This window comes from Macaca fascicularis, chromosome 17, assembly GCF_037993035.2.
Source record: "Macaca fascicularis isolate 582-1 chromosome 17, T2T-MFA8v1.1".
NCBI classification, from domain to species: domain Eukaryota; kingdom Metazoa; phylum Chordata; class Mammalia; order Primates; family Cercopithecidae; genus Macaca; species Macaca fascicularis.
Genome location: NC_088391.1, coordinates 52,241,679 through 52,313,767, shown reverse-complemented (window position 1 = coordinate 52,313,767; position 72,089 = coordinate 52,241,679).

The following is a 72,089-nucleotide window of genomic DNA, read 5'->3' as shown; positions in this document are numbered from 1 at the left end:
ATCAGAAATAGGCCAGGCATTGTGGCTCACACATATAATCACAACACTTTGGAAGACCAAGGTGGGAGGATTACTTGAGCCCAGGAGTTTGAGACCAGCTTGGCCAACATGGTAAGACTCCTCCACAAAAATACAAAAATTAGTCAGTCATAGTGTTGGAGGTCTGTAGTCCCACCTATTCAGGAGGCTGAGCAGGGAGGATTCCTGGAGTCCCAGGAGATTGAGGCTGCAGTGAGTTAGGATCATTCCACTGTAGTCAAGCCTGGGTGACAGAGTGAGACCCTGTCTCAAATAAAAAAGTAAATACCTTTTAAAATCAGGTTGCTAATTTAAGCTACTAGTAAGAGTATGAAAAATTATAATATTAAATTTCCATTATATTTTCTTCTCCAAATAAGAAATACTGAATTCTGAACTAGCATAAGTGTATATTATTCTTTAGTCAGCATCTTTAAGGTCATTTTAGAGAATCTTTAAAGTCAGCATCTTTAAGGTCATTAGAGAATGACCAGAATGATCTTTAAGGTCATTAGAGAATGAATAAACGTTTTATACTATGTTGTACTTGAGTAAATATTTCTTTAAATTAAACATCAAGATACCAATACTGTGTGGTCCCAGAATTAATTTCTATAATTTATGAATTGATGTACACAACGTTTTAAAATCAAGTTCAAATGTCTTTAAAAATCTGTATTTTATTTAGTAGAGGCTGTTAACATCAATAAGAAGAGAAAAATCATTTGAACATCTATTATTAATGACTATGTTTTTTTTATTACTTAAAGTAAGCTACCACTATAAAATTGAATAAGAAGATGGGAAAACAGAATCAGTGGAAATATCTGTGTTTAATCTAGTGTATTTCTTATCCCTAAACATTTAAAATATAGAGAGAGCTTATAAGAACATAGATACTATACACTTTTGCAGATAATGCAAATTTCACACTGTCCAATTGCTTTTTTATGTTTGTTTCCTTTTCTATCTCTTTTTACTGATTATGTTTTAAGAGTAATAAAAAATGAATTTTCAGTAGAGCTGGTTTACACATGCTACCTCTAAATAAAGATAGCATTTTTCCCAATCAAGTTGCTTTGTATTACCAAAAAAAAGTAATATCATAAAAGAGAGAGATGTTACTCAAAGAGTACTCTCTATATATTTCAGAATATTTACATCATTAAAATAATCTCAGTTTAGAAAATAAAGCAGAGTGTTGGCAAATGGGAATTTAGTTTGTTTTAGGAACGCAAAGAAAACTTCTGAGGAAATGAAAGTATGGGCGCCTTCACCGTACTAAAGCAGCTTAAAAGAAAGAAGTCCTACATGTCTGCAGTTGTTCTTTTTGATTTTTTAATTTTATTGTTCTACTATTTGCCTTTTTAATTCCCTGTTTATTGGTGGTGGGTTGCAATAATTTGAGAGGTGTGGCATAAGTTATAACTAATAGATACAAATATGTCCATGTTAGGTTACTAAGTGATTAGCTTTGCTTCCAAATCAATTAAAGTAAATTTAGAGTTATTTGGTAATAAGGCACTTAACATACACTTGCTGTCTAGTGGCATAGCTTGGTGGGAAAAGAATGGAATAAATTACATGTTTTCTGTATCATCTATGACACAGCCTATAATCTGTAGAAGCTCATCTAGTTGTCACTCCTGTGAATGTTATTCTCTTGTGTTGCACATACAGACACCTATCACTGGATATAAGCCCTACAGTTTTAGGAGGCTACGTTAAGTTAAAATATATGTTTCACCAATTGCCTCCTAAGTATAGTGATTCTAATGATTTCATTTTTGTTTATTCCTTCACATTATGTTGCATAATTTTAACTGTGTCCTTTTTTCTGCAGAATGTCTATTTAGCACCCCTTATAAATAAAGCTTTTAAGGTATTAAGGAGCATAATAATATGTTAATCAGTTGGACAAATATCGGAAGCAATAGTACTTAATCAAAAATGCATTAAGAAGAAATTGAGATTTTTATAAGATTGTCAAGTAAATTATGGCATGAATTTTATACTGCAGAAGAAAGATGATTCTGTGTCTGTTTGTAAACATCAATATTCCTGCTAAGGGAAAGGACCTTTCAGACAACAAGTATTAAGGAGGCCACAGCACACTGTAAAAGTGCATGTGAAAATTTATGCTGTTTATACATCAAAGTAAGCACTTGGATTAAAGGAATAATTAGACAACATTATTGAACAGTTAAGTAATAAGAAAATAAAACGTTTTGAAATTATTATGGTCTGTAGACAGAGGGTACATGCTTTAACTTATTTTTTCAGCTGTAATTATTATAGCAATTATAATTTAATTCATCACCATGCATGCACTAATTGTGTATTTCAATTGTTCAGTAGGGAGGTACTGTAAACTGTGTTTATGACCCTGGTCTACTTGAGGATCAGCCCCATGATATTTTTCTCCATAAAACCAATCAGATATATTCTTCCTTTTTACAAAATTATTTATTGCTTATCTTTATTTAGGAGTTGAGTTTTATAAATGTTATCAGTCAGAGTATTCTAGGCTATGTTGCAGTAACAAAGTGTCTCAGTATAATTATTTCTTGTTCACACAAGTGAGAAAGTGACAGCAGGCTAATCTCCTCACTTAAGAGGCCCAACTCCATCAAAAAGTGGGCAAAGGATATGAACAGACATTTCTCAAAAGAAGACATTCATACAGCCAACAGACACATGAAAAAATGCTCATCATCACTAGCCATCAGAGAAATGCAAATCAAAACCACAATGAGATACCATCTCACACCAGTTAGAATGGCGATCATTAAAAAGTCAGGAAACAACAGGTGCTGGAGAGGATGTGGAGAAATAGGAACGCTTTTACACTGTTGGTGGGATTGTAAACTAGTTCAACCATTATGGAAAACAGTATGGCGATTCCTCAAGGATCTAGAACTAGATGTAGCATATGACCCAGCCATCCCATTACTGGGTATATACCCAAAGGATTATAAATCATGCTGCTATAAAGACACATGCACACGTATGTTTATTGCAGCACTATTCACAATAGCAAAGACTTGGAATCAACCCAAATGTCCATCAGTGACAGATTGGATTAAGAAAATGTGGCACATATACACCATGGAATACTATGCAGCCATAAAAAAGGATGAGTTTGTGTCCTTTGTAGGGACATGGATGCAGCTGGAAACCATCATTCTTAGCAAACTATCACAAGAACAGAAAACCAAACACCGCATGTTCTCACTCATAGGTGGGAACTGAACAATGAGATCACTTGGACTCAGGAAGGGGGACATCACACACTGGGGCCTATCATGGGGAGGGGGAAGGGGGGAGGGATTGCATTGGGAGTTATACCTGATGTAAAGGACGAGTTGATGGGTGCTGATGAGTTGATGGGTGCAGCACAGCAACATGGCACAAGTATACATATGTAACAAACCTGCATGTTATGCACATGTACCCTAGAACTTAAAGTATAATAATAATAAATAAATTTTTTAAAAAAGGCCTAGATTAAAGAGGGCTCTGTGTCAAAATGCAATCCTTAAATAAACAAAGTAGGGAATAACAGAATGTGGTAAGCTGTGTTCTGATTCTTAACATTTCTGTCCAGAAGTTAGGTATTTTGGTCCCATTAACATTTTATTGGCCAAGGAAAATCACATTACCAAAAATAACTTCTACAGGTGGCCATGGAGTACAATGCACCATACACCTCTGAGGTAAGAACTAGAAATGTTTGATGAACACTGCTGATTAATTTCATAATTGTAACCCAAAAGTATGGGAAGTAAGATACTTGAAATAAATTGAGAATGTCTCCAATTACATCATTAATGCTTTGAGGTAAGACACTCCGTGTCATGCTAATGTCACAGCCCCATGTCAGAGCATTTAAACCTAACACTCTTGGGATAGAGCTTGAATGTAGTTTTTGCAAGCTCACCTCATGGTTCTAATGTACGTTTTTGACTGAAAACCACAGTTGTAAAAATGCTTTTGGTAACACATTTGTCTTTGTCAAATACATTCATTTAAGTCATTATTGCATGTCTGCTATGTGACAGGTGTAAATATCTGCAACTTAGTAGTTAATAAACTGAAGTTTTCTAGATGAATCCATGTTTTAGGTACAATAATAAGTATCTAAAACAAGAAGTGTTTAGTCAACTGTGTAATCGTATAATGTAAATCATCTTATTACTTTTCAAAAGATGTAACACTATTAAGAGGAGATAATAAGAAATATAGTTGTCATTTTATATTGCTTAACATTTTGTCATATTTAGTAAGGCAAGCTTTAACCAGACCTAAGAATCAACATAATTTTTCAGCCAGTTCCAATCAGTTAAATTAGTGCTAATTTGGTTGAAGTTTATTTAGTAAAAAGTAATGCATTCTAAATTCTAACATATTTAATACAATCTTTTTTTTTATTTTCAACATAAAGTTATCATAATAATGAATTTTAGACAATTTCTCATAATTTATAACTTATTTATAGTACATTCTTGCATTGTCAATCTTTACAAAATTAGATCTTTCTTATTAGAATAGTCTATGTTTTAAATCTGGTCATAGAAGTTTTTAAGCTAATTCTCTCTCAAACAAGTTAAAAGGTGTCAAATTACACATTCTTTGAAAATGAGTCAATTTAAAGTCCCTGTTTCAGCCCCAAATTGTCATGATATTAATGTTGAAATGGCTTGCTGATTTTCATTACCAGCACATGAGACAATTATAAAAAAAAATGGAATAAATAATGGTGTAACATTTTCCAAGCTATTACTTGTAATTAATAGTTTGTAGATTCAGAAGAACGTCAATCCATTTATTCTTCTGATTTTCACAACACTGTACCACACTAATTAAAATAATCAAACTCATCTAGTTTTTACCCTTTTCTTACAGAAATGATTTCTTTAAAATACTAAGACTTTTCTCTATCTTTTAATAGAAAACAAATACTCAATTAAACACTTGACTATTCTCTTCAGAATTTTATATGAAAGTAATTCCTTTTTAATTAATTCTTAAATTATTAATAATTATCAATCGTTAAATTCTTTTTTAAAAAAATATACCTACAAAAAATATTTGGAATTTAGTGTCATTGAGTGAATTTTTCTACTGACACCAAATTATAAGTCACTGAGATGAAATAGAAATTTAAAATACTTAGCTAATAAAAGTCACTACAATATATTCTAGATAACTAGAGTCACAAAGATGCATTATGACCTTTAAATTTTTAAAAATGTATATATAGTTTTATTTTTCTTTAGAATCTATTTTATATGTGTCTGGGAAAAATGGTGTATGAATTACAAGAAACAAACAACTCAAGATGTATAATATATTGCAGATGTATTCAAACCTTCAAGCAGATATTCAGAACTAAACTTACATTAAATTATCCTATTTTGCAAGTATATTGTTTAAAACAATGTTAGTCTAAATTCATATAACAGGAAGAGAATAAAACTATTTTTAGTAACCAACTTCTTAGCAAGTAAATAAATTTTGGTCTCTCAAAAAAGATTTCTAAACTTATTATTTAGATTCACAATCACTACCGTAACTTGCATACATGAAAAGGCAACAGTATTATGTTTCCATAAATAAGGGGTTGTTCTTACTGGACACCCTTCCTTAGAGAATTAACATAGAGTGATTAAGAACAAACAGTTGTTGTAACAAAGACCAGGTTTACAGAATTAGTTCGGCCATTTACTGGAGTGTGTTTTTCGTTTTTTGTTAAATATTAAGCTACTTAATCTTTAAATATCCTCACCAATGAACTTTGAGTAACAATACAAACATTTGAAGGTTGATAGAAAATTAAATTAGATAATGTGTGAATATATCTTAACACAGTATCGGCAAATAAGTGAATGCTATATAGATTTAGCTATTATATTCATTATTTTTACCATTTAATCACTTTTATTTTTTTCATAGAAAAAAAAAAAACTCTCCAAGAAGGGTTATTATTGATTGCTATTAAGTAGGGAAATATAGAGAGATGTTTTATTTTTAAAATTGCATGTGTGTGGTAAAGCAAATAGATGTTCAATAACATTAAAAGTGCATGACCAGGTTAGACACATAAACATTAAAAATTCTCTAAGAAATCATAAAATTTAAATTTTTGGTTTAATGACATTGAAAGAGAATGTCCTATTGTGAACAGTGATAGTTTCACAAAAACACTACAAAAGTTAATAAAGAGTAGTTTGTTTGCTTATTTTAGAGTTAATAATTTTATAGAATGCAAATTTCTCCTTAAAAATTATGAAAATTTAAAATGCACCTGTTTTAAAGGGTGGTAAGACTTTGAGCAATTTGAATAGCCCTATTTGACTTATTTTCCTCATCTGACTAGGAATAATATTAATTCTTATGCTACAGTATTATTTTCACAATGAGATAAGTCACGCATGAACCCATAGCACAGTGCCTGGCTGTGAACACTCAATAAGTTAATAATTAACAATTAACACTCAATAATTAAAAACTAATAATGAAAACTCAATAAATTACTATCTTTATATTTAAAGCTGTTTAATGAAAGTATTTCTCTAACTTTGTAATTTCACACTTATCTTTTTCTTAATAAATGTAAAGCTTTAAAATGTTTTACAGTATGCTTCAACCTTTTCTCCTAACAATCAATCTCATAAATTCAGGTGGGTAAGTTCCATTTAAGCAAGCTTACTTCTGTTGAGATTTGAAAAGTATGTATGACCTGTAAATGTTATCAGAAACAGTAACTCTATTTGACAAATGGCCTAATCACTTCACTCTAGATCAACACATTTTTCTTGTTATAATAAAATGTCTCTTCTAAGAGTGCATATGGATTTTAACTTTCCTGAATTTCTATAAATTTTTAGCTACTTTATAATACAGCTTTGTCCTGGAAAACTGAAATGTTCCACAAGGTAAATGCTCACCCTATTTTGCTGCATGCCACACAAAAGTCACTTTTAAGATTTAGAGAATAACTATTCTTTGGCTCCTTTTTTTTTTGACAATTGTCAGTTTTTGAAAATGCACAAACCTTCCTTCTCATTGAAAGGAAACATGGAACATTCAATATCAGGGGTCAGTTCAACATTAGGAGGCTATTTAAAAACATGGCCACATTTCTCCTGGTATAAGTCACTATGCCAATTTGGAAGGAAAACCAGGCTGTACCAGAACTTTAAATGTCCAAAAGTTTCTTTAATCATATTATAGATTTTCACAGTAGTGTAACTTTGTTTAATTTTTATAGTACAAGTTAAGTTAAAAATAAACTACAATTTTACTGCATTAAATGATCACTTCTAATAACAATGTGCTCTCGCAGCTGATAATGATTCTCTTTACTCTCATTCATTTCTTCCTCTCCTTAAACTTTAGGCCAGGTGGTGGTTCATGCCTATCATCCTAATACTGTGGCAGGCAAAGGCAGGAGGATTGCTTGAGTCCAGGAGTTGAAGACCAACCTGGGCAACATAGTGAGACCCTGCCTCTGCAAAAATAGACGTAAAAAAATTAAAAAAAAAAAAAAAAAAAAAAAAAAAAAGCTAGGCATGGTGGCATGCCCCCATAGTCTCAGTTACTCAGGAGGCTGAGGTGAGAGGATCCCTTGAGCTCAGGAGTTCAAGGCTGCAGTGAGCTATGATCATTCCACTACACTCCAGCCTGAGTGACAGAGTGAAACCCTGTCACTATTTAACAAAAAATAAAGCAAAAAAAAAAAAATCTTTACATTTAAAATTTGCCTTCCATGGTAAGTTATTCTTGACAGCTTGGCCTGAATTCTGATCCCTTCTTTATCTGCGATAACTCCCGTATTACTCTGCAAATGCTAAAGTTGTTTGGTGTGCTACATTTCAGGTAGTTTTAAATTGTTCACTGTTAACATATTATGATGTAAGATATTAATATAAATATTGCTTTGTGCACAAAATGTGAAGTAATGCAAGTCTTTAAGAATGTTTTTAATGTCTCAGATCACATACTTTCAAAGCTATGGTTGAAATGGCTTATAAACTACATGACCCATGACAGACCCACTTTAAAGAAAAGCTTGTAAAGAAAACCAGTCACTCTTCAACAGTAATAGGTGCAACAAGCTGTTATTTGCATGGTGTTAATATTTAACATGCATTATAATTTTATAATTTAAACTAATTTAAGATGGTATTAGACTGACTTCCAATTTTCAAAGGTGGGCATGTTAGTGTTAGTACTTTACAATCTCTAACTTTAATATAGAATAGCATGATTATTATATTGGTGGAAAACTGAAAAATAAAAAGTAAACTGGAAACTCTTATAAAATTCAGCCTGCAAATATTGTATTGCCTGGCAAGAGAAAGGAAATGATATTTGCCATATAATTGTAAGATCAAAGCTGCTATAATGTACCACTAAGTCAAGGAGACCTATGTTCTAAGGTAGAGAGTGTACTTGACAATTTAAGAGGAGGTGACAATAAAACACAATGTTCTATATCAGGTTTTATTGGCTTAAAAACTATTTGCAAAAACAAAATCATGTTATCAGGCAAAACAAACACATCCTCCCTACTTTACATGTATCTGTGTGGGAAATATTACTCCTGAATCATAATCCAAGATTCTCAGGACAATATTTCTTACATTCCTTCTTATGGATTTTTTTATACTTGTTTAATGGAACCCTGTGAATTTAGGGATAAGGTATTATCTGTCCTTGTTTTCCCAACACTGAACAAAGCACCAGCAAATCAGTAAGGACTCAACAATAAATGAGCAAATGAATGAATGAAGAATTATTATCTGTATTTCTCCTAGTTCATAGCAAGAAACTTAACAGTTACCAAAATTTTTGTTTAATAATTTTACTTATTGGAATGTAACAAAATAAATAATTCAAAGATAAATAAAGTCACAAAAAGGACCATAATGTTATCATATTGAGCTAACTCAAGAATAGTATATGGCGAAGTCAATTATAAGATGCATATAAACATATAAATAAAAAATAAAATTTTATAGTCAGACTAAAGCTGATAATTATGAGAACATTACAAATAATTTGAAAATATTATTGTATTTTGATGTTAAGTAAAACAGTAAGAAATAAAATATTGGATACTAATTTTGAGACCGTTGTTCTTTTTTAAAATAAGTATATTACCAAAATATATTTAAATAATTTATTCTGAATGAACACTGGAATAGTATTTTATTTTATTTTATTTTATGCTGTTAATTTTATTTCTGCGTTGTTTGACATGAAGCAACAAGTTAAGTTGTGCTCTAAGCCCTGTAGGTTTTTGTCGTGTTTGTTGAGGAAAAGAGATCTTAACAAGAGAAATTACAGTAACCAAAATAAAACCAATTTCCAGAACAGAAAACTGGCAATGATGACTTTAGTAATAGAGACTTGAAATACTGTACTTTCAAATGAAAAAGGTATTAATGAACTTCATTTTGTTTGTAAAACACCAATAATAATTACAATGATAATTACAGTGATTACAAAATTCTTGCCTTGCTTGGAATCAGTTTGCAATCAGTTTCTACTGAGGATTTTTTTTTATGTCCACAGCCATTGTTCTTAAAGGTTTTAAAATAATTAACTGTCTTTTGCGATGCCTTAAAGAATGGTGTACCACAATATACTGTTTAGTGAAGGAGTTAGAATTATTAAAAATGCCTTCTCACACCTAGACCATCTACAAATAAAAACATGTAAAGGAAGAATAGGATTTTTACAATGTTTAGGGAGTTGTTAGCACAATGGAAAAAGACAAATTGTTCTGGCTTCAGAGGGCCTTGAGGTTGAGCCCTGTCCTGCAACTTACTTGCTGTGTATCTGAAAGTATTTTTCTACCCTAAGCCAAAGTATCCTGACCTAAGAACTGAAGATAGCAACTCACCCCACATAATGGTAATTATAAAAATTATAACTGTATGTATTAGTTCGTTTTCATGCTGCTGATAAAGATATACCTGAGACTGGGCAATTTACAACAGTAAGACGTTTAATTGACTCATGGTTCCATGTGACTGGGCAGGCCTCACAATCATGGTGGGAGGTGAAAGGCACGTCTCGCATGGTGGCAGACAAGAGAAGAGAGCTTGTGCAGGAAAACTCCCCTTTACAAAACCATCAGATCTCATGAGACTTATTCACTATCAGTAGAATAGCATGGGAAAGACCCACTCCCATGAGTCAATTACCTCCCACTAGGTGTTTCCCACAACACGTGGGAATTGTGGGAGCTACAATTCAAGATGAGATTTGGGTGGGGACACAGCCAAACCATATCACTGTATAATACTTCAAATCTTGAATATAGTGTTGTATTGACTGATGGTGGTGTATTTTATAATGTATAATGAGAGAAAGAAAAAACGTATTTAAATATATGGAAATGCTAAAGCAGGACTATATTGGGTGAGAATAAAAGTAGCCAGATTTTTGGACTGAATTATGTTGAATTTACTACATCTGTGTAGCAGGGTTCCTAATCTTAGTGGTGTGTCCACAATAGGTAATATGTACTGAAAGTATGATTCCCCTCACATCTTGGGCAGCTAAGTAGGACTTAAGTGAGAGATGGATGGATGACTCTGGCCAGAGAAGCCATGCTCATATTAATAACATGATTTTCTGGGTGTACCATGATAGAAAAGAGAATTTGTCTTGAAGCTATGCAACTGTTGGAGTGTTTTACAGAAAGGTGCTCCTGGAGACAATGAAGAAATATATCATCAGTGATGACATTATGTATTGGAAATTTTGTATAATTTTTATAGCACTATTTGTATGAGAGAAGAATGCAATGGTGGTATAGGTGTATTTATATGGAAAGATGGAAAGGGACACTTAAATTCTATCCAAGTGGCATGACAGGCAGTAGAATATCCTTCTGGCCATCAAGATGAGAGGGGTTATATTTTCCTATTGTTAGACTCTCACTTATACAATTTCTATCAAAAATACGTAAAAATGCAAACATTATAAATTTTTATATATAACATCATTGAAATTTTTTTTGACAAAAATCTGGAAGTCTTGGACTATTATTCAACCTTATCTGAATAATTTTGTAGTTATGAATGAAAACATAAACTCATAAACATGCTTAGAGTTATTTATTTATGGAATTGAAATCTTTCTATTAAGATTACTCATTTATTCAAGTTTAAATTTATTCTCTTAAGTATGAACACTGCATTACCATTTGGTTAAAAAAGGTTGAACATACCTCTAAAAAAATCTACATGACACAACTCCTAGGGATATGCAATGCTTCACAATATGTTTTCTAAATCTTCAGTCAATTTATTGTTTAGAAAAATAATACAAAGTCAATTGGTTTTATGTTAGATTTTAGTTTTAAAATTGATTTTAGAGTGATGAGGAGGAAGGTAAAGCTGAAAACCAGGTGACCAATGTACATTCTTTCATCTTCTAATCCCACAGCATGAAGCAATCCTGGATATTCATTGTGAGGTATATTTTTTCTAGGTTAGAGTCTAAATTTATCTCCACTATAAATCGTCATATTCATCTTTTCACTGGGTCATAAAGTTGCCTTACCTTTTCTTCTTTCTCTCCTAGTTATTCCCATTGTATTTATTTTTGTCCTATATTTTTCAACAATTTCTTGACTTGGTCTTTCCAGCAATTTCTATATCTTATAGAGTTGGATTCAGATTATTTACACACAAAAAATAAAATAACAACCTTCTGGAGATTCTATTTTCTTGCATTCATTTCATGCATCTAAATCAAGTAAGATCTAGCCCCTCAATAAATCTCAATACCCCCAAAGAGTCTGCAATCTCTAATTATGCTATCTCTGAATTGATCATTTCTTGGCTGCTACTTGTATCAATATCCTTCATGCTAATGAATATTTTTAAATTGCTCTCAATCAGTGTTTAGCATCCAATAGCATTAATAAGTGTCTAAAAGCCAAGAAATATCACCTTAAATGAAATATTTGAAATCACTCAAATTTACTTGGCACATGCTGGGTGGTTTATATTTGGATGTTCATGAAGACTACATGCTGCGTGTATGTAGAATTTATTATCAAACTGGAATACACATGCTGTGAGTGTGCTTTTTCCCTACGTACCTCAGAAAAGAAATATTTGCAAGAATTATCTTCCTGTATCACATTGCCAAACTAAAACTACTTAATATACACTACTGTGAAGTTATTTTTAACAATTTTCTACTAGATTTATTCAGATGCATATTTTGTTACAAACTTTTGTGATTTGGGGACTCTACCAAAGTCAAAATCCACACTAAAAGACATTTAAGGATCAATATTTTAAACTCATGTTCAAAAACTCGAATACTCAAATAAATTTTGAAATCATTACATAAATTTGACCTGTTTTTTCGTCATCCTTCATTGAGACTTTCTTATAAATTGATTATTTTAAACTTGTAAGATTACCATATTAAGTTGTTTTCATGCTGTAATCATGAATGAGCAAAATCTTCAATATGCATTTGCTCAGATCAGGTGAGAAATTTATAAAATTAAGATTTTATAAAATCTTAAATGTTAGTATGAAAAAATGACTAGTTTACAATAAATTTTCAACTTTATTTTGTTTGACTAAATTTGTCTAATTAGATAATTATGTCCTAATAGCTAACTGTTGCAGGACACTCAACTTAATCTTTTACCTAGGTGCAGAGCAGTTAAAGAAAAAATATAAAACTAGGGTACCAACTGTGGGATTTACAGGTTTTCTCTGTATCCATCATGAATAGCTCAGATTAATTGATGCACAATTGACATTGTTGACAATTGGCAGGCATCAATGATTCCGCTAACCTTTCTTATTAAATTTTGTTGCTTGAGCTGGGTGCAACAGGTGGTTTTGTGTGAGTGCACATGTATACAGTGAGTCTTTTGTTGGTATCTTAACATCAAATGTATAAAAATTGCCTTTTAATTGTTATTTATTTTTATTTTTTTGGAGATAGAGTCTCACTCCGTCGCCCAGACTGGAGTGCAATGGCGCGATCTCAGCTCACTGCAACATCCGCCTCCCGAATTCAAGCAATTCTCCTGCTTCAGCCTTCCTTCTGAGCAGCAGGGATTACAGGCGCCCGCCACCGTGGCCAGCTAATTTTTATATGTTTAGTAGAGACAGGGCTTCACCATGTTGGCCAGGCTGGTCTCGAACTCCTGACCTCAGGTGATCCACCCACCTCGGCCTACCAAAGTGCTAGGATAACAGGTGTGAGCCACTGCGCCTGTCCAAACATTGGCCTTTTTAAGCATGGCATGACTCTCAAAAGACATTTACTTCCTTCTGTTTTTGTGATTCAGAAGGTCTTCCATTTAATGTATTTAGCATAATGTCTGACATATAGTAAGCACCCTAAAGCTTTCTAAAAATTTTTAGTTTTAATTTATTACTTATTTTATCATTTATTATTTATAGATAATTTATGGCATAAGATTGAATTGTTCATATGTTTTCCCATTATAATATCTACCTTACCTCTTTTGCTCTTGTAGTAAAAAGTACACATGGTTATTTTCTCCTAAGCCATCTTCTCTGAGGAACAATTTCAATTTTTTTCGGGTATCCACATAGTTCTTACACGCTCTGAGGAAAGAAAAATGCCAGTTGTCACTTTAGAAGTGGCTAACAGGTTGAAAAACACTCTCCCTGTGTCAGACTCTGGGAGAGGGCGCATTTAAAAATGTAGCATTTTTGCTTTCATATGAAATTTGATGTGGCTTCACCCTTTGGACTGTCTACCATAAAATACAGACTAAAATTTTTTATCTACCTAAAAACAATCATACAAATTTTTTTTTGTCTACTAAAAAGAAAGTTTAGCAAACACCAGTTATAATAACAAATGAAAAGAGAAAAGGAGGCAATTATTTTTTTAAAAAAGCAATGTCTATATATAGCATATTTAGGCATGAACATGCCTGTTTGCATTGAGTATTTGTTGTTTCTTGCATATTAATAAGTTTGTTTTTATTTGTAATTATGTAGTTGTCTATACTACAAATTATAACTTTGTTAGTACTCACATAATGAAATACTTGAAACTGAATTTATGATTAAACATTTTCATAAACATAAAAATAATTCCTATATAAAGCAGCAATGTATTAATCACATATATTATGTATTCATTATATGAATAAGCTCAGGTGCTCATATTCTTATCATAAGTTAAAAATTTTTTTTCAAAAGTTGGTGAACAATAATTTGCAACCTATGTGGCAAAATTTCTATGTTCAATTCTGTTTCAATATTGTCTTTTTTTCCTCTGTCTTTTCCAGCAATGTTTCATAGTAAAGTTTGGTTATATCTATGAATCAGATTAAGAAATATTAATAACAACTATAGAACTAATTTTTTATTAATTGATTCAGGTGTGGTATATTTTGTTTGCATTCATTACCTTTTAAAAAATATTTCAGAATTCTATGATTTCATTACTATTTTTTATCTCCATAATGAACATGAGGAAAATGAGGCTTAGGAAGATTAGTAGCTTGCCTGAAATCACCTAAATAATGAGTAGAATAAAAGAAATGGAAGTCATTTTTTAGCTCAGTCTCCAGAGAACATCTAAATTATACCCATATATTTTTCTTAGTTTTGTAGAATATAAAAATAAAAAATCAAGTGGATACAGAAAGCTTATTTGAGTTAAATATTTGAAAACAGTTCTTAATATTTTTTGAAAACCTATCTGAAATGTTCTAAATTACTCTATATCTATTTTCATTTTAAAAAAGAATTCTGGCTGGACGCTGTGACTCATGCCTGTAATAGCAACACTTTGGGAGGCTGAGGCAGGTGGATCACTTGAGGTCAGGAGTTCAAGACCAGCCTCGCCAACATAGTGAAACCGTGTCTCTACTAAAAATACAAAAATTCGCTGGGTGTAGTGGTACATGCCTGTAATCCTAGTTGCTTGGGAGTCTGAGATAGGAGATTCACTTGAACCCAGGAGGCAAAGGTTGCAGTGGCAGGAGCTGAGATCGCGCCACTGCATTCCAGCCTGGGAGAGCAAGACACTGTCTCAAAAAAAAAAAAAAAAAAAAAAAAAAAAAATAGAAAGAATGGTTAATCTTACTCTTTTTTTCTGTAAGTATTTGATGACTGGGAATGTAATGAACAGAAGGGAAACATGACTTAGAATTATAAAACAAAATTAATTACTTCAACAGCTTCTGATCAAACATCAAATTTCAGTAGTTTCCTGGGATGTTAAAGATCTGCCTTTCTATCGTAAGCAATTATTGTCAAGAAAATATCAATTAATTATGAATTTTCACCTCATGCTAAGACTAACATATCACATCTCTAAACATAGGCTAACTTGTTTTTTTTAAATGAAATATAGTGACTTTTAAAGGATATTCACCATGGAAATAACAGGTATTTTACACTTAAGATGTCTTCTTTAATTCCCTTTTTAAAAAGAGAGATCAACTTCGCTTACAAGAAGTAGAAGAGGAAATTACTAGAAGTTTGTGGTCTATAAATTAATAAACATTCCCAGACCAAAAAGGTACCAAAAATTTGGAGGCAAAACTAAAATTATAATGTCATACTAAAAATGCAGTAATATACTTTTTCCTTTTATGTATTCATTGATTTTACAAATATTTAGTGTATGCATACTAATTGTTTATTACTGATTTAGTTGGGTTGATCGACTAGTTTAACTCATTTTAGCTTCAAGTAACTGACAGTCAAATAAGGAAAGCAAATAGTAATGCTTGTAATAACAACAACAAAAACACAAAATGATACAAAATTTAAATTCACCGTGTTAAGTACTAGGAACATGACCAAAATAAACATGTAAGAAAAAAGATGGAATCATTAATTGCAACTGATAGTGATTGTGGATAGAGGTTTCTATGTGAATTTTCAGGGAAGAGAGGTGAGTCATAGAACTATATCCCAGAACAGAAATGCCCACCTTGTGTTTTGTAATCATGATAGTCTTTCTAGGATAACAAATGGCTAGCCAATGACTTTCCAACGTTTTTGAAAATAAGCTAAGGAAAAACTATAGGATTGAAACAAGCATCGTAGGGCAACTTCAAATAATTACAATGAAGAATGTTGATACAATACTTTAAAGAATAAGGAAATAAAGAACAAATATCATTTACATAGCTAGTCAGGGGATAAAATATAATATAGTCAATACCATATCAACTTGAAACATATATTCACTCACTATTTACAAACTAAAAACTTAACAATTTAATCACCTGAAAATGATTGTTTCTTCTAGGAATTCCTTAGATCCAACATGCAACCCGTTAGCATTATTTTTGTGACTCCCCAGGGATCTATCCTTAGGCACATTACATAATATATGAAAGAAAAAATTGCAAAAGATGCTAACCATAGAAAATATGTTAGTATAATTTTTATCAAATATGGCATTTTGGGGGTGGTTAACTCAGTTATAACCTTGAAAAGGGTCTTCATAAAGTTTTCGCTGAAAATATGACTTAAAATAACATTTAAATAGAAATTCAAATGATGAATTTTCTACCTGCTTGCTCAGAAATTTTATTAAAAGTGTTTAAGATCACAGGCTAAAATGTAGCCTAACCTCAGCTACATGTTTTTAAGGAAAAGAGAGCAACACTTTTTATTCTAAACCTGTCTCCCATGCATATTTTATTTTTCTTTTGGCAGTTAAACTGCACATTTCACAACCTTCATCCAAATAAGTGTTCTTTTCCCTCTCTTTCATGCCTCCCACTGATAAATAAACACAACCATCTACAATGGTTTAATAAGATAATTAAGCTTCATTTCACTGGGTATTAAGGCCATTTGAACACTTGTGTCACCAGCATGCACTGTTAAAGATTCTGTCAAAATGAATTAAGTGTTGGATTACTTTTCTAACAGTTCCCTGCTTACTTGGAGGAGCACATGGAGACCAACTCATGAAATTAGAAAAGGGTTCTCTGCACACAGGCTGCTCTTTATGATATTTCAGAGGATTTTGGTATTGCTTTCGTTGGTATTGATAATTCAAATGAAATGTGTTTCTATCTTTCCCTTTTCAAATGAACCTTTTCGCTCTTATTATAGCATCTTTCCAGTTGCTTGGCATTGTTAGTATTAGATTCATCTGCTTCAATGCATTTTATTTACAACCATCTAATAATATTAGAAAATGAGTACAGTGAAGCTTACATAAATGATGAGAATAAAACATGAAACCTTTGCAAGAGACTGCCTTTGCAGCATGTTTTACAAAACCCACAAGAACATAAAAAGAAGCATAATACAGTTTCTGATCAGTGACAAAAGCTCTTAAACAGATAATTGTATCATGCATCAAAATCTATTAGTTTTAAAAATGAAAATACACACCTAAAAATATTAAGCTTCTTTCCAGGAAGTAATTTTCTTTCACAAATTATCATAACAAATACTGAAAAAGTGTGCACTGGCCTTGAAAAGTTACATTCATTCTTTCTTATGATTATTTAATGTACTGCTCATAAGCAAACTTTAATAAGAGACTTTCAGTAGAAAGTTATTTACTGTCCTGTGAATTTCTTAAGCACTAATGGTCTAAAACATCATATTTTATGCACATCATGTGCATAAAGTATTGTCTGTAATAAAGTTTTAACTCTAAAAGTCATCTGTTTCCTGCTACCTACTATATGTACTAAGAGGGTATATTTTAAACTATTTCTGTTGCTCTATACTGTGGCCTTTGGTATATGATATTCTCATGCCTGATCTGTTCACTTTAGAAATACCTATCACACCTGCTGTATACAATTTCTTTTCAAAATGTAATGTGCTTGGTTTTCACCTTTTACTATATTTCCTTGCTCATGTATTATTTTACTTTAGCATTATCTTTGAATTGCCCACTCTCTTTTAACAATAATGCTGCTATTTATTTTTGTGGTGCTGTTTGAAATAAACTGTGCTGTTGGTCTGCTTTGTCAGCTACTTTTCATCCAGCTTGTTTTCATTCAATGAGTTTACCTGTTACTAAAACAAAAAGATGGCACAAACTTCTAATGTCTTGACTACTTCAGACTTTCAAAAACACGGTTTTTCATTATTCTCTTGAATGTCCATACAAACTATCCTGGTTTTAATGTATTTTTTTATAAGTTCTAGATCCATGCAACTCAACACGGGAAGTGATACAAATAAAACTTACTCCAAGAACTACCACTGGAAATGTTATTTTGTTTTGAAACTCACTGTAAGTGGTAAAAATAACAGAATTCCAAATAACCCATCAGTGTCATTCTTAGAAGAAGTGATTTTCTTTTTCAGTAGTGGTAGAGTTCACTTTCTTTGATAAAGTATTTGGTAAAAGTAAACAGGCCGAGAACCACTTGAACAGGTACATTTTAAGTGTTTTTTTTTCAAACTTGAAATTCTATTTTCTGAAGTTAATAATTTTATAGTAAATCTCGAAAGTAAAATAAATATTTGGTGAGCAAAGAAAAAGATTTTCAAACATATTAAATAAAACAATAACTCTTTCAAATGTTGTGTATTCTGTTGATAACTTGGTCTTAGGAAAATAATATAAAGTAAAATAAATTGCCCCAAAATAAAATAAAATATTAAATAGGATTCAATTCAAGATTATGATGATAAATACACATATTTCAACAGTGTAAAATTCATATTTATGTGCAGAAAGTTTGAATCCTATCCTGTTTTTTGATAATGGGCTTTTTCTGTATCCAAAGAACCCGTTCCCTACAGGGTTTTGAACTAGTGACTCTTAACTGCCGAAGCAGCAGCTCTACCTTTTGTGTATGTTTCTAAATCAATATCACAATGGACTCCTTTTCTGGCATCTAGGAAGAGCAACTGATTAAAAGTGACTATCATGATTTATTCAATAATTATGTAGTGAGTCTGGAGAACTTGCAGAAGTGCTGTAAAAGAAACAAAGATGTGCTTTTGTACCCCATGTGTTTATAATGGAATGATGGCAGATAAAGTAATGTTTAAAATGTTACCAAACAAAGCATCAAATGCTAGGTGCTATGTGAGTATCAGCAGTAATAAGTGACATAGATTTTAGAGGAAAGGGCAAAATGAACCACTATGATTGTGAAGAATGTTCAGGACATTGTCACATGGACCTTTAAAATAAATGATAAATGGAACTTTTGTGGGTAACCGTTACAAAAGTAGATGGCATTTAATTTAGAGATAGTAACATAATTTCTTTGTCTTGATTTATCAGTAACTTTGCAGGTTGGTAGCTAATTCTAAAATGATAATTCTATAGTATAAAAGCACTTGTGCCTTTCAAAATGAAATTCTAAATGTCTTATATAACTTTGAATGTAAAACTACTTAGTAAAGTAAAGCTAGTTAGAGAACTCTGGAAGACCCAACTTATGTGGTTAGGTCCATTTCCAAAAAATACATTGCTTCCCGGCTCAACAATTCAATTGCTGTGTTTTTCTTAAGATTTAGCTTTAACAACTGTTAGTCAAATAAATATTTTATGTTTAATAACCTATTGTCTTTTGTCTCCTTTTTCAGTGCAATCTTAAAATGGATTCATTTTCTTGAAATCTCAATAGACAGCAGGAATAGAAGAAATAAATTTAATTCATTTAATAATGAGGTCCCCTGTGTGCAGGATACCATTATGGCGAAGGAGATCTAGAATTAAACTGCCTGGATGCCGATCTTGAGGCACCTCTTAGGAACTGTGTAACCCCAGGCAAGTCTGTAAATTGAAGATGAAGAAGAAAACCTGTCTATTAGGGTTTTAGAATAATTAAATAAGATTATGCATATTAACAATAAATGCTTAACATCTATCCCATAGTAAGGATTCAATAAAAATTAATAGTATCATACCCTCTTTTTAAAAAGCATCAAAATGATAGCAGATCATTTAATAATATTCCTTTTACATATTCACATATACAATACCTATATAATAATTTTACAAAAGATGACTAATATATTGATTTTACTAATTTTGCTCTTTATATATAACTATACAATAAATTCTTATTTTCTTTTCCAAATAAATTTTTTCTGAAAAAAATGGAGAACTAAGAGAGTAGAAAGAATATGAAAATAATTAATCACTGAACAACCTAAACATGTGAATATTTTGAGGTCTAATAAAGTTTTAAATAAATGTGTGCATTTTTTCTTAACCAATAACCTGAAATTTTGCTGTATGTACTGATCTGTAACTTGCCTTTTTTTAAAAAAATTGCTAACATTTTCCGCATTCTGATACATTAAAACTTGATTTTAAAGGGTTGCATAGTATCTCATAATATAAAATCTAGCTTTAACAATTCTTAGTTATTTTATGCTAAATGTTTAAACATTTTATATTAAATGCCTTATGTTTTGTCTCCTTTTATAATTTAATAGCTTAAATTATCTTCCTGTGACATAATAAATCCACATGTTTAAAAAACTAGACTAGGAAGAGCAAATTACGACAAAGGCAAGAAGGTAATGAGGGTGGAGCAAAAAGGCCAAGAGATCGCTCCAGTAATTGTCCCCTTAGGAACACCAAATCAAAGAGAGCACCTTCATAAAAACCAAAATATCACTGGAGCAATCACAATACCTTTGTTACTGGAAAAGGAGTCTTGTCTCAGACTGCAAGTATGGGTTCTTGGATCTCATGTGGGAAATAATTCACGGCAAGTCTCAGAATATTGTAAAGTTAAAACAGTTTATTAGAAACTACTCTGTCACAGAAAGCAAAAATAGAAATGCTCCTACCTTAAACATAATGCTTGCTTATATAGGATATCATGGCTAAGAATAGTATACTTTTATTATAAAAGTTTGTGATCAGCTTGTGACAGGCTATTAGTACTGTTATTTTCCTATGTAACTATTGATTTCAGCAATAATTATGACTGTACTATTTAAAGCAAAACTTATTCAACTAAAAATCTCTTTGCTCTTGAAATTTTGGGACATTTCCATAAGTTCTGTATCTTTAGTTAGTTAGCATTGCTAACTCATTTGCTCAACCATAAACATCTTGTGACCAACAGTGCCTAACCCTCTGAGAATGTAACCCAGTAGATTTGGCATTATCCGGCCTTTATTCAAGATGGAATCACTCTGGTTAGTATGCATCTGATACCTTGTTTTAACATAACAACAAGGAAAGACACATTGAAGAGGGTAGAAAGGACAATTTGGCATTGCCTACACCACACCTCTCCTAATCCCAGGCAGTGCAGGGCAGAAAGATAATCGGTGTGCTTTGCTGGGAGAGCAAAGTGAGTATGAGACTTTGTATTGGAATTCAGTGCTGCCCTGTGGCAGCAGAATAAAGCACAAGACAGAATTTTGCCAGTGTCTACAGACATTTAGATCAGTGCTGGGGTGGAGGGGAATCCTCTGCCCCAGCACGGGACTGCAAGTCCAGGCTGGATTCACAGCCAGCTGATTAAAGTAACCTGGGTCCCCAAATAAATTTGAATGGTGGTCAGGCCACAAGGATTGCAGTCACTGGGCAAGCCCTGGTGCTGTGCTCATCTCTGAAGCAATGGATTTGGGATGTGAACCATTGCAACACCAGCTGTAAAGGCCATGAGAGCGCTTGTGTCACCCCATCCCCTCCAACTCCAGGCAATGCAACTTGGGGAGACACTCTTTCCACTTGGTAGAAGGACAGGGAAGAATACAGAGGACTTTGTCTTACAATTTGGGTACAAATTTAGTCACAGGAAAATAAAGCGTCAGACAGATTCCTAAAACCACTGATTCTCGGTCTTTGCTCCTAATAGCATTTCTAGACGTACCCTTGGCCAGAAGGGAATTTGCTGCTCTGATGAGATCAACCCAGTCTCAGTAAGATTCACCATCTGATGGTGGTGGCTTTGGACCTTGAATAAACATCAGCAGCAACCAGGCAGTAGTGACCATGAGCCTTGGGTGGGCCCCATTACTGTGCTTTTCTGGAAAGCCATAGTCTTCAGGTCAGACCAAGCATGATGACAGTTGTGGTGGCCATGGGAGTGCCTGCATCAACCCTTCCCCAATTCCAGGCAGCCTAGAGCAGAGAAAGCCTCCTTCTGAGGGAAAAAGAGGAAAAAGAATGAGAGACTTTGTTTAGCAAAGGGAATTCTCTTCCCCAACTCCAGCAGGGCTGTGTATCTAGGAGTCTGCAAGTGTCACAGCGTTCCTGGGCTTAGAGTGCACCATAGTGCTGAAATGAATGCAGTGACTACAGGCTTAGGTCACGACAGTCAATCCCCCTTGAATTTCTTGGAATGCCCTCTCAAGAAGGATGAGGACAAACAAGCCGGGACTGTGAAGACTGGAATGAATACCTGACTTCTCAGTAGAAACATTACAGGCTAGGATCTATAGAGTGACATATTCAGAGTGCTGAAGGGAAGGAAGCAAAAACTTTCCACCTAGAATTTTTTATCCAGCAAAGTTCTCCATATACCATGAAGGAGAAATAAAGACTTTCACAGAGGTACAAGAGCTGAAGTATTTTGTCACCACCAGAGTTATCTTGCAATAAATGCTAAAGGAAGCTCTTTAAACTGAAAGAAACAGAAATTAACAACCAACAAGTAATTATCTGAATGTATAAAATTCATGGGTAACAGTAAGTCCAGACAAATATGGAATATTCTAATACTCTAATTGCAATATCTAAACCACTCACATGTTTTAGAAGGAATACAAAAAGTCAAATCTATCAAAATAATAACTAAAACATTTGTATTGAAGATTCTTGTCAGTGTAATCAAGCAAAAAAAATAAATGAACTACATCCACATTAGAAAGAAGGAAGTAAAACTGTATCCACTGATAATATGACTGTCTGTGCAGACTATCACATGGAATCTAAAGACATGTGATAAGGTTAGACATGTTGAGTACAGAATCTATATAAAATATATATAAAAATCAGTTGCATTTCTATGTGCTAGCAATAAACAATTTGCATACAAATTTACATACTGTTTTATATACAGTATTTTTTGTGAACTCCAGGTGGGATTGCCAGTTAAACCTTACAAGAAAGTGCAAACTTGCCCCCAGGGCCTCCATACAATTTCTCTCACTTAATCTATCTAAATCTTATTGTTGTCCAGCTAAATCTGCCCTAGGTAATTAAGCGCTTGCAGTCCTGTTGCTTTGCAGGTGCTTCCCTTTCTTTAAATTGAGGGATAGTTGATCGCCCTGTAAACTCAGCTTTCTGATGTACCCCAAAGAAAAATAGGAACTTTCAGCTGGGCACAGTGGCTCACTTCTGTAATCCCAGCACTTTGGGAGGCTGAGGAGGGTGGATCATGAGGTCATGAGATCAAGACCATCCTGGCCAACATAGCGAAACCCTGTCTCTACTAAAAATACAAAAATTAGCTGGGCGTGATGATATGTGCCTGTAGTGCCAGCTAACTCGGGAGGCTGAGGCAAGAGAATTGCTTAAACCCAGGAACCTGGGAGGCAGAGGTTGCAGTGAGCTGAGATCACACCAGCTTGTTCAACAGAGCGAGACTCTGTCTCAAAAAAAAAAAAAAAAAGAACTTTCAGTTTGCCTTTTGTCTTTTAATAGTATTATTAAAATTCTTTTTATGTTTCTTCTTTCCAATCCAAAGTGCTTAATTTATAATTTTTCATTTTCATTCAATGCTCAAAAAATATTCAGAAGAAAAGCATGCTATATTTCCAAATAATTGTGTGAATTTTACCTGGAATATTTTTGTTTATGTATGTAATGTGATGTTTTGAGTTGTTTGGGAAGGTGTATGGAGGTAAGGGAAAGTATCTGTAGCATTTTTTTTCTCTGAATATATATTGCTTTTCTGAGATTTTTAAGGTCTGTAAATGTAACCGAGAGGAAAAAAGCCATGAAAAACAGCTAAAGAAAGGGTATGGGTGATGGGAAAATGCAGCTGCTGTTGGCTATAATTTATACGATTACTATTGTTACTCATTTTAATGTGTTTCCAATTTGTTACATTTACTCCTTATTGTGTATGAATGAAGCAGAGGGAGTTCATTAACTCATTGTCTATCTTTATATTCAATGTCTTTTCCCCTTCTGAAATATGTTTATTTAGTTAATTGTGGCTATGCCATTGAATGTTTGCAATTATGTGTCTCCAGCATATATAGAACATATTTTCCAAAGCAGAATTCACACATCTGGGAGCTTTCTTTCATCAATCTCTATAGAAAAAAAAAAAATAAGATGAGAACAAATGCTTCTTTCAGGAAGAATATCTGTATTCTTTGCCAGGAAAGATACAATTATTTAAGTGACTTTATTGTTTGTCTTCTAATAATCTTACCTGTTAAGATAATATATTGAACAAACTTTTCTTTATGTTATTCATTCAATTTAAGTGCATATCTTGTGCATATTGAATTCTGACAGTTTTTGAAAAAATATGGCTCTGTGCCATGATAATTAACTTCAAATTTGGTGTGATATAGTAACAGTGATGAATTAATCTTATTTATAATGGTAACTTAGGGTAATAAAATTAAATTAGTATATAAGTATGTTGGTTTCCTTTACTTTTTTCTGTGAGGATCCAATAAATACATCAATTGAATTTGATGGTTTTCAGTTTTATTATTAACCTATCTCCATTAATAATTTCTTGGGAGGTAACTGGTTGCCATGGGCAAGAACACCAGGCTTAGAGTATGTAGGCATGAATTATATAACCAACTCTGCTCTTCATTAATGATGTGGCCTGGGGGGGCAGTGTAAAGTATGAAGAAGTATAGTGTATGTAAGTATGAAGTAAAAAGTATTAAAGTGAGGATAGGCTTATTTAAGCAATTATCTTATAGCAGCTTTGATTTCTAATCTCCCATATCCTCATTAACACATTTATAAAACCACCCATTTTCAAATTACTATGGTCTCCCAATACACAAGAATACATGATAATGATCAACGGCAATAATCTATGAAAAAATTCAAAGTAATGCAAAACCAATGAAGCTATTAGGTGGCCTAACTGTGCTATTCAAAATAGAGCAAAACCACTCAATGTAGAAATTGAGGATAAACTACTTTACCATTCTAAACTATGTGTTTCCCAATTAAAAAATAAATGCATATGCACTCACTATTGATATAGGCTAACCATTCTAACTATGCAGGTGGAATAGCTAAGGTCTTACTGCCACATTGTAAAGCTGTTATTTCTATATTGAGCCAGAAATTGCTTATAAGCAAGAAGGGAAAAGCTTAAGGAGGACAGAGAATGGGGTAAGGATTTGAGGAGGACACTAAAAATGGGATATTTCATTTTAACTGAGGATTTTCACAAAACATAAATCACTGAAAGTATGAGAAAACTGTGGAAAAGTAAAAATTAGGGTGGTCATATTTTCTTATAACCATTAAGAGCTTTTAAATTGAGAAGAAATCATTTTTTGAAAGCCAAATAGACACCGAAAATTGATTCATCTGTTCAACAAATAATGAGTGCTGCCTTTGGGCAAGTGCAGGAATTGTTGTATATGAATTGAGAGAAAGAGCGATAAAGTAAGAAAAAAATCAGCCTTCATAGACCATTTTAGTGGGGTGAGGGGTGATATGGTTAATAATGAACATATAAACAAAAAAATAATAACAGATATTGTTAAGTACTGTTAAGATATCAAATAAGAGTGACCGAATTTAGAAGGTGACTAGAAGAAAAGTTAAATGACTGTTTGATATAAGATAATCCGGGAAAGTTTAAGTAGAGAGCATGAAGCTCAGATACAAATAACAAACCGGATATTCCAGGCAGAAATACAGCAAAGGCACAGGCCCTGGGACAGGAATGAATATGGTACTTTTAAAATAGGTAACAGACTGTTTAAATGGGGCTCTTACATACTTACATTTTGATTGAGCTATAGTATAATAAATACAAAAATCTATCTAAGACATATTTGCATTTTCAGAGGAAATTTCTGAGGACAAATTTCACTAATCTTCAATCTCAATATCCACTGTAAGAACTTTATGAGTCATAGTGGGTGGACAACAGTAATTCTATGGGAAGAGAAGATGTTGAGGCCACAGGTCACAGATGTCACTGTGGAATTAAAGTGTAATTTTCAAGCAATCTTCTGAAAGAGATTTAAGCAGGTGATTAGGTGAAGGTGAGAGAAATGAGTAGTGCTTTGATTTCCTTGGGAAATTTGTTTGTTCAACATACTGCTTACAAAAAGAGAGAAGGCCAATATGTTAAGGGCATAGAGAATTAAATAGAGTATGGGGTATAAAACAAAGACACAAAAGTGGCAAGGGCCAGGTTATGCAGGGCCTTGCAAAAGTGTGAACTGCATCTGGAATCTTAGGAAAAGAATATATGATATGAAAAGTTCCTTCTGACTTCTATGTGGAAAATACACACTAGTGGGCCAAGGGCAAAAGATCGAATTTCATTAAAAGGCTGATGTGTAGTTATCCATGACTAACTATGCCATTTGGTGAACAGAGAAAGAGGCTTTCTACATCCACTTGTGACCCATCCTGCTGTTGCTATAAAAGGCCAACATAAAGGGGGAAAAAGATGGCTTTAAGGACAACCTCTGCACATTCTGTAAAAAACAATGAATGAGATAGCTCCTCACCGAGGATGAATACAAAATTAAAACTGTGGGATTTATTTACAAACTGCAGAACAGAGGAAATAAATATCATTAGGAAAACTAACCTCTGTATAAATATTTATTATACATGTTAGATAACAATTATTGAAAATGTCAATTACTGAATAATTATTACAAATAAAACTTTCAAACGTTTTGAAAAAAATTGAGAAGTGTAATAATTTTCACAGAGGTATGAAAGATTCAATCAAAAATTTCAAAAAAAGAACGACTTGCCAAGATCTGAAAACTTATTTTATTTAATTTTATTCATTTTATTTTCCCTCAACTTTTATTTTAAGTTTAGGAGTACATGTGCAGGATGTGCAGGTTTGTTACATAGGTAAACATGTGCCATGGTAGTTTGCTGCAGAGATCATCCCATCACTTGGTATTAAGCTCAGCATTATCTATTCTTCCTGATGATCTACCCCTGCCCCTGCTACCCACTTAAGGGCCCAGTGTGTGGTGTTGCCCCTGATGTGTTCTCATCATTCAGCTCCCATTTATAAGAGAACATGCAGTTTTTTGTTTTCTGCTCCTGCCTTAGTTTGCTAAGGATAGTGGCTTCCAATTCCATCCATTTCCCTGGAAAAAAAATAATGATCTCATTATTTTTTATGGCTGCATAGTATTCCATGACATATATATGTCACATTTGATTTTTCCAGTCTATCACTGATGGGCATTTGGGTTGATTCCATGTCTTCGCTATTGTAAACAGTGCTGCAATGAACACACTCATGCATGTATCATTATAATTGAATGATTTAAATGCCTTTGGGTATATGTCCAGTAATGGAATTGCTGGATCAAATGTTATTTCTGCCTCTATGCCTTTGAGTAATGGCCACATTGTCTTCCATGATGGTTGAAATAATTTACACTCCCACCAACAGTGTAAAAGTGTTCCTTTTTCTCTGCAACCTCGCCAGTATATTGTTTTTTGACTTTTTGTAATAGCCATTCTGACTGCCATGAGATGGTATCTCATTGTGCTTTTGATTTACATTTCTCTAATAATCAGTGATATTGAGCTTTTTTCATGTTTGTTGGCCACATGTATGTCTTCTTTTTGGAAGTATCTGTACATGTCCTTTACCAGTATTTTTTTTAATAAGGTTATTTGTTTTATTCTTATAAATTTGTTTCTGTTTCTTGTAGACCCTGGATAGTAGGCTTTTGTCAGATTGATAGATTGCAAAAATGTTCTCCCATTCTGTAGGATGACTGTTTACACTGACTATAGATTATTTTGCTGTGCAGCAGCTCTTGAATTTAATTAGATTCTAGTTGTCAATCTTTGCTTTTGTTACAATTGTTTTGATGTTTTCATCATGAAAACTTTGCTCGTGCCTATGTCCTGAATGGTATTGCCTAGATATTCTTCTAGAGTTTTTACAGTTTTGGATTTTACATTTAAGACCTTAATCCAGCTTGGCTTTATTTTTGTCTATAGTATAATTAAAGGGTCCAGTTTCAATATTCTGCATATGTCTAGCCAGCACTCCCTTCACCATTTATTAAATAGGGAGTCCTTTCCCCGTTGCTTGTTTTTGTCAGGTTCATCAAAGATCAGGTGGTTGTAGGTGTATGGTCTTATTTCTGAGTTATCTATTCTGCGCCATTGTTCTATGTGTCTGTTTTTGTACCAGCATCATGCTGTTTTGGCTACCGTAGGTTTGCAGTACAGTTTGAAGTTGGGCAGCGTGATGCCTCTAGCTTTGTTCTTTTTGCTTAGGATTTTCTTGTCTATTCAAGTTCTTTTTTGGTTTTATATGAATTTTTATTTTTTTTTTCTTATTCTGTGAAGAATGTCAATGACAGCTTAATGGGAATGGCATTGAATCTATAAATTACTTTGGACAGTATGGACATTTTCATTATATTGATTCTTCCTATCTATGAAAATGGAATGTTTCTCCATTTGTTTGTGTCCTCTCTGATTTCTTTGAGCAGTGGTTTTTAGTTCTCCTTAAAGAGGTCCTTCCCTTCATTCGTTAGCTGTATTCCTAGGTACTTTATTCTCTTTGTGGCAATTCCGAATGGAAGTTCATTTATGATTTGGCTCTCTGCTTGCCTGTTGTTGGTGTATAGGAATGCCAGAGATTTTTGCACACTGACTTTGCATTAGACGTCTGAAGTTGCTCATCAGCTTAAGAAGCTTTTGGGCTGAGATGATGGGGTTTTCTAGGTATAGGATCATGTCATTTGAAACAAAGAAAATTTTGCTTCCTCTCTTCCTATTTGAATACCTTTATTTCTTTCTCATGCCTGATTGTTTTAGCCAGAACTTTCAATGTTGAATAGGCATGGTGAAAGAGGGCATTCTGTGCCAGTTTTCAGTGGGAATGCTTCCAGCTTTTGCCAATCAGTGGATATTAGTGTGAGTTTGTCATATATGGCTGTTATTATTTTCAGGTATTTTATTTCAATATCTAGTCTCTTGAGAGTTTTTAACATGAAAGGACACTGAATTTTATCAAAGTCCTTTTCTGCATCTGTTGGGATAATCATGTGGTTTTTGTCTTTAGTTCTGTTTATGTGATAAATCACATTTATTAATTTGTGTATGTTGAACCAACCTTGCATTTCGGGGATGAAACCAACTTGATCATGGTAGATAAGCTTTTTGATGTGCTGCTAGATTCAGTTTGTGAGTATTTTATTGAAGATCTTTGCATCAATGCTTATCAAGGATATTGGCCTGAAATTTTATTTATTTATTCATTTATTGTATCTCTGTCAGGTTTTGGTATCAGGATGATGCTGATCTCATAGAATGAGTTAGGAAGGAGCCCCTCCTTTCCAATTTTTTGAATATTTTCGGTAAAAATGGTGTCAGGTCTTTTTTATACATCTGGTAGAATTCAGCTGTGAATCTGTCTGGCATTGGGCTTTTTTTGGTTGGTAGGCTATTACTGCCTAACTTTCAAAATTCATTATTGGTCTATTCAGGGATTCACTTTCTTTCTGTTTTGGGCTTAGAAGGATGTTTGTGTCTAGGAATTTGGCCTTTTTTGTTTAGATTTTCTAGTTTATATACATAGAGTTTTTTATAGTATTATCTGATGGTTGTTTTTATTTCTGTGAGGACAGTGGTGATATCCCCTTTATCATTTTTTATTGTGTTTATTTGATTATTCTTATTTTCATCTTTATTAGTCTAACTAGCAGTCTATTTCAATTTTTTAATAAAATAGTCCCTGAATTCATTGATTTTTTTTTGTGTATCTGTGTCTCCTTCAGTTCAGCTCTCATCTTGGTTATTTCTTGTCTTCTGCTAGCTTTGGGGTTTGTTTGCTCTTGGTTCTACAGTTATTTTAGTTGAGATATTAGGTTGCTAACTTGAGATCTTTTTATCTATTTGATGTGGGCATTTAGTGCTATACATTTATTTCTTAACATTGCTTTAGCTGCATCCCAGAGATTCTGGTATATTGTCTTTTTGTTCTCATTAGTTTCAAAGAACTTCTTGATTTCTGCCTAAATTTTATTATTTATGCAAGAGTCGTTCAAAAGCAGGTTGTTCAATTGTTCTGTAGCTGTGTGGTTTTCAGTGAATTTCTTAATCTTGAGTTCTAATTCGATTGGGTTGTTGTCTTTTACATTTGCTAAGAAGTGTTTTACTTCTGATTATGTGATCTATTTTAGAGTAAGTGATGAGTGATGATGAGAAGAATGTATATTCTATTAGATTTGGATGGAGAGTTCTGTAGCTATCTATCAAGATCCAGTTAATCCAGAGCTGAGTTCAGGTTCTAAATATTTTTGCTAATTTTCTGTCTCTATAATCTGTCTAATATTGTCAGTGGGGTGTTAAAGTCTCCTGCTATTATTTTGTGGGAGTCTAAGTGTCTTTGAAGGTCTCTAAAAGCTTGCTTTTTGAATCTGGGTGCTCTTCTATTGGGTGCATATATATTTAGAATAGTTAGCTCTTCTTGTTGAATTGAACGCTTTACCATTATATAATGCCTTTCTTTGTCTTTTTTGACTTTTGTTGGTTTAAAGTCTGATTTTGTCAGAAACTAGAATCACAACCCCTGCGTTTCACTTTTTTTTTTTTTTTTTTTTGAGATGGAGTCTTACTCTGTCACCCAGTCTGGAATGCAGTAGGGCGATCTCAATGCACTGCAACTTCTGACTCCTGGGTTCAAGCTATTTTCCTGCCTCAGCCTCCTGAGTAGGTGGGATTACAAGCATGTGCCACCATGCCCTATTTTTTGTATTTTTAGTAGGGACAGGGTTTTGCCATGATGGCCAGGCTGTTCTTGAACTCCTGACCTCAGGTAATCCAACCACCTTGGCCTCCCAGATTGTTGGGATTACAGATGTGAGCCACTATGCCTGGCCACCTCTGTTTTTCTCTATTTTCCATTTGCTTGGTAAATTTTCCTCCATCCCTTTATTTTGGGTCTATGTGTATCTTTGCACATAAGAAGGGTCTCTTGAAGACAGCCTTGGCTCTTTATCCTGCTTGCCATTCTGGGTCTTTTAATTGGGGGCATTCAGCCCACTTACATTTAAGGTTAGTATTGTTATGTCTGAATTTGATCCTGTCATCATGATGTTAGCTGGTTATTTTGCAGAATTATTTATGTGGTTGCTTCATAGTGTCACTGGTCTGTGTACTTCAGTGTGTCTCTGTAGTGCCTGGTAATGGTTTTTTCCTTTTCATATTTAGTGCTTCCTTCAGGAGTTCTTGCAAGGAATGGTTGGTGATGATGAATTCCTTGAGCATTTGCTTGTCTGAAAAGGATCTTATTTCTCCTTCACTTATGAAGCTTAGTTTGGGTAGATATGAAATTCTGCATTGGAAATTCTTTACTTTAGGAATGTTGAATATTGGCCTGCAATCTCTTTTGGCTTGTAGGGTTTCCACTGAGAGGTCCTTGTTAGTCTGATGGGTTTTCTTGGTAGGTGACCTGGGCTTTCTCTCTGGCTCTTCTTAATCCTTTTCTTTCATTTCAAGAATCTGATATTTACATGTCTTGGGGTTGATCTTCTCACAGGAGTATCTTACTGGGGTTCTCTGCATATCCTGAATTTGAATGCTGGCCTGTCTTGCTAGGTTGGGAAAGTTCTTTTGGATGATATCCCAAAATATGATTTTTAACTTGGTTCTATTCTCCTGTCTCTTTCAGTTACCCCAATCATTCATAAGTTTGGTCTCTTTACATAATCCCATATTTCTTGGAGGTTTTGTTCATTTTTTTAAATTCTTTTTCTCTATTCTTGTCTTTCTGTCTTATTTCAAAAAGAGAGTCTTCAAGCTCTAAGATTCTTACCTCCACTGGGTCTGTCATGCTGTTGATATTTGTGATTGCATTATGAAGTTCTTGTGTTGTGTTTTTCACCTCCATCAGCTTGGCTATGTTCCTCTCTAAACTGGCTATTCTGGCTACCATCACCTGTATTTTTTTTTTTTTTAATTATGATTCTTAACTTCTTTGAATTGAGTTACAACATGGTCCTTTTCTTCAGTGAAGTTCATTATTACACACCTTCTGAAGCCTACTTCTGTTAATCAGCCATCTCAGCCTCAGCTCAGTTTAGTGACCTTGCTGGAGAGGTGTTGTGATTATTGGGAGGAGAAGAGGCACTCTGGCTTTTTGAGTTTTCAGCATTTTTGTGTTGATTCTTTCTCATCTTTGTGGCCTTATATACCTTCAACTTTTGAGGTTGCTGACCTTTGAATGACGTTTCTGTGGGGTCTTCTTTCTTGGTTGTTGCAGTTTTCTGTTTGTTTGTTTATGTTTTCACAGTCAGGCCACTTTACCATAGGGCTGTTGCAGTTTTCTGGGGATTCACTCCAGACTCCAGTTGCCTCAGTTTCTCCCATACCTGGAGGTACCACGAGTGAAGCCTGCAGAACAGCAAAGATGTCAACCAGCTCCTTCATCTGGAAGTTTTGTCCCAGAGGGGGACTGACCTGTTGCTGGCCCACATGCACATGTAGGAGATGCCTGGAGACCTCTGTTGGGAGGTTTCACTTAGTTAGAAGGAGCAGGATCGGAAACATTCCTAAAGAAGCAGTCTGGCTGCTTTTTGGTAGAGCAGGTGTGCGGCACTTGTGGGGATGCTTTCTCATCTGGACCACCTGTATTCTCCAAAGCCAGCAGGCTGGAGTGGCTGAGTCAACCAAACCATAGAGATGGTGGCTGCCCCTGGGAACTTGGATCTGTCAAAGGTCGACTTCAACCTGCTGCCATTGGCTAGCTGGGATTCCAAGCCAGTGGGTCTTAAATAGTGAGGCACTGTGGAAGTGGGGCCCACAGAATGATTCTGCTTGGCTCCCTGGATTCAGCCCCATTCCTAACAATATGTATAGACAGATTCCTTATCTTGCCAGGCATCCCAGGATCAGAGTGTGTAAAGCTCCTGGGTCTCTATGTGCCTGAGTGGCTGCTCTGCTGATACTCCACATTGCTTCACATCTCAGACTCAAGGTCCAGATGGTGTAGGCTCACAAGGGGATCTCCTGATCCATGAGTTTCAGAGATTCATGGAAGAAACATGGTTTTCCAGACAGAGTTGGACAATCACTCACCAATTCCCCTTGCTCCATGCCACCACCGGGTGGGCCATCACTCCTCCACCCCTGGCTTTTTCTTCTTATTATTATTCTCGGTGGATTGCGTTGTTTGCATACTCAGTCCCAATGTGAGAACCCGGATATTTCAGTTGAAGGTTCTGAGTTCACTCATCCCTTTTCATTCCTGTCTGAGGATGCTGTGGACTGTGGGTGCCGTGGACTGCAGCTGCTTCTTATTGGTCATCTTGGACTAATCTCCAATTCATTTTAAAATAGGCAAAAGTAACTAATTGTCAGGAACAATTACCTGAATTAAAATAAATAAAATTAATATTAAATATCAGTAAAATTTTTATTTATTAGATGTGTCAAAAAATATGTAAGTTTTAAAATAGCACTATTGTATCAGCTTTTTGTAAGGGCAACATTTTTCTGCACTGTAGGTTACATTTGATTGAGTGTTAAGGCCTGGCAATGTGACATTTAGCAAGAGTTAGAAGAAATTCATACTATCTATCTCACTAATGTTACCTTTGCTAATATAGCCTAAGAAAAGTATCAATAGAAAAGACAAGTGTACAAAGCTAATACTAAAATCTTACAGTAATTTGGCTCAGGCAGGTAGGGTTAAGAATCAAATTTTTATTGTAATTAAGTTATTATCAGCATGTACAGGAACTGTAATAAGAAAATAGTGTTATTTAAGTATTTAAACAGGAATACAAGCTTTAGAGATGGCAGTATCCTGAATAGGTTGCTTAGTCTGTGTCTCAGTTACCTTATCTCTAAAATGGTAATGATTACATGTATAATTGTTTTATAGCTAGTAGTACTCTTAAAATAACAAATATTATAAATAATGTGACAGTCATAAAATATGATGTGGTTAAATAATTACATTTGATTTAATATAGATATAGTATACATATAACAATGTAAATTATAGATGTCTAAAAGTATTTAATATCACAAGAATATGTTGATATTTAGGAATACAAGCAATTTATAAAATTTTAACTGTAGTATTATCTTTTTAAAAAATACATACATGATAGAGAATGAAATAATAAAATGAATACCTATGGGTGTTTGGGTAATAGGTGTTTTTATTTATTTTAACTTTATTCAATTTGATTTACACATCATCTATAGTGTTCACATGTCAGAATTAAGAAAATTAATAACATTTAATTGTATAACCCACATGCTAGTGATAATAATAATATCCACCTTTAAAGTGTATTATGAGGATTAAGTATGGTAATGCATGGAGGTTTTTTTAAGCTTCACAGGTATTCAATAAATTGTATTACTACGTTTTATTTGGAACTTCGTTGCTTACAGCTCTAAAATAACAAAAATTGACTGAATTACCCATAAGTCAATGTATGCAACCTCAAAATTCTATGACTGGCTTTCAAGACAGCCCCAATGCAGACTTAACCTTGAAATCAGGACAATGTGAAGTTCAACTTTTCTACACAAGAGTTCATCTCCTAATTAAAACATAAATAACATAATTTAGCATATTTAAGCAACTCAGCGAACTGTCTACAAACAACAGCTCACTGTTTTGCCTAAAATGAATTTAAACTGACATTTATGAGGTGAGCACATATCCAATCATAAAGTTACCTCTCATTTTAACCTCATTTGTTAAAAGAAAATACCAGAAAGTGGACCTTTTTGAGATTTTTAACATGTAGAGTATGTGATATCTTTATGCTATAACTCTGACCACACCAGTTATGTCTTTTGATAGCTGCTACATTCTTCTCTCAGGAAAATTCAATGTTTTCCAGATTTTTGTAATACAATTATCTTCTGTGCAGAATGAAGTCACAATAAGTATTGTTGACTCACTGGCTTACAATACACTAAATCAGGACAATAAAATCAAGCAAGCATTTGATCTGGACATTTTAGAGACTCCTAAAGTTGCACAAGAAGATGTTGTATGTCAATTTTTGCCTAAAGTCTCAAGTAATAGAAAATTCAGATCAAATATCAGTGTGCATGGTATAGTTCTATTTCTTCTGGAAACTCTTTTTATTTACACAATAATTTCAATGACCAAGTAATTGTGGCAATAAAAATAGAAACAATATATCTAAATACCTAAAAATACTATTTTTCTAAAAACGCTGTTCTGAGAGCTCTACTCATGAAAAGTTACTCAAAATTCTACCTAGTTTTTATTAAATTGTTTTTATAATTTTTGAATTGTATTGCTTGTGAAATTTAATAAGCATTGATTTCTAAAAATTGAATGAATGAGATAACCCAATTTGTTTGAAACAGCTAACTTCTTATTAATATTTTATAGTTAATTGGTAGAGTTTAAATTATTGCACTAAGGGGGGCGGAGCAAGATGGCCGAATAGGAACAGCTCCAGTCTCCAACTCCCAGCGCGAGCGACACAGAAGACCGGTGATTTCTGCATTTTCAACTGAGGTACTGGGTTCATCTCACTGGGGAGTGCTGGACGATCAGTGCTGGTCAGCTGCTGCAGCCCTACCAGCGAGAGCTGAAGCAGGGCTAGGCATCGCCTCACCTGGGAAGTGCAAGGGGGAAGGGAATCCCTTTTCCTAGCCAGGGGAACTGAGACACACAACACCTGGAAAATCGGGTAACTCCCACCCCAATACTGTGCTTTAAACAAACCGGCACACCAGGAGATCATATCCCACACCTGGCCAGGAGGGTCCCACACCCACGGAGCCTCCCTCATTGCTAGCACAGCAGTCTGTGATCTACTGGCAAGGCAGCAGCGAGGCTGGGGGAGGGGCGCCCGCCATTGCTGAGGCTTAAGTAGGTAAACAAAGCTGCTGGGAAGCTCGAACTGGGTGGAGCTCACAGCAGCTCAAGGAAACCTGCCTGTCTCTGTAGACTCCACCTCTGGGGACAGGGCAATAACAAACACAGCCGAAACCTCAGCAGACGCAAACGACTCTGTCTGACAGCTTTGAAGAGAGCAGTGGATCTCCCAACACGGAGGTTGAGATCTGAGAAGGGACAGACTCCCTGCTCAAGTGGGTCCCTGACCCCTGAGTAGCCTAACTGGGAGACATCCCCCACTAGGGGCAGTCTGACACCCCACACCTCACAGGGTGGAGTACACCCCTGAGAGGAAGCTTCCAAAGCAAGAATCAGACAGGTACACTCGCTGTTCAGAAATATTCTATCTTCTGCAGCCTCTGCTGCTGATACCCAGGCAAACAGGGTCTGGAGTGGACCTCAAGCAATCTCCAACAGACCTACAGCTGAGGGTCCTGACTGTTAGAAGGAAAACTATCAAACAGGAAGGACACCTACACCAAAACCCCATCAGTACATCACCATCATCAAAGACCAGAGGCAGATAAAACCACAAAGATGGGGAAAAAGCAGGGCAGAAAAGCTGGAAATTCAAAAAATAAGAGCGCATCTCCCCCGGCAAAGGAGCGCAGCTCATCGCCAACAACAGATCAAAGCTGGACGGAGAATGACTTTGACGAGATGAGAGAAGAAGGCTTCAGTCCATCAAATTTCTCAGAGCTAAAGGAGGAATTACGTACCCAGCGCAAAGAAACTAAAAATCTTGAAAAAAAAGTGGAAGAATTGATGGCTAGAGTAATTAATGCAGAGAAGGTCATAAACGAAATGAAAGAGATGAAAACCATGACACGAGAAATACGTGACAAATGCACAAGCTTCAGTAACCGACTCGATCAACTGGAAGAAAGAGTATCAGCGATTGAGGATCAAATGAATGAAATGAAGCGAGAAGAGAAACCAAAAGAAAAAAGAAGAAAAAGAAATGAACAAAGCCTGCAAGAAGTATGGGATTATGTAAAAAGACCAAATCTACGTCTGATTGGGGTGCCTGAAAGTGAGGGGGAAAATGGAACCAAGTTGGAAAACACTCTTCAGGATATCATCCAGGAGAACTTCCCCAACCTAGTAGGGCAGGCCAACATTCAAATCCAGGAAATACAGAGAACGCCACAAAGATACTCCTCGAGAAGAGCAACTCCAAGACACATAATTGCCAGATTCACCAAAATTGAAATGAAGGAAAAAATCTTAAGGGCAGCCAGAGAGAAAGGTCGGGTTACCCACAAAGGGAAGCCCATCAGACTAACAGCAGATCTCTCGGCAGAAACTCTCCAAGCCAGAAGAGAGTGGGGGCCAATATTCAACATTCTTAAAGAAAAGAATTTTAAACCCAGAATTTCATATCCAGCCAAACTAAGTTTCATAAGTGAAGGAGAAATAAAATCCTTTACAGATAAGCAAATGCTTAGAGATTTTGTCACCACTAGGCCTGCCTTCCAAGAGACCCTGAAGGAAGCACTAAACATGGAAAGGAACAACCGGTACCAGCCATTGCAAAAACATGCCAAAATGTAAAGACCATTGAGGCTAGGAAGAAACTGCATCAACTACCGAGCAAAATAACCAGTTAATATCATAATGGCAGGATCAAGTTCACACATAACAATCTTAACCATAAATGTAAATGGACTAAATGCTCCAATTAAAAGACACAGACTGGCAAACTGGATAAAGAGTCAAGACCCATCAGTCTGCTGTATTCAGGAGACCCATCTCACACGCAGAGACATACATAGGCTCAAAATAAAGGGATGGAGGAAGATTTACCAAGCAAATGGAGAACAAAAAAAAGCAGGGGTTGCAATACTAGTCTCTGATAAAACAGACTTTAAACCATCAAAGATCAAAAGAGACAAAGAAGGCCATTACATAATGGTAAAGGGATCAATTCAACAGGAAGAGCTAACTATCCTAAATATATATGCACCCAATACAGGAGCACCCAGATTCATAAAGCAAGTCCTTAGAGACTTACAAAGAGACTTAGACTCCCATACAATAATAATGGGAGACTTCAACACTCCACTGTCAACATTAGACAGATCAACGAGACAGAAAGTTAACAAGGATATCCAGGAATTGAACTCATCTCTGCAGCAAGCAGACCTAATAGACATCTATAGAACTCTCCACCCCAAATCAACAGAATATACATTCTTCTCAGCACCACATCGTACTTACTCCAAAATTGACCACGTAATTGGAAGTAAAGCACTCCTCAGCAAATGTACAAGAACAGAAATTATAACAAACTGTCTCTCAGACCAGAGTGCAATCAAACTAGAACTCAGGACTAAGAAACTCAATCAAAACCGCTCAACTACATGGAAACTGAACAACCTGCTCCTGAATGATTACTGGGTACATAACGAAATGAAGGCAGAAATAAAGATGTTCTTTGAAACCAATGAGAACAAAGATACAACATACCAGAATCTCTGGGACACATTTAAAGCAGTGTGTAGAGGGAAATTTATAGCACTAAATGCCCACAAGAGAAAGCAGGAAAGATCTAAAATTGACACTCTAACATCACAATTAAAAGAACTAGAGAAGCAAGAGCAAACACATTCGAAAGCTAGCAGAAGGCTAGAAATAACTAAGATCAGAGCAGAACTGAAGGAGATAGAGACACAAAAAACTCTCCAAAAAATCAATGAATCCAGGAGTTGGTTTTTTGAAAAGATCAACAAAATTGACAGACCACTAGCAAGACTAATAAAGAAGAAAAGAGAGAAGAATCAAATCGACGCAATTAAAAATGGTAAAGGGGATATCACCACCGACCCCACAGAAATACAAACTACCATCAGAGAATACTATAAACACCTCTACGCAAATAAACTGGAAAATCTAGAGGAAATGGATAATTTCCTGGACACTTACACTCTTCCAAGACTAAACCAGGAAGAAGTTGAATCCCTGAATAGACCAATAGCAGGCTCTGAAATTGAGGCAATAATTAATAGCCTACCAACCAAAAAAAGTCCAGGACCAGATGGATTCACAGCTGAATTCTACCAGAGGTACAAGGAGGAGTTGGTACCATTCCTTCTGAAACTATTCCAATCAATAGAAAAAGAGGGAATCCTCCCTAACTCATTTTATGAGGCCGACATCATCCTGATACCAAAGCCTGGCAGAGACACAACAAAAAAGGAGAATTTTAGACCAATATCCCTGATGAACACCGATTCAAAAATCCTCAATAAAATACTGGCAAACCGGATTCAGCAACACATCAAAAAGCTTATCCACCATGATCAAGTGGGCTTCATCCCTGGGATGCAAGGCTGGTTCAACATTCGCAAATCAATAAACATAATCCAGCATATAAACAGAACCAAAGACAAGAACCACATGATTATCTCAATAGATGCAGAAAAGGCTTTTGACAAAATTCAACAGCCCTTCATGCTAAAAACGCTCAATAAATTTGGTATTGATGGAACGTACCTCAAAATAATAAGAGCTATTTATGACAAACCCACAGCCAATATCATACTGAAGGGCAAAAACTGGAAAAATTCCCTTTAAAAACTGGCACAAGACAGGGATGCCCTCTCTCACCACTCCTATTCAACATAGTGTTGGAAGTTCTGGCTAGGGCAATTAGGCAAGAGAAAGAAATCAAGGGTATTCAGTTAGGAAAAGAAGAAGTCAAACTGTCCCTCTTTGCAGATGACATGATTGTTTATTTAGAAAACCCCATTGTCTCAGCCCAAAATCTCCTGAAGCTGATAAGCAACTTCAGCAAAGTCTCAGGATACAAAATTAATGTGCAAAAATCACAAGCATTCTTATACACCAGTAACAGACAAACAGAGAGCCAAATCAGGAATGAACTTCCATTCACAATTGCTTCAAAGAGAATAAAATACCTAGGAATCCAACTTACAAGGGATGTAAAGGACCTCTTCAAGGAGAACTACAAACCACTGCTCAGTGAAATCAAAGAGGACACAAACAAATGGAAGAACATACCATGCTCATGGATAGGAAAAATCAATATCGTGAAAATGGCCATACTGCCCAAGGTAATTTATAGATTCAATGCCATCCCCATCAAGCTACCAATGAGTTTCTTCACAGAATTGGAAAAAACTGCTTTAAAGTTCATATGGAACCACAAAAGAGCCCGCATCTCCAAGACAATCCTAAGTCAAAAGAACAAAGCTGGAGGCATCACGCTACCTGACTTCAAACTATACTACAAGGCTACAGTAACCAAAACAGCATGGTACTGGTACCAAAACAGAGATATAGACCAATGGAACAGAACAGAGTCCTCAGAAGTAATACCACACATCTACAGCCATCTGATCTTTGACAAACTTGAGAGAAACAAGAAATGGGGAAAGGATTCCCTATTTAATAAATGGTGCTGGGAAAATTGGCTAGCCATAAGTAGAAAGCTGAAACTGGATCCTTTCCTTACTCCTCATATGAAAATTAATTCAAGATGGATTAGAGACTTAAATGTTAGACCTAATACTATAAAAATCCTAGAGGAAAACCTAGGTAGTACCATTCAGGACATAGGCATGGGCAAAGACTTCATGTCTAAAACACCAAAAGCAACGGCAGCAAAAGCCAAAATTGACAAATGGGATCTCATTAAATTAAAGAGCTTCTGCACAGCAAAAGAAACTACCATCAGAGTGAACAGGCAACCTACAGAATGGGAGAAAATTTTTGCAATCTACTCATCTGACAAAGGGCTAATATCCAGAACCTACAAAGAACTCAAACAAATTTACAAGAAAAAAACAAACAACCCCATCAAAAAGTGGGCAAAGGATATGAACAGACATTTCTCAAAAGAAGACATTCATACAGCCAACAGACACATGAAAAAATGCTCATCATCACTGGCCATCAGAGAAATGCAAATCAAAACCACAATGAGATACCATCTCACACCAGTTAGAATGGCGATCATTAAAAAGTCAGGAAACAACAGGTGCTGGAGAGGATGTGGAGAAATAGGAACACTTTTACACTGTTGGTGGGATTGTAAACTAGTTCAACCATTATGGAAAACAGTATGGCGATTCCTCAAGGATCTAGAACTAGATGTACCATATGACCCAGCCATCCCATTACTGGGTATATACCCAAAGGATTATAAATTATGCTGCTATAAAGACACATGCACACGTATGTTTATTGCGGCACTATTCACAATAGCAAAGTCTTGGAATCAACCCAAATGTCCATCAGTGACAGATTGGATTAAGAAAATGTGGCACATATACACCATGGAATACTATGCAGCCATCAAAAAGGATGAGTTTGCATCCTTTGTAGGGACATGGATGCAGCTGGAAACCATCATTCTTAGCAAACTATCACAAGAACAGAAAACCAAACACCGCATGTTCTCACTCATAGGTGGGAACTGAACAATAAGATCACTTGGACTCAGGAAGGGGAACATCACACACAGGGGCCTATCATGGGGAGGGGGGAGGGGGGAGGGATTGCTTTGGGAGTTATACCTGATGTAAATGATGAGTTGATGGGTGCAGCACACCAACATGGCACAAGTATACATGTGTAACAAACCTGCACGTTATGCACATGTACCCTACAACTTAAAGTATAATAATAATAAATTAATAAAAAAAAATTATTGCACTAAGACATAGGAGCCAAGTGTAAGTATTTAATAAAAATACATGTTTTAAAAAAATATATACTGATGAAGAATAAAATAAGGATATAGTAACACTTTATTAATTAATGCTATTCCAGGGTACATGTGATTTAAAATAATGTAGCCAGAAATTGGAATAATATTAGGTGCATTGCAATTTCATTTCAGTTAGACTAGTTAAACGTCAAACCAGGCCAGGCCCTGTGGCTCATGCCTGTAATCCCAGCACTTTGGGAGGCCGAGGGGGGCAGATAATGAGGTCAGGAGATCGAGACCAAACTGGCCAACATGGTGAACCCCCATCTCCACTGAGAATACAAAAGTTAGCCAGGCTTGGTGGCATGCACCTGTAGTCCCAGCTACTCAGGAGGCTGAGGCAGGAGAATCTCGGGAACCTGGAAGGCAAAGATTGCAGTGAGCCAAGATCGTGCCACTGCACTCTAGTCGGGCGACAGAGTGAGGCTCTGTCTCAAAAATAAATAAATACATAAAAAGTAAAACCAAAAAAATGTATTCCGTCATGCTGCTAAGCATTATACAGTCTATAAAATAAAATTTGGCCAGTTCAGTTAAGGATGAGGGTAATATTCTAAAACTTGTTCAACAACTTAGCACATTAGTTTATAGCGAAAGTAAAGCAATTATTGTGGCCAGTTGGACAAGTCTCTGCATATATTAAAACAATAATCCTAATATTAACATATTGTGGCCTGTTCACAATGTATTTTGTGTATGAAGTTTGATTAAATTTGACTGGAATAATGATTTACATAAAGTAAACATTTTACAACTAAAGTCAATGTAAGGCCACACTTTTGACCTAAACCATTAAGCTGTTTTATTATTTTATTTTCCTTTTATTGGATACATAATTTATATATATAACAAATCAGAAAGAATATTTCCTTATTACATATCAATGCTACTTACAATGGTATAAAATTAAAAGAGCTAGCAATGAAGGTGATGCTCTCTTTAGTTTCACCAACACTTTAATTTTTTGAACAAAATATGCTTGTTCAAACTCAAAATCAATATTTTCAGAAACTATTACTAATTAATCAGAATCATAAGATATTTAAGCAGTACTAACAAGAAATTTACTTTCCCTACAGTAGACATAGGTTGACATTATATATGCAAAGTGTCTTTCTATCTTATGTGTATTTTAACTCTGTAACCTCTTTCATCATTGTTTAAGGAAGAAGAAATATATTAGTGCTTTTCTGTTAATTCAATCATATCTGGATATCAGAGTACAATGAATTCCTAATCAGGTAGTGGAGATTATTAAGTGGAGTTTGTAAGGCGCACACACACACACACACACACACACTCACACCACTAAATACATTTAGCTAATTCATGCAGTTTTCTTATTTCTCTTGTCAGTGTAATCAAACATCACATCACTTTCTGATATATATCAATCTATATATTAGATATTATTACAACTTAATTTATTTCATACTTAGGTTCATAACAGATAGAAATCAAAGCTCAAATAATAATAATAATAATAATAATGATTATTTTTTTAGATAGAGTCTTTCTCTGTCACCCAAGCTGGAGTGCAGTGGCACCATCTCCTCTCACTGCAAGCTCCACCTCCCAGGTTCACGCCATTCTCCTGCCTCAGCCTCCCGAGTAGCCGGGACTACAGGTGCCTGCCACCACGCCCAGATAATTTTTTGTATTTTTAGTAGAGACAGGGTTTCACCGTGTTAGCCAGGATGGTCTCGATTTCCTGACCTCGTGATCCACCCTCCTTGGCCTCCCAAAGTGCTGGGATTACAGGTGTGAGCCACCGTGCCCGGCCAAAAGCTCGAATAATTCTTTACTTCGATCCAATGAATCACCATTCTACCTCTCTTAAGCTATGTCAGTTTCACTGGGAATTATCATTGTAAACAACGAAATGCTAAACTTGTTTATTTATTTTTATCTAAACACATAAAAGTTTTCTGAATTATTATTTATTGATAGTTTATTTTAGGTAGTACCATAAACAATATCCTGAAAGGGAAGGTCTTAAAAACAAATTAAAGAAATTAAGCAAGAGAAAAGTGAAAGTTGGTGAAATAGAAAAATGCCTTAAAAATATTAGAGAGAAATTCAATTAGTTATTTTTTCTTGGGGCTCGTGGGATAAAATAGACTAATAGAGATCATTATGCTTGCTTTTTCAAGGACAGGAAATACTAGTCAGATAACTCTGTATATATATATTTTTAATGTTTTTGCATCAATGTAAAAAACAGCTTCAAATTCCCTTATCCCTCATCATTCCTGGACTTGGCCTCCCATTCATGACTTATGCTTTGGTTAAATAATTTTACAGACCTTAGTTAGGTATCTATTGCTTTCCAGGTTCTGTAGTAAGCATAGACCATGAATGAAAATAGAAATGCGCTTGCTCTCACAGATCTTAGATTTTAGTAGAGAAAACAGGCATTAGTAACATAATCATACATAGACATTCACAATTAAAATTGATATCAGTTACCTAAAAATGAAAAAGATTCTGTGAGCTAAAAGAGAGCAAAAACAAACAAAAAAGTGAACCCAACCTGGGAAACAGGAATGGAGAAGGTAATTTCACTCTGAATAGGTGAACCACACAATCTCATGAAAGATAGAATATAAGCAAAGATTATTTCATGCAAATGGATAAGTAGGTTAAAAGGTTATCTCATTAAGAAACAATGAGATACACATTAGGAACAGAAGAAAGCCAAGGTGATGCTAACCAAAATGAGGAAACTGATGAGGGATGAGGATACAGAGTTAAGTAGGACTCATGGGAATGTTACCAGAACCTTGGGGTGTGACTTCAACAGCTGGAAGCCTCTATGGCCATTGGTGCCTTTGCCCAAGGTTTTCTTGTGCCCACTGGGCCCATTCAGTCTGGCAGGCTGTGCTTGGCTCATGTTACTGGCCTGGGTCCCATAACTGCCAAGGGCAAGTGAAGCAGTGAGAGCTATGTGGGCAAGCACGGAGACCAGCCACTGCACATAGCCGGGCACACTGGCTACGGTGGGGCAGGCAACTCCAGGGGCCGGCATGAGTGCCAGCTCCTTGTGAGGCTGCAGTTGGACCAGGCATCCTGCAAGAGTTTCCACACTGGCACTGGGGAAGGCGGTAACACCTGAAAGCTGGGAGACACAAGGAACTTCGGTGCCTCAGAAAGGGCCTCACAGCCTAGGTCTGAGCTCCCTGAAGGGCTGCAACTTTTTTCTCTTTCTCTCTTCTCTTCTCTTCTTACCCGTAACCTGGCAAGCAAAGGGAATGCCTCAGTCCTGTTTGTGTTACAGTTCTTTCAGCCTCACCATTCAGTGTGTCCCAAGTTCTTGTCCCATATCCAGAAAGAATGAGGTATGTGGACAAATGGAGGGTGAGTAAGGCGAAGACGAGCTTTATTGAGGGATAGTATAGCTCAGAGGAGACCCACAGTGGGTAGTTCCTCTCCACAGGCAGGTCATCCTGATGAGTGTTCCGCTCTCAGTAGAGAGGGGCACCTGCAGTGGGCAGCTCTTCTCTGTAAGCAGGTTGTCCCTCGTTTCTCCACGTCTGACAGAATCTGGGGTTTTTATGGGCTTCAGAGGGGAGGAACTCCATGCTGATTGATTCATGGATGGCCATGGGTGAGGATGAAAAAAGCACTGTAAGTTTCCATTCTGGTCTGTCAGCCTGGCCCCAGGCTTCAGGCCATCCCTGACTTGAAGGTGAAGCTTCACTAGAGACCTGCCCTTTTCCTCTCAGGAGACTGACTGCCGCCTGCCGTCTGCCGTCATTGCCCAGGTTGTTTGTACTAAAGGACACCTGTAGGCCTGTGCCAAACAGCCCTCAACTCTACTTGGCTTCCATCCAATGCCGTCAGCACCCAAAGTCCAGAAGGGACTGAAGCAGCACTGGAGCTGACGTGTCAGCACTGCTCTGAGCACGCACACCTGACCAGACTGCAAGAGCATCCAGGTTTGGCCTCAACTTTACTCTGAGTTTAGAGTGGGCACTGGATGCGGGAAAAGGCCAGGCAAGGGAAGCAAGCCCTTCTCAGCCTCCTGGGGCAGAAGGGGCTTCTTGGGGCCCTGAGAGTGCAGAGATGCCTGGGTCCAGAGCCACAGCTTGGGTGACTGCTGTGGCGCCTAGGAGGACGCAGTTACTTTGCTTTTGTACTAAAAAGACTGTTAGATATTAAGCTAATGGTGTGACATGATTACATTTGCATTTTTTATTTTTTATTTATTTATTTATTTTTGACAGAGTCTTGCTCTGTCGACCAGGCTAGAGTGCAGTGGCACAATCTTGGCACACTGCAACCTTCGCCTTCTGGGTTCAAGCAACTCTCTTGCCTCAGCCTTCCAAGTAACTGTGAGTACAGGTGTGAGTCACCACGCCCATCTAACTTTTGTATTTTTAGTAGAGATGGGGTTTCACCATGTTGACTAGGCTGGTCTCAAACTCTTGACCTAGTAATACGCCCATCTTGGCCTCCTAAAGTGCTGGAATTACAAGCATGAGCCACTGCTCCCAGCCACATTTGCTAGTTTTTAATAGTAAATTCTGGTTATCAAATGAATAGTAGATTGGAGAGAGTCAGATAGGTTAGGGGCCATTGTAATGATCCAGTGAGACATGGTGTTAGCTTAAGCCAGAAGGTAAAGCTGTAGATGAAGTGTGAAATACTCGAATGAGATTTATTAAGTAAAATCCACAGAATTTTGTCATGGATTAGATAGGGAAGTAAGAAAGTAAAAGGTGTCAAGGATATTTTCTAAGTGTCTAGCTTAAGAAATTGGATGGATTTTAGTATCATTCTTTGAGATAGAATACCCTAAATTTACAACATATTATGTGTAATATAGTGCATGCCTGTGTGTGTGTGTGTGTGTGTGTAGAAAACAACTTCAACTTTTAGACATGGTGAATATGAGGTTATTTTGACATCTCCAAGGGGAGATGTAGAATGGGCAAAAAATATATGAATTTGGAGGGTTGGAGCCATAAATTTGGCAGTATTTAAATATATATGTGTGATATATATATGTAGTATATATATGTTTGTGATATATATGTTATATATGTGTGATAGTATATATAGTATATATGGGATATGATATATAGTATATCTAAGATATATAGGATATTATATATAGTATATATAGTGGATATATATATAGTGGATATACTATATATTATGTACAATATAATATGAGATAGTATATATGATATATAGATAGTATATATAGCATATATAGTGGATTATATACAATGAATATATATAATACATGTATAATACTTATTGTGTATACATACACAATATATATACACACACACACAGTGATAACTGTCTGTGCATGGAACTGCCTCATCCATTACAGAGAACCACTCATAAAGCGACACAGATGGAATTGGTAGATAGCTATGAGGAAGGCTAGGAGAGAATATTGCCACAGACACCAACAGAAGATAGTGTTTTAATAAGAAAAGTTTGGTAATCAGTGTCAGACTTTGATAGGTATACAAATCGGGTGAGAATTGAAACATATTGGGTTTGGTATTCTAATCAGGGTTAAATATAGGGAAAATGTTTCAGTGGAGTGTTATCAGCATATGTAATATCATCTGGCTTCACTTAACAATGGATGCTAGAAAGCATGAAGCAAGTAATCACCATTTTAAGACAAAATAATTGTGAAATGTGAGAACTAGATGCCAAATGAAACGTAAAAAACAATGAGGTACATGGAAAAAATTATCATATAATGACTGAGGAGATTTGTTTTCAAAGTAATCTTTTAGAGAATGTAATGTATCAAATCAGAATGTACTGTATCAAAAAGAACAAAATATATAGTAGGCAAAATGCTAAGATTGATCATGGAATCTCACAGAGAGAGGGAGAGGAAAAAACACAGATGGGATGTAGAGAAAAAGGAACATTTGTACACTGTTGGTGGGAATTTGTAAATTGGCACAACCATTATGATAACCAGTATGGTGTTTCCTCAAAAAATTTAAAAAATAGAACTACAATATGATCTAGCAATTCTACTTCTGGGTATACATCCGAAGGAAATGAAATCAATGTCTCAAAGAGATATCTGCACCTCTGTCTCATGTTCACTATACCATTATTCACAATCGTCAAATGTGCTTGTGTGTGTGTGTGTGTGTATCGGTGTATATGCACACATAATTCAATAATATTCAGCCTTAAAACAAAGAAAATCCAGCCATTTGCAACAACATGGATGAACTTGGGGACATTATGCTAGATGAAAAACAAAATAGAGGAAGACAAATACCGAATGATCTCACCTGTATGTGAAATCTAAAAAAGTTGAATTCATAGAAATAGAGAGGAAAACAGTGGTTGCCAGAGTCTGGGGAGTGAGCAGGGAAAATGAGGAGATGCGGGTCAAAAGGCACAAACATTCAGTTATAAGATGAATAAGTTCTGTAGATCTAATATACAGCCTGGTAACTATAGCTAATAATACTGCATTGTATACTTTACCATTTGCTAAGACAGTAGTATTAAGCATTCTTATCAAACACACACACACACACACACACACACACACACACACAGACACCCACCCACACATAGACATGGTAACTATGAGGGATAAGAAATGTGTTAAAAAATTTGACTGTGGTAATTATTTTACAATGTATACACATATCAAATCATCATGTTGTATGACTTATATACAATTTTGTCAATCATACCTGAATAAAGGTGAGAAAATAAAAAGTAGTGAAAAAGATTTCACAAAAAATCTAATAAAATATTCAAACTACCTCCAGAAAAAAAAGGAAAGCAGTATTTGGAAATTCGTAAGACATGAATATACAAACAGAAACAAACACAAAAGGAAAATAAATGAAAACAAAAAACTGAAAAACCTTATTCGAAATATGACACAAGCTATAAACAACACTGACTTGAAGAATTTATTGAATATACAAAGGAGAATACATATGAACTTTAGGCCAGAAATATTCCCATTTTTGTGCAAATTGGTCATAACTTTGGAACCACAAAGAAAACAATGTAATCACAGCCTAAATGATTATTTTAGTCTTTCAGCATAGTGTGGTTGTATGATAATACAAATCAATTAATGTTTACAAAGCTTAGAATCTGCATATAAACAAAACATAGAGAAGTGAATAAAGTTTACCTACACTGAAAGAAAGGTAGATCAGAGGCAACATAAGGGGGTAAAAAGGGGTAGGTAAGTTTGAGGAATATGGAAGGGAGCCAAATATCCAATAGCCAAAGCAAGAGAGAATGACGGAATGATGGTGACATTTGTTAGGACAAAAAAATGAGAGATTTAAGTATAATATCACATTTTCAAATTGTTAAGCATGAGAGAAGTTAAGCAAAACACACCTAAAAATGTAGGACTTTCTGCCCTATCACAATATCTGTTTTCTTGTAAATAAGCTTTTGTTCTGCAAAACTGCACTCTTTAAAAATGACAAGGTAGGAGGGGAAAAAATAGGACCATGGCAAGTCAAAATCATCCAACTACCCTGAGCACAAAAAAAACAATGATCAGTACCTTGGGAAATAACAGAGCCCAGGCTGGAGGCTTCCCCAGGGGGTATTTAAAAATGTACACAAGCAATAGATTGGAAATACTTGTTTCATGGTCAAAAGGCATGAAGAGAGAAGGGGAGTTTGGGATACAAGAAGAGCAACCTGCCATGATTTGAGGAACCAAGAAAATATCTACATATAGATATTCAAAAATAATTTTCTTAAAATAGAGCTGAAAGGGATACTTGATTGTATGGAAGAAAACAGAGTGCTCTTTTCCCTTGAAATTATAGTTCTACTTCTGTTTTATTTCCCCTTTCCTAGGAAAAAAATATAAACAAGTTCTACATTTTTACTAACATAATTTCCCTATTTACCAATATCATGTGAACCAATTGATATTACAGAAAAGCCTTTTTCAGTGGAACAGATTATAATAACTATCAACATTTTGGGAGGAGGTGGAAAAGAGATTTGGGGTATTATATGTCATATAATTTATCATGTATTTCAGCAGTAAGAAAACAGATATTATCTAAAATAGTAAATCAATACATACAATTAATAAACATTATTTAATACATCAAGGGAACTAAACTATGAGGATGAAGCTGGGCATGGTGGCCCATGCCTGTAATCCCAGCACTTTGGGAGGTCGAGGTGGGTGGATCACGAGGTCAAGAGTTTGAGACCAGAGTGATCAACATAGTGAAACTCCGTCTATACTAAAAATACAAAAATTAACCAGGCGTGGTGGCATGCGCCTGTAATCCCAGCTACTCAGGAGGCTGAGGCAGGCGAATTGCTTGAACCTGAGAGGCGGAGGTTGCAGTGAGCCAAGATCATGCCACTGCACTCCAGGCTTGACAACAGAGAAAAAAACAAAACAAAACAGTATTTTTCTCTGGGGAATGGAACTGGGATGTAGACCACTTCATTCAATCATTAGCTCTTTTGTTTTACTTTCTATTTGAGGTATGTTATATGATTTTGATTAAAAATCAATAAAAATAATAATAAATATGAACATTATTTTATCTAACAACAAAGCTTCTAATTCCAAATGGGAAGGATAACTATTTATCTTTGCCCTTGGCCTACCACTTAAACAAACTGATTATTCTAAATATTCAAATTAAAATTTTACTCTGAAGAGGAAGAGTGCTTGGAAATTATCTGTCCCAAACTCTTCTCTAGCTTGCTTTGATCTCTACCCTCCATGAACTTGTATGCAGCAGAGAAGGTGATTTTCAGCAGCCTAAAGGAGAAAGCCTTGGCTTACTTATCCCTGACTGTTTTGAAGGAATCTTGAACAAGGTACTTAACATTTTGTTTAAGTTCTGACTGTAGGATCATCATAATGACTTTGCTATATTATTGGAGATATAAAGTTATATATAAATGTAAAGCATCTGTTTATGGTAAGAGTTCAATAAATGGTAATTATCTTCATGTAAATAATTTAAAAATATGCTTTAAGTTCAGAAACTCTAAGCAAATTTGGTTTGCTTTAGGCCTCTTAAAGTGGAAAAATCATACTTAGTAAATATTTTAATGCACAATTTCCCTGTGCAAATAGAGGCTTTAAGATAATTTAACACTCTCGTTTTCTCAAAACAATTGCTCTTTTTGACTTTACATCATGCAATCTAAGTACCTTATGTATTTCATGCTCAGAGTGCTGAGAGATGATGGTTCATTTCCCTTTCCAGTATTATTCACTTTGAAGTAAACAAGTCCGTGTGAGCTAATGTGCCACTTTAATAACTTTTTTCAGCTATTCACTGTTAAGTCAATAAAGGGAGACTGAGTTTGGCTGTACAAATTTTTTTTAACAGCATATAATCTTCTAATTTCTGAATGGTTTCCTTTTCATAATATTGGCCTTAGCTGGAGAAAAGGGAAAAGGGCATGTATTTTGGGAGCATCATACTTCTTCCTGTCCCGCAGTTAATGAGGCACATGAAGCTTTGACTGGGGCTTGATCATGCATACAGAACAGGCAGCCAAAAAGAGGCACATTCTTCTCTCGCAATGAAACCATCTGCAGCCAATCCCAGCAGGTTTTCCTTCAGGGCTGTAAGCAAAAGGCAAGAATACAGATTGTTTCTCATTCTACACCATTTTAGTGCAGCGAAGGCAAAAGGCAAGGGGGAGAACTTAAATAAACATGTACAGATGTCTTTTTCCAGGTTATTTTCCATTTTCCAAATCCTGTCTTTGAGTTCTATAATTAAGAAGAAAAAATTCTCAGATGAAACTAAGTATATTTTCTTACATTAGAGAAACAGGGTCATGTATGAAGAGATGCACATCTGCCGGGTCTTGATTTTAATCATTTATTTGATAGATTTTTCCAGACAAGCAGACTCAGCCATGACCAGATGTAGCATGTCTCTGTTAATAATCTGAGTTAATTGAGTCTCCCTTTTGCCATTTGCCAATTATCTATGGATCCAGATTGAGAGGTTTTTCTTTCTCCTTTTTTTCCCCCTCCCAGACAGTTAGAGACACATGAACCTAGAGGTTACCAGGGATAAGAATGTTATTATGATGTTACTGTAACTGGAAGTAGGTGCCGATGTTTACTTGCTGAGAGCAGTTTAACAAAAAGGAATTCAATAAACTTTCCTTAGAAAGTTTCACAGAAACTGTTGATGACTTTTAAAAGTGTTTTTCCTTCTGATTAAGGAAAATAGAGGGGAGTAAAGGGGAAGGAAATATTAAATGGAATGTATTCACTGCTGAAATATAGATTTTCATTGCTCTAACTGAATGCTTGGTAGAGATTTTCACCACATCTAATAATAATTTTCTCAGTAGGCTGCAAAAAATTAGATTGTGTTTCTCATAATCAAGGCCTATTTATCAAACACACTACTTAAGAATTTCATTGTTGTTGATAACTGGCACATGTTATTTATTTATAAATCTTGCTTAAAAAGATGCATTTTGTTAAAGACATGAAACATTGCAGAGCAAGTGACACAGAGTTTAAGTGATCAGCTGATTATAATCATTCAGCAGTAAAAGAAGCTACTATTGGTGATAACATAGTCTTGAAAAATGTAGTTGACAATTTAATATGAACTACAGACAGAAAAAAAAACCAGCATCTTTCAAAAAAAAAACAAACAAACAAACAAAACAAAAAACAAGTTCATCAAACCTAAATGAAACAAATCTCTAAAAGTCAAGAGTATTAGCAGGGAGGTTAGTGTTTTAAACACAAGAAATACCAATGTACTTGAGAATTGTATGCCAGTGTTATTGTTGACAGAATGTTACAAATTTTGAAAAGATAATAGTGTGTCTGAATGATAATCCTAATGAATTTATAAATACTTGAACCACAATCTCCAACTGCATAGAAAGAGTTTTCTCTTTAGTATAAAATGTTTCCTTTTTGGTGATCCTTTTGAAATATGAGTTGGTAGTTCTATATGTAGAGATAAGTACTCATTTTAACTTCATAAAAATGATAAAATAAAGAGGCATTTTCAACAGAAAAGGAAAGTAACAGCAAAAAGCATAAAATACTCTAAAATAAGAAACAATGAAATGTACACTGTATTTTTAGTTACCTTTTTCCAAGTCTATCTTCAGAACTGAAGTGTGAGTTTCTTGGGAACAGACATAACTATACCTTATTCATCTTGAATTTCTAGCTCCAAGTACATTGCCTGACACATAGTTGTTGCTTAAAAAATGGTTTATTGGGTAAATCGAATAAATCAGTAGTAAATGTGGGCAATGACAGCCTCAATTATTTTTTCTTCTACACTTGGCAAATGATTAATACATTGGTACAAAAATTTTAGAATTAACTACCCACCTATTCTTAATTCTAACCTGAATTGATATCTTCTTGAAGAAAATATTCAACTTTAATTTGTGCCCCCAAATAAAATGAAAACAGAAGCTATTGCTCGTACGTTCTTTAAATACAGAGAAAATTCTACTTGGACCGAGACAGAATTCTCACAGAGTATATCATTGATATTTATACATTCAATGTTCTTTTCTATCTTTGGTTTAGACACGTATGAACTTCTTGTTTTAGAGAATTGAACATTATTTCCCTGCCATTTTCTCCCAGTTTCTTCCCTCCCTTCTGGCTCCTTTTTCTTCTTCCTACTTACTTTCCTTTCTTTATTCTTTCCTCCCTCCTTTATGTGTTTAAACATTTAAATAAAGTTGGCATGATTTTTTTTAAAGTAGTGATGTTTTCCAATTCATTATGCAAATATCAATTTAGGTTACAGAAAGAATATACTGTTCATGAGAAAGTAGAAAATTATTTTATTCAAGCTATTGCAATAAGAAGAGCACCCCAGATGCTCAGCTGTCCAAAATATCAGAGTGTATTAGTATGGTGGTTTTGCTTTACTTTTAGAGAGAGATGAGCAGCAAGTTATAGATGGGGTGATTTTACAGTTGAGACGGTTTTTGTAAATTGGAAGAATCTGAGTCAAGAAATGTTTATCTCTTTGCTGTGGAAATAAAAAAAGACCACTTAAATAAGAATAAAGGAAGGCTATTTATTCAAAGATTGCTGTAGGAAGTGAGTGAGCCACTAACCATCATTTGCACTTGGCAGAGACTCAAAGGCAGATAAGGTAGTGGGAAAGCTTTATGATGGAAAAGAGGGAGGACTTCAGGTAGGACATAACTGGAGGCTGTTGGCATGGGGAAGGTGCAGACAGACTAATTAGAAGTGGAACATCCTATGTGATTTGTTAGGGGTATATATTTGACTATGCCTTGTTTGGTCCTAAGTTGGATGTGGGGACAATAGTTAGAGAAATTGTCAGTTACTAATCAAGTCTTGGCTGTGTGGGACTAATTGTTATGAGTGTTTTCCTTTAGATTCTTGACTAGGTGCTAGAGCGAGTCTGACTTCCCTCAAACCTGATTTATAGATTAAAATCGTCTTCTTGGACTAGTTACTATATTGGCTTCCTAGGCTAGTTGTATGCAGATTATTGATCAGATATTCTATTTTGTATGGTGTCTGACCATTGTCTATTTGTTATTCATTTTCTCAATGTCTACCTAGTTTCAGGGTGGAGACAAAAAACAGTTGAGTTAATCATTTATGAGATCAAAAATGGGAATTTAGAGTGTCTATGTCAAGGAAGTCACCTGTGAATCTTATGTGAGATGTAAGGGCAAGGGTGATTCCTTGTAGCAAATCATTTCCCCACAGCACAAAAAGTCGGGGACAAACTTTAGAAAATAAAAATTTGGGGGTGGGATTAAGGTTAACCTTCACTGTTTACTGGGGACACTGAACTTAGGTAAAGTTCATCATTGTCAAGTTTAATCTTAGTGTGTTAAGTCAAATAGGATCTAAGAATATTAAGTACTGACATAGAACAAGATGAGTTTAGTCACTCTTGACCATATTTGACAACAAGGAATCTCTGAAAATGGCAAATAAAAAAAAAACAACCATCAAAATGTGTATGTGGTTATGAGAATAGGGGATGGCATTTTTAGTTCCCTAAGTGCTCTTCCTTGTATGTCAAGTGCATAAGGAAGATAAGACAGTCAATACTTAGATGTATAGTATAAGCCTCAGCAACATGATTTCCAGTGGGAGGTTTCCAGGCCTTAGGGCTGGGGACCAGTCATTGAGACAGCCCAGATAGTGAAACCAAAGAGAGATGTTCTAAGCAAAATTTCCAAAATAAAGAAATCACTACAAACTAGTTTACTCTAAAATTTATATCTGTGGATCAAATCTCACTCTAAAGCTGTTCTGAATTTCTTACCACTAACTTATACTTTTTAGATATTAGGTTTAATATGCTTAGAAATATACTAAAATGTTAGCTTCTCTCTCCTGCCACCCTCCACCCGAAACACAGTTACTCTGAGCATCAGTGTGTTAATACGTAATAATCATCTTGCGTAGTTGCACAGAGTAATGTTAAATAAATACTATTATTTTTACCTTTCATGAGTTTTTCAGCAGTGTAGAAAACTAATTCTGCTTCTAGGGAAACATATGCTTTCCCTCCCGCCCCCCCCGCCCCCCCCACACACAGAAGGGAGTCTCACTGATCTCCCCTCATGGCAAACTCCGCCCCCAGGGCTCAAGAGATTCTTCTGCCTCAACCTCCTGAGTAACTGGGACTACAGGCACCCATCACCACACGTGGCTAATTTTTGTATTTTTAGTAGAGGCAGGGTTTCACCATCCTGGCCAGGCTGGCCTCGAACTCCAGACCTTGTGATCCACCTGCCTTGGCCTCCAAAAGTGCTGGGATTATAGGCATGAGCCACCGCGCCCGGCCACGTATGCATTTTTAAGAACAAATCCCTCTAAGAGTTATCCAGTCTGATCCTGTGGAGACTACGCTTTTTCATAGCCATTGAAATATTTTACAATGCCTTAAATTGTAAATAACTGATAGAATTGAAAAATAATATTTTCTACAAATGATCAAATAAATTCTGTTAGTTAAAGATTCAGTTGACTCCCTTCACTCACTGTGGAAGCAGCAGGATTTTTTTTTTAATTAAATGCAAAAAAATTCCTGATTTATAAATGTCTGTTTTAAGATTTTCTTTTGAACTGGTTGTAACATCTTACTGATTCTCTCATTAATAACGAGTTAAATAAAAATTTTAACACATGTACACTTCATATTTGTATGAGAGAAGTGATTTTAGTTTCTTTGAAATTTTCCTTTAAGAGAAGTTTACTTTAAAAAACTTACTCTTAGATATCAAATGAAGCAAATAAAGTCTTAATTTTTAATTAGAAATGTTTCCTTATAATTGATGTAATTGACCTTTTTCTAGTCTACTTTAATGTTTCTTTTTATACCTATCTTTAAATATTTTTGCATGATTTTTGAAAGATAAGTTGGTTTTGGTTTGTGGGTGTGTTATGTGGAACTATGGTTTTATTTTTCCCCTAATTTATTAGATGTATTGAGTTTTTAGTCTACTTGGGTAGTTTAAAGTTTTTAATTGCAGAATATTTATTTAATTATCAACATTAGAAATTAACAAATATATTTTAGCTCCTCCAAAATAAAATAAAATATTTAGCATACATTTACTTTCTCTTCTTTTCCCACATTTCTTGGTTTCTGTATATAAAATATAAAATTTTGAAAGTAATTATTCTTAACATTTTATAATGCACAGTCGCTTTCAATATTAATTTCACTTTATTCTATCCAAATTTGGAGAATAATTTATACAATTCCATATTTGACTAATTTCAATGTATACTACCATTTCTTTTATATCATAGTTTATCTTTTCTTTTCTTTTTTTTTTTTTTTTTTTTTTTTTTTTGATATGGAGTCTTGCTCTGTCTCCCAGGCTGGAGTGCGGTGATACGATCTTGGCTCACTGCAAGCTCCGCCTCCCGGGTTCACGCCATTCTCCTGCCTCAGCCTCCCAAGTAGCTGGGACAGCAAGCGCCCGCTACCACGCACTGCTAATTATTATTATTAATTATTATTATTATTGAGATGGAGTCTTGCTCTGTCGCCCAGGCTGGAGTGCAGTGGCGTGATCTCGGCTCACTGCAAGCTCCGCCTCCCGGGTTCACGCCATTCTTCTGCCTCAGCCTCCCGAGTAGCTGGGACTACAGGCGCCCGCCACCGCGCCCGGCTAATTTTTTGTATTTTTAGTGGAGACAGGGTTTCACCGTGTTAGCCAGGATGGTCTTGATCTCCTGACTTCCTGATCCACACGCCTCGGCTTCCCAAAGTGCTGGGATTACAGGCGTGAGCCACCGTGCCCAGCCTATCTTTTCTTAAATTCATTATTTGAACACCTTTTTAATAGTCAGAAGGTATATTTAAGTACATTTTCAAGGAACGATACCTGAGTACCATACTTGTCTAAGTTATATTAAACTAGATTTGAGAGTCTGGATACACAAAGGGACAATGGCCAAACCATATACGACTATAACACTTTGACCTACAACCTCTACAGCAACTAGTCCAGAAAGTCAACACAAAATTACTGCAGAATCTGCCCATAATAGATTAAACTTGGCCAAAAACTTCCAACTTTCCTATTCTCTTCCCATCTGTAATTCCAACTATAGAATGCCAAATACGCTTCCTAAACATATCACATAAGATGCCATAATTTTACTTAACCTTACCTATAGCCTTCCCTTTAACTCAAGCATCCTGGAAACCTTCCCCCTAACTGCCTCCAAGGAGACTGGCTTGGGTTTTTATTAATGCAAAGGTGGGATCAAGGTGAAAATTCTCACATGAGGGCAGAGCTTTTGTGCTTTAAGTATCTTGCTAGTCCCCAAGAAGGGAACATACAGCCTTCGTACTAAATTGAATTAAATTAAATTACCCAAAGGTGAGGAGGAATGGAAAGAAGGAGAAGTGAGGCTTAAAAAATGAGGCTTTCAAATTGTCAGCAGTCAAACATCATAACATGCAGTCGGACTCTTTATTATATAGAGAAAGTAACAATGGAAAGTAATAATAAAAATGACCATAGAAAGTAACAATAAAAATGTAGAAAGTAACAATAGAAAGTAACAAGAGAAATGTCTGTAGAAAATAACGATAGAAATAACAATAGAAAGTCTCAGAAATAAATAGAGGAAATAAAGTACAGCTAAGTTGAAATTTTAGAACTGAAATAATAGCTAAAATTTAAAACTGAACAAATGGGCTCCAGAACAGAGTGAAGAGAATGGAAAAATCAGTTAACTAGAAGACAAAATATTTAAAATTACTGAATCTGAACAAAAGGGAGAAAAATAGACCAGAATAAATGCACAGAGCTTTAAGGGTCTCTAGGACCAAAACAAAAAATTGATCATTCATGTCATTGGAGGTCTAGGAGAGCAGAAAGAGGATAACATTTAAAAAATGCTCAAGGAAATAATAGATAAACTTTTCTAAAACACCTAAACCTATAGATTTAAAAACTTGTGCAAATCCCAAACAGTGACTCAAAGAAAGATACATTATAGTCAAACTTTTGAAAACTAAAGACCAGGAAAAAAATCTTGAAATCAGGCCAGGGAGGTGGTTGGGGGTGCGCAGGACAGAAAAGATACCTTACTGGTGGGAAAAAAGAACAATTTGAATAGCAGAAGATTTCTCATTAGAAACCATAAAGGCCAGAAGGAAGTAGCACAACATGTTTTCAAATGCTGAAAGAGAAAAAAGATCAATCCACCTGGGCAGTTATTCAGAGTATTGTGCTAAGTAAAAGCCTCATTCTGAAAAAAACTTACCATGGTTTATTATTCAATTTGTATACTATTTTTAAATGACTACATTATAGAAACTGAGAACAGATTAGTGGTTGCCAGGGCTTGAGGATAAAGATGAGTGGGTGGTTATAAAGATGCAACATGAGGAATACTTAGTGTGATAAAAATGTTCTGTGTTAAACGGGTACAAGAAAAAACAGGAGAATGAATAAGACCTACTATTTGATTTCACAACAGAGTAACTATAGTGAATAATAACTTACTTGTACATTTTAAAATAACTAAGAATAAAGAAGTGTAATTGGATTTTTTGTAACACAAAGGATAAATACTTGAAGAGACAGATACCACATTTTCCATAATGTGGTATTTCACATTGCATGCCTGTATCAAAAAACTCATCTACCCCATAAATATATACACCTACTATGTATACACAAAAATTAAAAATGAAAAAATGAAAAAAATTTGTCTTGACTGTATCAATGTTGATATCCTGGTTGTGACATTATACTATAGTTTTGCAATACATTACAACTGAGATAAACTGAGTAAAAGGTACATGAGATGTCCCTGTACTAGTCTTACAATTGCATAACTTGAATTAAATTTTGTAATTAAACAAATGAAACATAACTAGAGCCTTGCTTGCATCTATTTTATCCTGAGTTATTTTCAACACTGGATACAGATTAGAAGCCCAACGTACAAAAAAATACTAATAGTTGGCTGGGTTCCATCTCAGATCAATTAAATCATAATCTGTGAAACTGTGTCATGAACAGGTTTTTTGTTTTGTTGGTGTTTTACTTTTTAGCATAGATAATCTCAAATATAACAGTATAATAAAAAGAACTTCCCATATGCACATCACCCAGCTTCAAAAGCAACTAATATTTTGTCTTTGTTTTATTTATATCATCTGTACTATCTTATTTTTTTCTTTATTTTCTCTGTATTCCTTTTTAACTTTTTAAAAGTTAAAGTTGGGTTATTTCAAAGAATCCAATTTAAAATTGGATAATTTTAACTATACGTTCTTTTCTCTTTTATTGGGTTATTTTAAACAGTAAACATATTTTCATTTCACTCATGAATACTTAAGTATCAATTTCTGATAAATGCAATGTTTTTAATATAATCCTCATTCTAACACATAAATTTAACAATAATCTCATGATATAAAACATCCATCATCAAACACCCAATTCACACTCTAATGTTTTCATTTTATCAAAGATGTCTTTTCATAAAAATCCACATTTCTTTCTTTCCCTTTCTTCCTTCCTTCCTTCTTTCCTTCCTTCCTTCCTTCCTTGCTTCCTTGCTTCCCTTTTCTTTCTTTCTTTTTTTTTTTTTTTGAGGCAGAGTCTCACAGTGTTGCCTTGGCTGCGGTACAGTGGCACAATCTCAGCCTACTGCAACCTCCACCTCCCAGGTTAAAGGGATTCTTGTGACTCAGCCTCCCAAGTATATTTCATTTTTTAACAATCACTTTAATCACCTTAATTCTCAGGTCAATATCATGATGGATTTTTCTCTTAAACTTTTAACCAGATTGTTGTTTGAATCATGGAACAAAGTGAGTTCATACATTGTAATTAATATATTATTTAAAGACTGTAAATTCTCCCACAAACTCAATTTTCTTCTAATATTGTTCTTAAAACATCATTTTGCATATTTTATAGCATTTTCAAGTCTGGATTTTGTGTATTACATTCTAGTGTTGCCATTTAACATGTGTGTCTGTCTCTTATATTTCCTATAAACTGGATATACAGGCTTGATAAGAATAACACTGGGCTTTTTTTTTTTTTTTTTTGGCTGAACTTCTTCAGTAGTACTCTTGTACATTTCTCTTCAGTGTCACAAAATGTATAGTTGTCTCTCCTTTCGCGACCTACGGAAAGAAAAATAAAAGTTGATTCCCCCTATTCCCATTATTTTTAAAAGCTTGAATAATGGTAATATTTTATTATTCCTTCTTCATTTATTAGTTTGTAAATATCTATGAAGAAACTTTTTTAAATCACTAGTTGGTAACTAAAGGAATAGTAATTTTAATTTTATATACTATTTTCCAAAACAATGAGAATTGGTTTCCTGAAATTACCCTATGAGGGTTTTTTTTTTCTCTTGTTTTGATGGTTTTATTTAAATGAAGATAAAATGTGCACATGATGTGTCTACTGATTTTTTTCTCTACACAGTCTGGCATTGGGATTGGTGACTCTGATGGCCAGCTGCACTCTGAGCTGCTCTTTCTGTGATGGCTTTGTGGTTCTTGGAGGAAACATTGTAAGCAACCTCAGCAGATTAAGATTTATTGCACATCAGAGGCATTTCCAGCTCCTTGGCTTTGTGGACTGGGAACTTCTGGAAGCCACTGGGCAGCATGTGTTTTGTTTTCTGTTGCTTCCATATTTAGGGCATCTAGATCCAGCCCTTGAACCTTCTACAAACCGTGTTGTCAATACTTCTGGGTTATCACCAGGTACGCTTATTTTTGACATATCGTCTGACTGGCACCAGATGAACTTCTTGGTCCTCTCTTTTTGACGATCTTGTGCAGGGTCTGAGTGCAGCCATGGTGCCAATTAGGAGATGGCTGCCACCTCTCTAGGCAGTGCTGAGATTTTCTTTTCTTTTTTTTTTTTTTTTTTAAACATTTATTTGAAGTTCAGGGGTACATGTGCAGGTCTGGTACATAGGTAAACTTGTGTTGTGGGAGTTTCTTGTTAAGATTATTTCATCACCCAGGTATTAAGCCTAATACCCATTAGTTATTTTTCCTTATCCTGTCTCTCCTCCTGCTCTCCACCCTCCTATGTGCCCCAGTGTGTGTTGTTCCCCTCCCTTTGTCCATGTGTTCTCATCATTAGCTCCCACTTATAAGTGACAACGTGCAATATTTTATTTTCAGTTCCTTCCTTAGTGTGCTGAGGATAAGGACTCCAGCTCCTTCCATGTCCCTGCAAAGGACATGATCTTGTTATTTTTCATGGCTGCATAATATTCCATGTTGTACATGTACCACAGTTTCTTTATCCTTATATGTTTGTTTTGGAGTGCTAGTATGACTTCATGGATTTAAACATTTTATGTTTTTGAAGCCATTACTTGTTCTCCAGATTTATGTTTAAATGTTTTCAACTTTGGCCTGTGATAAGCTATTCAATTTGGTTCCTGCATCCTTTTGACTGGACCCTTGTAAACGTCTATACATCTTATTTTAGATATGAAAGGATGTTCCAGGACAGTTTTGTACACTTCATGCTCATATCTAACATCTAAAAATTCTTGGTTTCTTTAGTGAGTAATGATATTTAAATGCTACAATATGGACTCTAGCAGTACTTATTGCTTTTGGGATGGTCAATGTTTCTAGAACTCTTTAATGCTAGAAATATATATTATGTTTTAAAATATGTTAAAAGTTCAAGTGTAAAATTAAATTTAAATTCAGAACCATAGGTGTAATCAGTATTTTTTTTCTTTTCACACTACATAGACTCCAACATTATTACTTTTTGCTAGCTCAGAAAAATAATTCCACAACACTACTAACAATGTAATACTGAAATTAGTTTAGACAACTCTGCTCCCATTTTTTGGGCAATCACAACAAAGACCCAAGTAAAATTATTGTATTTTAAAGTTACTTGAAGTAGTTTCCTTATTTGAGTCATTCTGTCAACTCAATATATTTGTTTAACTTTTCTTTTATAAAGAGGTTACTTTTGGGCCGGGCATGGTGGCTCACACCTGTCATCCCAGCACTTTGGGAGGCTGAGGCGGGTGGATCAATTTAGGTCAGGAGTTCGAGACCAGCCTGGTCAATGTAGCAAAACCCCATCTCTACTAAAAATACAAAAATTAGCCAGGCATGGTGGCACATGCCTGTAATCCCAGCTACTCAGGAGGCTGGGCTCAAAAACTGCTTGGACCCAGGAGGCAGAGGTTGCAATGAGCTGAGACTGCACCACTGCCCTTCAGCCTGGGTAACAGAGTGAGACTCTGTCTCAAAAAAAAAATAAAAAAAAAGAGAGAGATCACTTGGTTACTTTTATAAAATTTAATTAAACGAAAATCTTTGCAAAAATAATGTAAAGTTTTTAAGACAAATTTATATAATATAGCACATTCAAAAACTTTAAGTTATGGTAAAGACTTTTTATATTCACATTAAAATTTTCAAATGAATTTCTATGCAAATGGCTGTATAGATAATAAATATTAAGTGAAATGCAACAATAAACTGCTATCACCTCACTGATGACCCTTTTAAAGAACATATAATGCTCTTCAATGGGTCTTTTAAATGTGTGAAGTGGTTATTGTCACAATCCTTTCAAACCCACACTAATTCAATGAGGCAACTGATTTGTTTTATGCGACCACCAGAGCAGGCACCAGAGAAAAGGCAAGTAGGCAAGGTAAAAAGAAACTTTATTAGCTAGCCAATTCGAAGGAAGAAAGGGCGAGGTTCACCGGTCTCCGGTGGTGGAGGCCGAGGAAGTCGCTCCCGCGTTATTGGGCGAGGTTCCTAGGTCCGCATATGAGGAGGTGCTGAGGAAGTTCACGCTACGCACCTGCTGGGAGTGGCTTTTCTGTCTAAGGCTTGGGAGTGGGAGGGCAATAGGTGGGACACGGGTGTGTCCGGGGCGTTCTGTAGGTGCGGCCAGGTAAGTTTCGGTTTCCTCCATCTGACGCCATGTTGCACCTGCGCAGTTGGTCTGTATTTTTCCCGGGCGTGGGCTGCATTTTCCCGCGTGTGGGTAAGTTGGTTATGAAGAACCCGGAAATGCGCCATCTTGGTCATCTTTGTCCTCTCCCCGTGTCCAGACAGCAACTTTATGCTTTACCAGGAAATTTCATTATTAGTTGCTGGCTAATATCTCCTCTTTATTTGATTATATCAAGGTTTAAATATCTATTTCCAATGCAACAGAATTTTCCATTGATACATTAGAACTTTGTGTTTGCTACTTCTCCCTTGTGAGTACTAGACTATTTTAAGCAAAAGTATAATTCTTTTTTTCTAGTAAAAAAAAAAAATGTTCTCTTGAGTACATATGGACACAAAAAAGGGAACAACAGCCACTGAGGCCTATTTGAGGGTAGTGGGAAGGAGGAGGAGGATGGAAAATCTACTATGCGATGGGTAGCATATCTGGGTGGCATAATAATCTGTAGGCAAACCTCTGTGATGTGCCATTTACCTATATAACAAACCTGCACAGGTAGCCTTGAACCTAAAGTTTTTTGAAGTTGTCCTTTTTTAAAAGGAATATTTGTTTTGGATTTCTTGGGGCTATGTATCCTGGAAAAATCATACTGGATTATCATTTAAATTTTTTTTTAAAAAGATCAATGTTTCAAAGTTCTAAGTAGTTTCAATTTACTTTTGAAATTGGAAACTTTTAAAAGTTGAATCTAGTTTTGGGGGGTATATAAAAAATTGCAGATGCAGTGCTGGGACAGGGCTTCCCTTTCTCCAGAGTTTTCCAATTTTCATCCTTGTACTACACTGTAATACTTAGCCATAATGTTAATTGAAAGGTAAGCAGCCTTAAAGACTCAAAATGTATTAAACTATAAATTGTGGGTGAAAAGTATGGAGTATTTTGTTCTACCTTCCACATTTAGGCAAAAATAAATTGAAATCAAGAATAGAAATAATTTAATATCTCATGAGACAATTGCTTATTAGATTTAATAGAAAAATAACTGTCATGGTGGGACAGAAAGTCCAGAATTTCCAAAAATCTAGAAAATATCTAGGTTGTCTAGTCAACATGATTTAAAATGTTCTTCTAGACTAAGTCAATCTATTGGCAAATTAGAGATGAAGACTTAAATTAAGAACCAAAAAGTTAGATTGTAGTACTTGTAGTACTTGTAATAATCACATTTGTTAAATAATAAGAAACAACCCCATGGAACATATCACAATATTACTTTACTATGCATCATTCATTATCAGTATATTTGCATAAAAGCAAATTCTATCAAGTCTTAGTTTGTAAGTCCTTATCCAAGGACGCATGTTTTTCTATCCAAATCTATAAGGCTATAAAGCTGAAGACCAGAGTCTTTAGGAAAAATTCACATAATATGAATAATTTTCTAAATAAATAAATATTGTATGTATAAATAATTTCTAGAAATAAAACTTTTGCTTTGATATGGTATGGCCTGGCTTGGTATCCTCACTCAAATCTCATCTTGAATTGTAATCCCAACATGTTGGGGGAGGGACCTCATGGGAGGTGATTAGACCATGGGGGCAGTCCCCCCATGCTGTTCTCATGATAGTGAGTTCTTATGAGATCTGATGGTTTTACAAGGGGCTTTTCCCCCTTGGCTTGGCACTTTTCTCTCCTGCCACCTTATGAAGAAGGATGTGTTTGCCTCCCCTTCTGCCATCATTGTAAGTTTCCTGAGGTCTCCCCAGCCATGTGGAATTGTGCACCAATTAAACATCTTTCCTTTATAAATTACCGTCTTGGGTATTTCTTCATAGCAGGATGAGAACAAACTAATACATGTGTGTTTACTTATAGGATCATAAAACATCCAAAGCTGATGACTTGCAGCCATTAAAGTTTTTAAACATAATTCCTTATTCTATTCAGTAAATGAAATATAGATAAAATAGTTATTTTATAGTAAAATATAATATCAAACTAAAAAAAAGAATTTATTTGATATGTTTATTTGTATAAAGCCAAAAATGATCCAATTTTGTCACAAAGGCTGCAATGTAAAATTACTCTCTGTAATATAATGATACAAAACAAACATCTGAATTCTATAATTTCTTTTTAAATTATTTTTGTAATTTGGAAACATAAGCTGGAATTATTATTTATTCAAATCTACATATTTATTTTTAAATAGGCTTTTAGATACTGAGAAATATAGATATCTTTTAGCTTACAAAAAAAAAAAAAAAAATTGATACTATAGACTAAGAACATGACCTTAATCAAGAAGTTTCACCACATGGTTCTCTGAAGAAGTCTGGATACTGAGGGATGACACGATCCCTGGGTTCAGCCTGTTCACCATCTCAAAGGGATCGGAGTTGGCATTTAGCTGAATGTGGAGCAAGAATAGACAGACTGCTATGCTGCTCTTCTGTTCAACAGCCTCATCACAAAGGACAGGTTCAACTTGGTGCAGGGTTTTGTGCTTGTCAGAATAGAATCCTACAAAAACATAGACAAATGTCATCATGAGAGCAGATATAGAACCTGTAACCTTCATAGAAAGGGCTTTGGAAAAAAATAAGTCACAGGTTACTGCCTTTTGACATCTCCCCACAAATTGGCCATGAAAGCTGTTTCCATGGTGATTTTACATCGAGCCATGACCTCTAATTCTCTCAGCTTTCCAGATTCATCTTTCCATTTACTATAACCTTCAAGATATGTTTTATTATGCATAATGCGATATTTGGTTGACAAGGTTTTATTAAACTCATTTTGATTATCCAAGTTTAAAAAATGGGGGCTAAAAATAGCATAGTTGATTTCAGTGTTAAAAAAAAAAGACTAAAGAAATTCACCAATGATTGAGGCTTACCTCATTCAAAATTGCTGTGAGACCTTGAAAATGTCATGTCACCTATCTGAAAGCAGGCTCCTGTTTCATTAACCATACCATTTTTGTTTGTCTATAACATCTGTAGCAAGTCTTCTAAGCCAAACATCATAAAATGTTATAATATGAATAATTTCTTTTTACCATTACATGTTACATAAATGTCTGTTGATTTATTCCTTTGAATAATGGCAACTCACATTCTGAAATATTTGATAATGATAGTTGTCAAATAAATAGCAATTTTGACACTTGAATTAGAACAATGAAATAGGCCATAACACAGAAGAATACATTCATTGACTTAAAACCCATCATCATGTATTAATATGTCTGAGAAAGTTAAAAGCTAATCAAATGCAATTTTAATATCAAAGAATGTGCCTGATGTCAAAGCTAAAATAATAACACAGTGAATAAAATAATCAAAAAGAAAATAAAACAACAATTAGATACTGCAAAATAGCACAGTTTCTGACAATGCAGAAATGATGACCTAGTCTAATCACTGTATTAAACCCAGAATAATACAGTTCAGAAAGTCATTTTATAGGGTTTTGCAGAGTAGATATTTGCATATTGTATTTGAAATTGAAGCATAGAATTAAACTCTATTAGTTCATTTACCCTCACTTGTTCTGATAAAATGTTTCCTTACAAACCACTTCACTCCATTAATTATACATTTTCTGCAGCAATATTTGAGATCATCACAGAATTTTCATTGAAGCTGAAAATTCCAATGAGAGAATTCTTTGGATATCATTGGATAAAAGGAGGACACTGGAATGTGACAATGAAGCATGATTGTAAATCTTCTACTTTGCATTAGAAGGTGTTTTAAACCATGTCTATAAATTTCTTTCTTTAACTATTGTCTTGCAAGCTAGGAAATGTTGGTATCTGAGAGTAAGTCTTGTTATTCACCGAAATTTATTAAATTAGGCAAGTCAGTTTATTTCCACAGAAAGTGATGATTTTGAAAATGTGCTGGTGTTGGCTTGTGTCACCTCAAAATAGAGTAGATGATTCCACACTAATAACTTGGCAGAAGACAAATTTCTTTTCTACTACCTTTTCTTGAGCTTGACATTTAGTGCACTTTAGAAAATCCAAATTGGCTAATTCTTTGTTTTGGTTCTTCTCGCTTTCATTTTGCAAGCTGGTATAGAATGGCGGTGCTACTCAAACTTTAATATGCATACTATCAACAGTGGATCTTCTTGAAGGGCAGATATTTCTGATTCAGTATATCGGTGGTGGGAATTTGAACTTCTCTGCATTTCCATCAATTTCCCAGGTGATGCCAAAGCTGCTGGACTGTGGATCATACTTTGAATAGCAAGGATTGAGAGGCGGAAACCTACTGGAAGCAGCATCTCTTACTGCTCCACTCCATTCACCTGGCTGGGGACACAGAAAAATAGCGGTGGTTGTTGAAAGAGTAAACCAGCTTGGCAAAATGTGTAGTTATTTTAGATCGTAGGCAGGAAAAAGCCACTAAAGATTTTCACTGGAAAAGAGGAATATTAACTTTTCTAGCTTTCAGAAAAGTGAACATAAAATGAATTTTGAGCCAGACATCATAAACAGTAAAAGCAATAGTAATAATACATGTGTATTGTGTGAATAGAGGGCACAGATGATTACTACACCAGGATTGCTGCATTCTGATCCCCTGTCTGCTGACAGTGGATGTATGTAGTCTTTTCCAGCAAGCACTTTGAATTTCAGGAGAGCACACAAAACAAACAAACAAACAAGCAAAAGAGGTAATAAAAAGATCCAACAGCCTTGTGGAAATCATTGCTACTTTTCTCTGTACTAATAATTGTTAAATCAGTTTGCAATACAAAGGAAAATTTTTCCTCAAAGTCTATGCAAAGGTAATTCAACTCAGACATCACAGGCAAAAAAACAGAATGGGAAATGTAAAAAGTTTACCAGGTGTAATTGAATGAAGGACAAGTTTCCTAATCTCTTGTTTACTGTGTTGGAGATATATTTAGGAGAATTTCCTAGTCTGCTTTATAACTTCCTCTTTGGCCACTATCTTGACCTGGAATCACTGCAAAAAGAATATTAGAGCACAGTAATATTGTCCACAGCAAATCTGTCTAGCTGTTCTGATGTCCTCCAGCATGCACCTAGCTTTGTAACTCATTTCGTTTGGAAATGAAAAAAAAAAAAAAAACAAAAACAGAATATTGCTACTTCCTGAGTTACATTTAGGGCATGATGTTGTTACTAAATTTACCTCCTTTCACAGTAACATAACCTATGCAATGAGATTTTTTGAGAAGTAATTTTATTTTAAATAAGCTTTAGGATAGAGGCATTTAATCTTGGAAGATATAATTTGCTGTCTTTCAGACATGCTACAGTTGGCGGAAGAGATTACTTTTGTCATGCTGATAAGAAACATGCCATGTGATGTACTATATCACATGAAGTGTTGTTATTGTATGACATAGACATCAAATAACACCTTCCCTCAAACCATCCCATTGTGTATGGACTGTCAGGTTGAATTAATGAACAATAGCATCATATAGGTTTCAAACAGACCTTTCAAAAATTGTGAGCATTCATATTACATATTTTTCTCAAAGAAGCTGTTTCTTATGTATTTTATGTTAAATTTGAAAAATATATATGCTTTGTGTGGATTCACTTTATAATGTACTTTTTTCTGAAATTGTTTAATATTTACTTTTCAAGTTTTAGAATTGCAGTAAAATCCTATTGTAATTGCCAATGTTAGTGTTTCTCTGGTTGTGGTTTTTAAAAAAATGTAAACCAAAAAATCATTAGGACATCTAGTTATATAGCTCTTAAGCTCATTCAACAAATAATTTTATTTGAATTTAGAAATAAAATATGAGCTATTTTCTTGTATTTCATTGTCACAAAGACAACAAAAACACCTGTCAGTGGGTATTCATATTACCATAACAAATAAGTATGCCATACTAAATTCAAACTGTACGTGATACAAGCCTGCCATCTACTGACTACTCAGGAAATAGAAACCTACTTAGAAGAAATGGATGAAACACTTCACAATTAATATTTAAATTTAAATTGGATAAAGTAATATTCTATATTTGACCAGTTTTCAGTTCATAATGATAAAAACACCTTAGCCCAATAGTCTTAGAAGTAGATTAGTATCCTAGTAATTAGCTATTTAAAGACAATGTAAGTAACACATTCAAATACCAATATAGTCAATTTTTCTAATCATTAGCATTGCATTGAATCATTCTTGAGAAAAGGTGACTTCTAATGAGAATAAATAATTTGAAGTTTCTTAACTATATCATAACCTGCCATGTTAAAAAGTAGTAATAGAGATTATAAAATGTTAAGTTTATATAAATCCAATGCTTACTCAGTGATGAAAAAACCTAAATAACAAAATGTTGCATAGTGGACAAAACATATGTAATCACTAGCATTTACAATGATAAAGCTTTCCTTTTACAAAGAATGAAGGTAAATTTTTTTGAAAAATTACAGGACGTGTGCATGTTATGAGTCTGTTTGAATAAAATATTTTTGATATCACTTTAAAAATCAGAAAGGACATACCATATATGTCTATGTCAATGCTCATTTCTGTATATTTAAACATGCACAGAAAATAATATTTTGATTAAAAATGGTGGTTATCATTAGGATAGAAGAAGGATGGGGACATTCTTATATTAAGGCCTTGTTTAGGAGTAAAAACATATTAAAATAAAATAAAATAAAAGTCATATAGTCAACCATGTTCTACTTTACTTCCCCTTGTGTCATCAAATTCAGTACATAGTTATATTTTATTCAATATTTAAATATTCATTTTTCTCGTCAAGCATTTTTATTTGAAATGGAATTGCGATAAACAGTTATAGGAACGTGACTTTCAGGATTTTAGTTTAGTTTTGTTTTTTAAATGACAATCAAAATTGATAATGTGTCTTTAGAAGTATATATGAATGCAAACAGCAAGTGGTACAGAAAAAAATTTTCATTAAAAATTTAAGATAAATTTTAAATTGATCAAACAAGCCCAAAATACAAAATCAACAAAATGTCAACCTTTAATAATATCTTGGTCATTATCTGTTGTTTAAGTACTTCAACACAGTCCTAGGTGATGAAAATTGGAGAATTTTAAGAATTTTAATTTTTATCATCTTTTCATGTTGATAATAAATGAGTGGGAATTGGGCCATGATTTAAAATAGAAAATTAAAAGATTTGTAACATATATTAACTAGCTCTCAGTACCCGAATTATGTAAGAAGTATAAATGCAGTCTTTATGTATAACAAAAAAAGTCATATTTTTAGTCTACATATGATCATTTTGTGTGTTCACAGTTTCATGTAATGATAACATTTTTAATTAGCATTGCAAATGAGTAATGTCAATACATACAAATATTTCATGATATTAAGCTACCATCTAATATAACAAAAAATAGATTATCAATATTTGAACAGGAAAAATCAGAAACTTTTTTTTATCCTTAACAATATTGTTAATTTCTTATTTAAAAAGCTCCTATAACTCACTTACCTTACATAGAATGCATTACTAGGCCTTTGGAGAACAAAAACGAAATAGACTAATATAGAGAAAAAAATTGCTGTAAATACCATGGCAGTTTGTAACTTGTAAAACTTTCATAATAAACATAATGCTAAAGATAAATCTGTCTGTATCTTGTGGAGTTAATTAACAGTTGATTTAGAGTAGCAATAAATGTATACTTGCTATTACGATTCTTAAGAGCATTCTTTAGGGACTAAGTATGAAATGTAAGTTAAAAGATTTCACTGAAAACAGCTAACTTGACTGCTTTTCAGCTTAGGAGTTGGAAACTCTTAATGATAATACATTAACAACATAGGAAAACACCTAAGACAAAATAGGACCTAATGTTCTCTAAGTTCACCAAATGCCATGTGATAGAGATATGCAGTATGTAATATGTCATGAGATACAGATCAGAAACAGAAGTGGGTAAACTGACAAGTTTAACTGATTACACCAACTGAAAAGACAAAGAATGTATTTGTTGCTGAAACATGCTGGAGTGAAGAGCTATAGTTTTATTTTAAATCGAGTTACAATAACAAATAATACTAGTCAAATGTCAATTCCGTAGCAACTAAGAGTCCTAGATTTCTACCAAGTAAATTCAAATCAGGAATGAGGAGTACTCTATTTCCACAACCTATTTTTCCTACTAGTCTAAAAAGGCAATGCTTTTTAAAAGTCAGATGTACTGAACAAACATAAGGGAAAATAATCACATTTTCAAAGCTACTTTGGAGAATAGAAAATTGCTAACTTCATGGACAAGAAAACTTTCATGGATATTTTAAATACACATGTTTAGCACAAACAAGAATGAATTTTGTGCAAATTTAGTACCAATTAAAACAGAAGTCAGAATTGACTGTGGTGTGGTGTACATTCCTTAAACTTATACTTTATTTGGTGATAACGATATTACTCTAATGATGATTATGCAGGTAATGTATATAATGCCCTTAGCATGGTGCTCAGTAAATGTATTCCCACTCAGTAATATTAACAGCTTTTCCTTAAGCTTCAAGGGTTGTAATTCTAGGAGTCAATTACCTTTTTATAATCCAATATAAAAGTATGTGTCTGGGCACGGTGGCTCACTCCTGTAATCCCAGCACTTTGGGAGGCCAAGGCGGGTGGATCACCTGAGGTTCAAGACTAGCCTGATCAACGTGGAGAAACCCCATCTCTACTAAAAAAAAAAAAATTAATCCAGCATAGTGGTGCATGCTTGTAATTCTAACTACTTGGGAGGCTGAGGCAGGAGACTCTCTTGAACCCAGGAGGCAGAGGTTGGGTTGAGCAGAGATTGCACAACTGCACTCCAGCCTGAGCGACAAAGTGACACTCTATCTAAAAAA